This window comes from Ixodes scapularis, unplaced genomic scaffold (assembly GCF_016920785.2).
Source record: "Ixodes scapularis isolate PalLabHiFi unplaced genomic scaffold, ASM1692078v2 PGA_scaffold2__306_contigs__length_199485367, whole genome shotgun sequence".
NCBI classification, from domain to species: domain Eukaryota; kingdom Metazoa; phylum Arthropoda; class Arachnida; order Ixodida; family Ixodidae; genus Ixodes; species Ixodes scapularis.
The window spans coordinates 25,579,235-25,650,921 of record NW_024609857.1 but is presented as its reverse complement, the minus strand read 5'-3'; the positions used below and the strand labels follow the sequence as shown (position 1 = coordinate 25,650,921).

At 46.7% G+C, this 71,687-nt stretch overlaps 3 protein-coding genes across 3 annotated transcripts; 1 reads left to right on the top strand and 2 right to left on the bottom strand.

The window, feature by feature from the left end:
* Positions 1 to 34,926: 34,926 nt before the first annotated feature.
* LOC121836433 lies at positions 34,927 to 36,484 on the top strand. Its single transcript, XM_042291330.1, has 2 exons — positions 34,927 to 34,999; positions 35,202 to 36,484. Exons 1-2 carry the CDS (start codon positions 34,927 to 34,929, stop codon positions 36,482 to 36,484), a joined length of 1,356 nt encoding a protein of 451 aa, XP_042147264.1.
* A 2,556-nt stretch (positions 36,485 to 39,040) lies between these two features.
* On the bottom strand, positions 39,041 to 39,580 carry LOC115325263. Its single transcript, XM_029985975.2, has one exon. The coding sequence runs from the start codon at positions 39,578 to 39,580 to the stop codon at positions 39,041 to 39,043; it is 540 nt and encodes a 179-aa protein (XP_029841835.2).
* Positions 39,581 to 60,168: 20,588 nt separating this feature from the next.
* On the bottom strand, positions 60,169 to 62,396 carry LOC120839068. Its single transcript, XM_042291329.1, has 3 exons — positions 61,433 to 62,396; positions 61,133 to 61,345; positions 60,169 to 60,332 (listed from the first exon to the last, which is right to left on the bottom strand). Exons 1-3 carry the CDS (start codon positions 62,394 to 62,396, stop codon positions 60,169 to 60,171), a joined length of 1,341 nt encoding a protein of 446 aa, XP_042147263.1.
* Positions 62,397 to 71,687: the final 9,291 nt, after the last annotated feature.

Below are 71,687 nucleotides of genomic sequence, written 5' to 3'. Positions count from 1 at the left end.
GCACCAATTCAGGTTCCCTGCTAAATTTAGCGGAAAATTTATTTCACGTGACCTATGCACCAATTCAGGTTCCATGCTAAATTTAGCGGAAAATTTACTTCACGTGATCTATGCACCAATTCAGGTTCCCTGCTAAATTTAGTGGAAAATTTACTTCACGTAACCTATGCACAAAATCAGTTCCCCCGCTAAATTTAACGGAAAATTGACCAATTCAGCTTCCCTGCCAAATTTAGCGGAAAATTTATGTCACGTGACTTATGCACCAATTCAGGTTCCTCGCCAAGTGTATCGAGAAATTGACTTCACGCGACCTCTGCACCAATTCAGATTCCCCCACCAAATTTAACAAAAAATTTAGATCACGTGACTTATGCACCAATTTAGGTTCCCTGCTAAATTTAGCGGAAAATTTACTTCACGTGACCTATGAACCAATTCAAGTTTCCTACTAAATTTAATGGAAAATTGACCAATTCAGTTTCCGCGCCAAATTTAGCGGAAAATTTACTTCACGTGACCTATGCACCAATTCGGTTCCCTGCTGAATTTGCGGAAACTTGACTTCACGTGACTTATGCACCAATTCAGGTTCCCGCTAAATTTGGCCGAAAATTTTCTTCACGTGACCTATGCACTAATTCAGGTTCCCTGGTAAATATAGCGGAAAATTTACTTCACGTGACCTATGCACCAATTCAGGTTTCCTACTAAATTTAATGGAAAATTGACCAATTCAGTTTCCGCGCCAAATTTAGCGGAAAATTTACTTTACGTGACCTATGCACCAATTCAGGTTCCCTGCTGAATTTAGCGGAAAATTGACTTCACGTGACTTATGCACCAATTCAGGTTCCCTGATAATTTTGGTGGAAAATTTACTTCACGTGACCTATGCACCAATTGAGGTTCCCTGCTAAATTTAGCGGAAAATTTACTTCACGTTACCTATGCACCAATTCAGGTTCCCTGCTAAATATAGCGGAAAATTTACTTCACGTGACCTATGCACCAATTCAGGTTCCCTGCTAAATTTAGCGGAAAATTTACTTCACGTGACCTATGCACCAATTCAGGTTCCCTGCTGAATTTAGCGGAAAATTTACTTCACGTGACTTATGCACCAATTCAGGTTCCCTGCTAAATTTAGCGGAAAATTACTTCACGTGACCTATGCACCAATTCAGGTTCCCTGCTAAATATAGCGGAAAATTTACTTCACGTGACCTATGCACCAATTCAGGTTCCCTGCTAAATTTAGCGGAAATTTTACTTCATGTGACCTATGCACCAATTCAGGTTCCCTGCTAAATATAGCGGAAAATTTACTTCACGTGACCTATGCACCAATTCAGGTTTCCTGCTAAATTTAGCGGAACATTTACTTCACGTGACCTATGCACCAATTCAGGTTCCCTGCTAAATATAGCGGAAAATTTATTTCACGTGACCTATGCACCAATTCAGGTTCCATGCTAAATTTAGCGGAAACTTTACTTCACGTGATCTATGCACCAATCAGGTTCCCTGCTAAATTTAGCGGAAAATTTACTTCACGTAACCTATGCACAAATTCAGTTTCCCCGCTAAATTTAACGGAAAATTGACCAATTCAGCTTCCCTGCCAAATTTAGCGGAAAATTTATGTCACGTGACTTATGCACCAATTCAGGTTCCCCGCCAAGTGTATCGAGAAATTGACTTCACGTGACCTCTGCACCGATTCAGATTCCCCCACCAAATTTAGCAAAAAATTTAGATCACGTGACTTATGCACCAATTTAGGTTCCCTGCTAAATTTAGCGGAAAATTTACTTCACGTGACCTATGAACCAATTCAGGTTTCGCACTAAATTTAATGGAAAATTGACCAATTCAGTTTCCGCGCCAAATTTAGCGGAAAATTTGCTTCACGTGACCTATGCACCAATTCAGGTTCCCTGCTGAATTTGCAGAAACTTGACTTCACGTGACTTATGCACCAATTCAGGTTCCCCGCTAAATTTGGCCGAAAATTTACTTCACGTGACCTATGCACTAATTCAGGTTCCCTGCTAAATATAGCGGAAAATTTACTTCACGTGACCTATGCACCAATTCAGGTTTCCCACTAAATTTAATGGAAAATTGACCAATTCAGTTTCCGCGCCAAATTTAGCGGAAAAATTACTTTACGTGACCTATGCAGCAATTCAGGTTCCCTGCTGAATTTAGCGGAAAATTGACTTCACGTGACTTATGCACCAATTCAGGTTCCCTGATAATTTTGGTGGAAAATTTACTTAGCGTGACCTATGCACCAATTCAGGTTCCCTGCTAAATATAGCAGAAAATTTACTTCACGTCACCTATGCACCAATTCAGGTTCCCTGCTAAATTTAGCGGAAAATTTACTTCATGTGACCTATGCACCAATTCAGGTTCCCTGCTACATTCAGCAGAAAATTTACTTCACGTGACCTATGCACTAATTCAGGTTCCCTGCTAAATTTAGCGGAAAATTTACTTCACGTGACCTATGCACCAATTCAGGTTCCCTGCTAAATATAGCGGAAAATTTACTTCACGTGACCTATGCACCAATTCAGGTTCCCTGCTGAATTTAGCGGAAAATTTACTTCACGTGACCTATGCACCAATTCAGGTTCCCTGCTGAATATAGCGGAAAATTTACTTCACGTGACCTATGCACCAATTCAGGTTCCCTGCTAAATATAGCGGAAAATTTACTTCACGTGACCTATGCACCAATTCAGGTTCCCTGCTGAATTTAGTGGAAAATTTACTTCACGTGACCTATGCACCAATTCATGTTCCCTGCTAAATTTAGCGGAAAATTTACTTCATGTGACCTATGCACCAAATCAGGTTCCCTGCTAAATTTAGCGTAAAATTTACTTCACGTGACCTATGCACCAATTCAGGTTCCCTGCTAAATTTAGCGGAAAATTTACTTCACGTGACCTATGCACCAATTCAGGTTTCCCACTAAATTTAATGGAAAATTGACCAATTCAGTTTCCGCGCCAAATGTCGCGGAAAATTTATTTCACGTGACCTATGCACCAATTCAGGTTCCCTGCTAGATTTAGCGGAAAATTGACTTCACTTGACTTATGCACCAATTCAGGTTCCCCGCTAAATTTAGCGGAAAATTTACTTCACGTGACCTATGCACCAATTCAGGTTTCCCACTAAATTTAATGGAAAATTGACCAATTCAGTTTCGGCGCCAAATTTAGCGAAAAATTTATGCCACGTGACCCATGCACCAATTCAGGTTCCCCGCTATATTTATCGGAAAACCGAACAGCTGCCTGGGTGTGCAACGAGAAATGCCATCGCATTCATAGATAATCGCTTCTGTGGTTTCTACAAATTTGCTCTCTAACATCAATTTTTATTTTTTCTCCGGAGGCCTCTAGAAAAGTGGCGACATTTCTTAATTTGTTTTTTAATTAACGAAACAGTTTATATATTTTGTGTTGTTTTGCACCATAATGTAGTTGAAGAATTCACGCTTGATTTTCTTATAGTCTAGCCGTACGACGTAAAGTTCTTACTAAAAACTTTGTAGTGGGCACTACGAGACGAGAAATGTCATCCATATTCGCATTTTTCAACTGTCTTTTAATATCTCTTTTCTGTTTATTTTTAAAACATATCTTAAGGACTACCGATTCAGTTGTAACCTAGTGTAGTAAGATTTGTAATTTGTGCTGTGTATACAGTTTTTCGTTTGCTTCTGTGTTAAATTTGTAGGCCTGCTGCCCGAGCGCCGTATTGGTTGTTGGGAACTCGTCAGGGGATTGTAATCACCTCTTGTCCACACCGCCTCGACACTTATGTCAAAATAAAATATGCCAATCAATCGACCAATACTTGTGCTCTGTTAAAACCAAAACCCAGCCGCCAAGGCCCGTTTGTGACGTCAGTCCATCTGGGCCACGTTACCTGCAGCGCCAGGGGCGGATCTTGAACTCCATTTGGGGGACCGGGGGGGGGGGGGCGGAAAATTTGTAATGTACTATTCTCCCAATCTTTCTTGTGCACCAGGGGTCCACCAATGACGAATTGCCCTCCGAGAAGGGGGGAGGGGGGTCGACTTTGTTTGGGGGGGGGGGGGGGGGGGCGGCCGCCCCGTCGCCCCCCCCCCCCCCCCCCTCGGCTAGGATTCGCCACTGTGCAGCGCAGACACGAGCCTTGCAGTGGTGTTGTGCGGAGTGCTTTAGGGGCATGATCTATTATGTTTCTAACATAACCTTTCGCCAACTATAGTTCATTGCTGTCGGTCTCGAACAAGCAAGGACTCATGAAAGCTTTACGTCAATACCCTGAGTCTGTAGGGTGGAGGTCCTGTTGTAAATGGCCTTCATCCTACTACAGGGACAGCATTGGTTGCGGCTTTCTATGATAGCCGCAGTGAAGTCAGCGAATATATGGAAGTGGACAGACCGAACTTCTCTTTCAATGAACGAGTGCGAGTTGTATGACTGCAAGCTCCGTACCTTTAACTGAGTTATGTACACCCGCAGGGGATATGAAGGGGAACTGGGTGAACGCCGGACCGTCGACCGGTCCGTGCTATCAGCGCAATAACGCGGCTGCCGTGGCGGCTCGCTTTCTTATCGCGCTCTTCGCCGAGATTAAGCGCTTGGGTCTAGCGCTGTTCTCAGCTCTGCTGCTACTCCCCCCAGAAAGCGCGAGAATTGCGGAAGGAGCCTTTCAGACGCTATCAAAAGACAATGTGATTTTTTTTTTTTTTTTTTTTTTATAAGTGCTAAACTGGAAAGCTGGGAGCGGAACAAATCAAAATGTAATTTATCCTTTCCGTTTCTTAAAAAGAACACTTATTAGCGTTCGCAGTTACTATACTTCGTTTCAGCTTAGGTCCAAGTGCGGCCGATGTTATGAGTCGAAGGGCCAATCAAACGGCGAAAGAGGCATAACGTCATGGCGTGCTTTCTGCAGTCGACAGGACCAGCCGGTATTCGCCGTTCCTCTGTGCGTGCTCGTCTGCCGGCTAGTTCTATGAAGCGCAGAGGGCACACCATGACGCTGCGCTTTTTGCGCTGTATGATTGGCCCTTCAGCTCATAACATAGGCCGCGCTCGGATCTAAGCTAAAACGAAGTATAGCGTTCACTCATTATTGAAAAAATCGTTTGAGTCACTGATAAACCATGCCGAAGAACGTCCGCTCTAGTTCACGTGCAATGTGCAAATCATTTGCCGGCAATGACGGGGGCACGGCGCCCACAAATAGCGATGCCGAAATCGAAACCCACTTCCACGCTTTCTGCGGGTAGTAGCATCAGAGCTGAGAACAGCGCACAATCTAAGCGCTTAATCTCGGCGAAGCGAGCCTCTACGGCAGCCGCGTCATGGCGCTGATGGCACGCACCGGTCGAAGGTCCGCCGTTCACCTTCATATCGCCTGCGGGTGTACTGCCGAGAAAGGCCTGTGTCACGGTGTTACCGAGGCGTAGTATGACTACTGCTGCCTGAAGTTCCTAGATAAGAGCTTCCTGCAAGTGGCGAATTTCGAGGCACTGACTGCGTGACGGTGCAAGTTTTTGGAAACGAATCACGGCGCACACCAGAAGACTGAACTGATTGACGCCATTTTGTTAATTCTTTAAATTAAGACGGATGTTCCAAAGCAGTGTGTTCGTTAGGGCCACTATGACTGCATGTTGAGTCATCTCCGTCGTCGCATTTCAGATCAGGGCTGCTCAGCTCGAGATTGGAGCGAACAAACACCAATTAGTGCCCTCTGTGTCCTTTAAGCCGGTTCCTTCTTTTGCTGTCGACACCGCTGAACTTCGACAAGTTTCGTTCGCACACAGCGGAGGAGGGTGGAACTTGAAGAAGGCGACAAGCAATGGACCTTTTCCGAGAAGCGTTCTGCGTACGCGCGAGCGTCCGATGCCAAGCGGCGGAAGTCGGAACGAAAAATCGAGGAAATTCGGAAGGAGGCAGAGGATAAGCGAGTAATTGCAGCCTGTATATAATTGTGTTACACAAAAAAAGAAAGTGGACGGAAAGATAAACACAACGTTTGGGTGGACGCCACGGATGCCCATCTTTAAAGTCGCGTTGGGCACGCGCCGCTGCTCAGAAAGCGAAGAAACTGGCAGCGTAGCTCCCAATATCGATTGGTAGCGCAGTTAGGTCACTTCCTCGATTTTTAGTTCGTGCAGCCACCGCCTGGTGCCGTCGGTATGTGGAAAAGGTCCATTGGAGTAAGAGGTTCAGAGGCACACAGCCCTTGCCACCACGTGGACGGTGGAATATGCTTCGCCGAATCCTCCAATGCCTTTCTCGACCAACCACCTGACAGGACCCGTTGCATGGCATACCTCTTTTTCACTTAAGCACCGTTCTTTAAACTTCGGGTCGAGCAAATTTGCGGCCGCATGAGCCGGTGATAAAGTTGCGTTACCTCCGGAGAACTTCTGCTACTCTTTCCTTTCCGCCCTTTGTCAAAGCAGAATTTGGAAGAGCCTCCTTGACTTGTCGTGTTGCTTTCAACATGATCTCATGAACGTCTGAGAGAATAGTGTGTCTGACTCAGGCCTCTGATATAGCACGGGCAACTGGATGCAACACATGGAAGGTGCTTGGCACATCTCGCCAAAAGTAGTCTTCATGTATACTCTGTTTCACCTTATAATGTACCGCAGGAAACGCTACAAGCGCGAGCTCCTTGCTCTGGGGCATAGCTCGGCGGCAAAAGCACTCGCGCATCAAGGGAAGCGGCCAACGCTATGAGCTCGCGCTTCTAGCCTTCGCTGCGGTACAACATAAGGTGAAACGGAGTATAATATCGTTCTCCTTATTTCCCTGCTCAATTGAAGCTCCGCAGTGATCACAGTTTTCTGTAAAGCTTCTTTGTTCTTCAGTAGGCCTTCCAGTAACATCAAAATGCCTGCCCAGTGAGTTTCAGCTGGTAGTTTTAATGTGGACTGGTCTTCAGCATAGCACTCTTCTTGCCTCTTAGCAAAGTGAGCCACAACCACGTGAGAGTTTCTGACATACTTGATTACAACCTTAGACCTCTAAGAAACTTCTTGCAATGTCACCAGTTTGAGCATGTCTGACATAGTCTATGAGCGCAGCATCCAAGGTTAGTTATGCTACGATAGCGGATACTGACGATTGTCCACGCGGCCTTCATGTTGCTTGCATTGTCGGTAACAAGAGCGGAAACCTTGTCGGTTCAAATTTTTTCCACAACCTCCAAAATCTCTCCCACTATGTAGTCTCCTGTGTGCCTGTGATCTTCCGTCTCCACGGCGCTGTAGAAAATAGTATTTGGTGAAGCCACCACAAAGTTCAAGAAGCTCTCACCCCGTACATTTGTCCAGCTGTCTGTGAGTACAGTGACGCAAAGAGCGGCGTTGACTTTTTCTTCCACCTGCGTCATCACTCGGGCATGCTCGGCCTCCTAGAGTCGTCAACCTAAAGAATGCCTGGAAGGAGGCACAAATTCGGGATGAGGAGCTTGAGCGCTTCTCGCAGGTATCTGTTTTTCGCAACTGATAAAGGCGTTCCACTGGCATATATCGCTCGAGTCAGCGCCTCATCAAGCTTGCTTTGACACTCTTGCGTCATTATGTCAGCAAACGCTTCTGTAGAAGTTCGCTGCTTTGCATACCTGTCGGCCTCATTTTGAGAGGTGGGCTTTCATTTTCCACAGGTGCACGCTTTGATCGTAAAACTTTCACAGATGGGCTCGTGGACCGACATGCACCAGACTCTGATCTTGTCGGGTCGTCCGATCCTGAAGACCGGATGTCCGGGGGCACTTCGGACACCTTGCGATGTTCTGCCGCAAGGGGGTTCCGTTGGGAAATTCGTATTTGGCACAGCAAAACCTGCACACCGCTGGCCCGTTATCACTGTTTAGCACGTCAAAGTTCCCCCGAACGTTGGAGCGCGGCTCACCATGGCGCACAGCACACACTTTTGACCGATCCATGGTCCACGGCAAGCGCCCACACCTGAGTACGATGCTCACGACTTTCACTAAGGGGCTGTGAAAGCTAAAGTGATATGGCTCTTCCAACTGCCCGTCGAGATCGCGAACGGCACTAACGGCGGGAACGAATAACTGCGTAGGTGCTATAGGTTGTTGCCATATGAGTAGTCAAGCTCAGCTAAATTGAGAAAAATTTTCGTAAACGTTAAAAAAGTTAATTTATTATAATAGACCACCATAAGACTGGTGGACATATCTTGCGGTTGTTGACCTCTGTCGATATATTTCGAATCATTACTGAATTATAGCTGCTGAGATAATTTTTCGAATGTTTCCAAAATTTCTGGAAAAAACTAGTTTTTTTCGTCGTTAATTTTGGCCCTTCAAAATTTCCCGAAATTTTACATCTCTACTTATGGCCGTTGAGCAGGACTCAACACTGTAGCGCGCACTAGATCAGGTCTCACACAGACTTGCTCTCCGATTCGAAGTGATGGCAGGTCCCTGGCCGCGTGACGCCGGTTGTAGTCTGCAGACTGTTGTCTTTTGTAGGCTAAATCATTGTTGCCGACCTTGTCTTTTTGTGGCCTATTTGGACGGAGCTGCTCGTCGCGCTTAGAAACTCGAGTCTTCAGCAGCCCCCTTCAAAAGCTGGGCTGGGCTGAAACCGTTCACTCCCGGGGTGTCTCGGTAGCTGACGAAGGCCAGATTTGGTCGTCTGCCTTCCGAAAGTGGTCTTTCACTATCCGGATCATCCTCTCAACTTCTCCATTAGACTGGGCGAAGTGAGGGCTGCTGGTCACGTGGACAAACCCGTAAGATTTGCGAAATATGTAAACTCTATCGAAGAAAATGCTGGACCGTTTTCAGAACTTACGCGCTGAGGAATTCCATGCGAGTGAAGATGCTCTTGATCACGTCGATGACAACCTGAGCTGTCGTGCTTCCGTATTGAAAATTCGTCTATGGGGCCAACCAGAATTTAGGAAATGTTCTGACGTACCCTCAAAGATGTTTTATGTGTTTGAGATGTCCGTCAAAGTTCTCTAAGGAGCCTGACGTTCTCTTTAGGAAATCCGTATAGGGTGTAAGAGACCCGTCATAGCTTTTTGAGAGGCCTGTGGGGTCTGTTCCAATCCTACCCGTGAAACCAACCAACCCATCAAAATCGTTTTAGCTGGTGTGTGATAGAGATCGCGTGACCCTTCAGGGTATATGCCTCGAGGAAGCAGCTTAGCCATTTTTGAATCGGGCGATGTAGTTGGAAAAGGAAACAGAGGCGATCGTGGGTGTGGCCTCCTAGGCCCGCCTGTCACTGCCTAGGTGTACGGTCGCCAAAGAGGCCACTGGAGGACCACCCCATGTGGAGAATTGACGAAGCGCGGGCCGAGCGGCGTTTGGAGGCGAACGCCATCCTGTCCGCTCGGTCTTTCCCCGCTCCCCGCGCCAACCTTAGTGTATGTGTGTGTGTAAGCGTTGTGAATAAGATAGCACGGCGAAGGAGTGCTGCGCTTCTTTCCGACCGGCGATAGGCAGAGAGTGCAGGGCCGCCAGGCCCTTCTCCAGCAGTCGGCGGGAAGGAGCGGTGTGAGGGGGCCGGTATTGCCATTTTCTCTCCGCTTGTGGGTGGTTGGCTTGTTGTTACCGCTGTGGCGGCCTCCGCCATCATCCGGAGACGGTGACCGCCCAGCCGGCGACAAGTGGCCCGCATGCTCCGAGCGGCGAAGCAGTGAGCAACATTCGCGCGGGCAAGCCGAGAGCCCAGGAACAAAGACGCGAGGGAGATGGCGAGGGGAAAGCAGGAGCGCCCCTTTCCGCCACGCACCTTGCGCTACTATTAAAACATGAAGTGGCTTACCAGTATCCTGGCTACAGTGCCACTTTTTCGTCATGAAGCGACGGCACTTGGAACTACCTGAGAATGCGGAGCGCTAGGTACACCCACCCCTATAGCCACCATAGCTCCGCGTAGCAGGCATCCACGCTTTTGTCGGGTTGTTGCTTGCGTTTGTGGAAACGCGAAGACTCGTAGAGCTCGTTGGCGGGGTGCGCAAAGTGGTCCGTGAAGCGATCAACCACTGCGGAGTACGAGGCGAGAGACGCCGCGTCGAGAGAACGTGTTGAGCAGCGGATGAGCTTCTGAACCCATACAGTAGAGCAGGAAGCGTACCTGGACATCTTGAGGCGCTTGTCCAAGTCCAGACACGGCGACATAGTCGTCGTAGCGGTCTCGCCACGTCGGCCAAGTTTCGGCGATTAAAAAGTCGAACGCGTCCGGCTGCCGGAGATTGACGCCGAGTCACTGCGGGCTGGATTCCCTGGACATGATCGTAGTGTTGTGAAGACTATCGTCGAGGTCGGTTCACTTCTGAAACCATGATTTATGGATCGAGGGTCCGTACCGTGATGATAGGGCGAAGCGAGCCAGGTTGCGACCTACACGTTCCTGAACACAGCAAAGCAATGAATTTAATCAAGCGACAGCGAGAGGGGGCGCCACAGGAATGCGGCAGACTATTTACAAAGTCGTTAAGTGGCGACTTCTACAAAAACAGAAGAGGCCCAAAAACCGACCTTTGGGGGACACCGGAACTAGCCGAGACATTGCTTGAATTAACATCCCTATATGAAACAAACTGTTATTTTTTTAATAATCTTCAGTACAATTAACTAATTACGTATTATTTAGTTCGCTTTTAGATTCTAAAGAAGCTTATGATGTTCGACTTTACCGAAAGCCTTAGAATAATCTACCCAGCTACCATCAAGGTGTCCTTTTTTTATCTAAAGCCAAAGCTATGTCGTCAGTGAATTCAAGAAGTTCGGTTGAGATGGAGTAGCCCCGACGAATACCATGCTGTTGTGGGCAAAGAATAGAATTAGTCTCGAGGTACTCAGATATCAGCTTATAGATTATTTGCTTGTAGTTTGTAACCACCTGCTTGCTGCCTGACTTGAACAAGAAGATGATTTTATCTGAGTTCCATGAAAGAGGTCCTGCTGCACTAGAGAGAGATTTTTTGAAAATGACAGATAGGTATTTTGAAGTCCAAAGGGAATATTGGCGAAGAAAATAATTGGGAATTCCATCAGGGCCAGGGCTCTTCTTACAGTCGTTTCATTAGTAGATTGAGGACACCAGAAACGCTTATCTCTATATCAAATAAAGCTGGGTATCTACCATACAAAAAAAAAAAGAAGAATCCTTACCATTATAACGACTGATTACACATGTGAAATAATGATTAAGACAGTTCGCTATTTTTGTCACTTCACTAACACATTCACCTTGAATAGTAAAACTCTGCGATACGTTACGGTTCGGGATAATATACCTAAAATTAGGCAGGATTTGATTTCGAAAATTCAAACAAAGCCACATTAAAATATTTGGTTTTAGCTGTTCACATCTTTTCTTTCAAGGTTTTTTTTCAAATATTCAAACGAGTAATGAACAACTGAGTCTGTGTTATGTTTCGTAGAACGACGTTTCCTCTTCGTTTGTCGCATCAGCTGCAGCTCCTCTCTCATAATACAGGTGTGCGCGGGGTTCTTTTTCTTTCTAGCAACAGGTACACATTTCTTGATGCGTTTATCTAAAAGAGTTTTAAAATATCTAAGCAATGTATTGACATCACTTATGGCGCAAAAAAGACCTCCATATATGGCTTGCACAGGACATCTTCTATGCTGTTGAAGCCTGCGTATAACGCAGTGGAAGGTGCGGTGTCGCGCGTCAACGAGTGTCTATACTCTATCTCACTTTAGTATGGACTAACTGCAACGGCTGTGCAAGTGCGAGCGGATAGCCTAGACTGCCTTGGTTGTAGCCATAGCTTCCTATATACTGAGAAAGCCTGGCAGAACGCCACGAGAAGCGGCCGCCGAAATGAAATGGTGGAGCAGCAGACAACGGATGAGAGGAGAGCCACGTGACTGGCGCCCCGCTGCGGCAAAACGCTGATACACACTTCTCCCTAGAGAACAGGTGTGGTCCTCGGCCGCTGTAAAATTTGTGCGCTGACGTCCAGGTTCCCCGAGAAATGACTCTTTGATGCTCTGTGCTACCAGATCTTCGCGCTCCAAATCTGCGACCGGGCACTCATGGCTCCGTCGTCAAACTTCCAGGCTTTTTGAGTATAGAGGAGGCTATGCTGTAGCACTCTCTGGACGAGTGCTCGTGCAGCCGCCGAGGCTTCATCCAAAGCAACTAGCTCGCACTTTTAGCAGGCACGGCTAACAATAGTTCGTGCTACGGTGAGACGACTTATACCAAAGTTAAGGTGTCTGGCACTATAAGCTGTAGTATCAGTGACCACCTTCCCATTTTCTTGTTGATACAAAATTATGAAACACCTAAAAAAGTAAAAACCACCACCACCTTCCGTAAAATGTCCGATGACTGCTTCCTGGCAATTAGGAATGCAGTTCTTAACTGGGACTGGAGCTCTGTTTATTCTAGCTTAGGGTGGTTATCATTTGAGCCCGTTCTCGTTTCGACCTTCTCACTTGGCCCTTCTCAAAACAACCATTCTCAAAAAGATCTTCTCGCTTTGACCCATCGTATTTGGCCCTTTCCCGTTTCGTCTTTCGCATTCCAACCCTCCTCATTTGGGCCTGTTCTCGTTTCGCCCTTTTCGCCTGGCCCTTTTCAAAACAGCCATTTTTAAAAATATCTCGCTTTGATCCGTCGCACTTGACTCTTTCTATACCAAACTCGTTTTTTTAGGGTAATATTAATAGATTGATATGCTTTGTGCGTGCGTGCGTGCGTGCGTGCGTGCGTGCGTGCGTGCGTGCGTGCGTGCGTGCGTGTGTGTGTGTGTGTGTGTGTGTGTGTGTGCGTGCGCGTGCGCGTGCGCGCGCGTGTGTGTGTGTGTGTGTGTGTGTGTGTGTGTGTGTGTGTGTGTGTGTGTGTGTGTCACACTACAGCGTACTCTCTCTGCTAAGGATATTAGCAGTGCTTCGAGGTCGTCGTGAAAAGCTGCTAGCGGACAATAAAACAGACCAACTATTTATCGCAGCCAGATCATATTCCAAAATGTCGCGTTGTTTCAGGTCTCTCGACTTGGGACAATGTCACCTTTTCTATAAAGCAGTGGTTCTCAAAAGGGGGTCTGCGAAGGCATCCTATGGGTCCGCGAAGCCCTGTCTCATCAGTCAGGCATGGCAATATTAGTTGTCTTTCTTCACGTTGAGAAGAAACGTTCTAATTTTCGGGAGAGTACTCTCTTGTGTATGTCAATGAGATAAGTCTACTTTACACTAGCAATTAGTTATACCCATTTATTAAATCATTATCATGATAACCTATACCTTTCTATGCCCCTCACCCCGAACGGGGTCCTCCATCATCTCCGCCTTTCTACAAGCCGTCTGCGAAACATTAATCGTTGAGAACCACTGCTATTATGTATGCTATTTCTGTTCAAATAAAGTTTCCAAATTAAATATGCATCGCTTTTTTTTTTCTCGTTTGCTTAGAGGAAGGGAAGCAGGCGTCAACGTAGGATTCTCAGTGCGTACCTCTACTCATGATATATATCTGATGGTATGTTGGGTGCCCAAGCAAGGCAAGGGTCATCAACAAAGCCGCGAAGGTATAACGACGTTAGAACCATGCCGAACTAGTGCCATTCGGTCATAGTGCGAACGGGCGAAATGAGAATGGGTCCAGTTGCGAAAGACACGATTCGGATCAAATGAGAAGGTTCAAACGAAAAGGACCAAATGAGAATGGGTCGAAATGTGCAAGGTTCAAAAGCGAATGGGACGTTTTGAGAGACACCCCTAGCTTAAACGTCGATGTCTCTTATAATGCTTTCTTGGACGTTTTTAAATAACTTTATCATTTTCATTTTCCGTTAAAAACCGTAACCGTAAATAAAAAGATAAGAAAACCCTGGGTGACCGTCGTACATATTAAAATGATGCATAAAAAAGACCGCCTATACACAGCTTTCCTAAAAACGAGGGACCCAAACAAACTCCCATCTTTTAAGAAGTTTAGGAATAATCTAACTTCTGAGCTTAGAAAAGCAAAATCTTCATACTATAAGAAAATGTTTCATAATGTCACTAGAGAGCGCCCCGATGTGGTATCACATCGGGGTGCTCTCTACCACCCCGATGTAATAGGTAATAGGCAAAAAAAGGTATGGAAAATAATAAATGAAGTCATAAATAGTACAAAGGTGTCCCCCTCTATCGGTGAATTAAAAATAGACGGTCAAGTTATGTCCGATGAAAGTCTGGCGGAATGCTTTAACACTCCCTTTTCGGTTGAACAACCCACTGCTTATAATCCTAGTGCCCTTTGATTTGTAAGGCATAATAACGATACTTTTTTCTAAATTCAGCTGACGAAACTGAGATACGTAATATATTCTTAGGACTGAAAAACAGCAAAAGTTGCGACGTTGATCAATTACAAGTAAAGCCGGCTAAATATGTAATACATGTAATCGCCCCATGCTTAGCACACATATATAATTTGGCATTATCATCTGGCCAATTTCCAGGCTAAAGTTTCCGCTATATATAAAGGAGGCGATAAGAACGTCCCGAACAACTAACAGGCCTGTATCAGTATTATCTATCTTATCTAAGGCACTTGAAAAAAATTATACTCACACGCCTAAATCGTTTTTCACAAATCATTCTATACTAACGGAATTTCAATTTGGTTTTCGACAAGGTAAATCCACTGAAGCCGCTTTAATACTTCAAAAATAAATTATATTGCAAAATATTAAAGAAAGGCTTCTTACGTTAGGCATATTTAAAGATTTCAGTAAAGCGCTCGATGTTCTCAATCACCAAATTCTTCTTGCAAAACTTGGCAATTATGGTGTCCACCGAGTACCCCTTGCTTTACTTACATCATATCCACAATGTAGGAAACAGTGCATGGTAATTGACGGTCATTACTCTTCCTTTCATAATGTTATTGCTGGTGTACCGCAAGGAAGCATACTTGGGCCTCTTCTATTTAATGTATACATAAATGATATTGTTAACCTCCATCACCAAATTCAGTTTGTCATTTATGCTGATGATACGAGCCTCTTTATTTCTGCTACTGATGCTGATGTTCTTATATGTAAAGCGAATAATTTCTTAAGTAAATTTGGCATGTGGTCCAAAGTTAATGGCCTTAAAGTAAACACCCAAAAATCCAAAGTCATTTTATTTAGATCTATTAATAAACCAGTTCTGGTTAAAAATGAAATCAAACTTGGTGATTCCCAAATTGAGTTAGTTAGCCAACATAAAATTTTAGGAGTACTTTTTTCCGAGTATATGATGTGGGATTGCCATGTTAACTATCTAATTGCCAAACTTTCCAGACTTGCTGGCATTATTGCCCGCTGTCGTAATGTTTTACCAATCAGTATTAAGTTAAAACTTTACTACGCACTATGTGAGACCAATTTAAATTACTGTCATCTTGTATGGGCTACGACAGCTAAGACAAACCTACAAAATCTACTAGTATTGCAAAACAAGTTTTACGTTATATCGCGGGTGTTTCATATACAGATTATACAGAACCATTATTTTCTAGATATCAAATACTTCCCGTAGAACGCGTATATAATTATCATTTACTCTGTACCCTTCGTTTCTCATCGCCAACATTCATGGATGTTTTTTGTATTTTATTTCTGAACTTGAGAAACGTGAAAGCAATATAAACACACGCCGTGTAGACACTTGGCTCCTTACTCGGTGCCGCACAAATTACAACCTCCAATCATTGCATTACAAAGTACCGTACGCGTTAAGAGGGCGCGGTACCTCTATTTATTCGTCCGTTTCAGCCACCAGATGGCGCGCGGCTCGAAACGTGGTTGAACGCGCAACTTCTAGATGGCGCCAGTATCGAGGTGTGAAAAGGCCCGCGTTATCCGCTGCGTGAAATAGATCCCGAAATGTGCCGTGTTCTCCCGGCGGAGGAAGTTTCTCCCTCCCTCGCGCGCGCTTGGTATGTACGCGCGGTGGCCGAGTCCGGCCTCTGCGCTGTGTGATGCACTGGGTGGCGCTCGTTTCCGTTCGGAGGTAGGAATAAAAATGCCGGTCCCTTTTTTTACGACGCTCGTTTCTATAGCTTGTTTTTCTTCTTTTTTTTTTTTTTTATCTCAAGTGACCTACAGTACCGCCTGTTCGAAATCGTCCTTTGCGGTGAGCGATTGAGAGTCAGGTTAGCATTTTATTTGGGTCAGCACTACACGTTCAATGGAGACCTCGGGCGGCGATGTAAATATGCATTGCTCCCCAAAGTGTGTCCAAGGTGCGCAATGACAATTGAAAAGGGTATTGAAGGCGCGCGACCGTCGGTTGGTAAAATACGTGCGTTAGATTCACTTATTCAGTCTAATCATTTTTGCCAACGTCTTTTATCTGTTTCGACAAATGACATGGTCGAGTCTATTGATAATCTTAGCTAGATTGGGCGTACGGAGTGTCCGGGCTTTAAATAAATTTGCTTCGTTTATGTGAATGAATAACTGTTTTCTCTTTTCCGTGCTCGGTGCTATGCAAAAATCGCTGAGATGTTATGGTAGCTCAGTGTGGCGGCGTTTTGCACGCTGACTCGCTATTGCATTCGCTGTGCACAATATGTGTTCAGATGGAATGTGCCAAATCGTATTTCCGATCGATATGATAGATTTACTTTGCTACAGTGTTAATTATATTTTCCTGATTTAAACTGGTTCGTCCCTGATCTGAGCCTAAGTTCAAATTCGAAGGGCAGACAGACTTAGCGTCGTAACAGCCGTAATGCGCAGAAAGAAATTAGTACCATGAAAGAAAAACAAAAGGATACGAGGTGGCTCAGTGTCATAGAAGTAATGATTGTGCAAAGGATGCCATCGTACGTGTTTCTTTTTTCTGTTTTTGTTTTTGCTTTTTTTTTTTTTTAACTCTCCGCATCGCTGGGACACGCTCAAGGTACCAGCAAAGACAGCGAGCTGGCGTGAAATTTCCATCGAGCGGAAAACGAGTGTCATTTTTATTTCATCATGCGCTTTCATTTTGATATGACTCAAAATGAGCGCGAAATAGTAACAGGTAAGGCAACAAAATTTAGATGTTAGGTCTGGAGCACCGCCATACTCAGCCGTGTTGGGGGCATCTCTCGCGAGTCAATACGGCAAAGGTATTGCGCGTCGAACTGTACGTGAGAGTTATCCATTTCAGCGAAACCTTGATTTCGGAAAACTATTGTGGCTCGAGTCGTGGCTTCCAGTACTTGGAAGCCACGAGCGAGAAATAAATGACTTCATTTTGAAGGCCAATCGCGACGTGGAAACCCATAAAAGAGAGTTCCAATAAGACGCGAGCTTCCCCTTTTCTTCAAGTGCGTGGGTTACGCTCTCAATCCTGCACCTGTGGTAACACTGCAGGCTCCTAAAATCGCTTTGAAAACGTTCCTGATCGCAACAACTTTTTTTTTTTTTTTTTTGTCGAGGCGCTATTTTATTTATTTTTTTTTTCTACCTCGATACCCCATCAGCGCAAAAACTACCATAAACTAAAAAGAAAAAAAAAAGATAGTGGGCATACAACGACAACGCACTCACTGGGACCCGAGTCAAGGCAAGAACAACTAACTACTAAAAGGGGAAAAAAATCATGTTCGCATACACAGACAGAACGCCTCCATCGAAAGAAATGAATCATGCGCTTGTTCTGCCAGTCTTGTTGTGCGTCTGTCAAAAGCCACAAAGGAGGAAGACAATCAGCGCCTACACCACTCCCCCCCCCCACCCCTAAAAAGAAGAAAAGAAAGGTTTCTTGGGCGCGCGCGCGGTCGCCCAAGCGATGACCTTGGAAGGGTATGCGATTGTAGCACGTTTGTCCCCCGGTTGTGCCCCTGTCACAAATGCCACGGTCCGTTTCTCCCAAGTGCCCGTCTTATCTTCCCGAGTATCAACTCCGCAGTGACTCTGATCATTCCGATGCTTTCCAACGTTGCAAAACTGTTAGACGAATATTTGCACAGAAGTATACACTGTTCGCAGAACTATCTACGGCGCTAAAATTCAAAAGCACCGTGTTGGATTCGGGAACTCGTGTAGGTTTAGCTCATTGTTGGAACATTCTTATTCGCTCGATGAACTCCACAAAACGTGTAAATATTAGAATGAGCTTTCCAGAGAACGATAGTTGTTGTCGGGGATCCAGGCGACCGGACATCTCGCAATTATTGGCTGATTAAAAATTTTATTTCATAATCACAATCGTATCATCAAGGGCACGCCATTTCCTAATCACTTCTTCTACGAAAAGAGTTGCTGTATTCGTAGCATACACAGACGGAAACGGTTGAGACTGTGCCCAAATAATATCTTCTTTTGGCAGGTACTGCGCAGCGATTACACACAATGCCTCTAACATAAACATGCTGCTCCACATGTCTATTCACAAGATGCAATACATCGTTCTCCCAACTTTGTTGAAATGGGCATGAAAGCGCGTAACCGTCACTTTTTTGAAGTTCTACTTAGAGGTGAAGTGTTTACCGTAAAAAGTCGTTAATTATTTATTTTTTTCCGTTCCACTACAAAGCTCGATTCACTTAAATTTTTGTTTTTATATCGTATCTACAGCTCTTTTACGTCGGTACTTTCGTGTTAGAGGACATCACATAATTTGCGAAAAAAAAAACAAAAAAAAACCGGTAGGATCGATGCTGCATAGCCTTTTTTTTGTGGACATCAAAAAAAAAAAAAAAGATAGTAGTTGTCTTCACTTCGCACTGCATGTTTTAGCACGGAAGTTCCTATTTGGTTATGATGTCTTTATTTTCTTAAAAATTGTATATAGTAATTTAAATTACCGAATTACAAAAACGTCGAATTGTATAATTGCTTTTCGTTGGGACGCCATCGTGGTTTTCGCCAGCATTTCTACGATGAATTGCCAGGATCGCGAGATGCAACAGCGTGACACTCCGTCTTCTGTGACGTCATTTGTTGCACTTCGGGACCACTTTTGATGTATGGCCAGCATAAGACGCTAAACACACCAGTCGGAGATGCGCTGCAGGCGCCATAGTACTGCTCCTAAAAGTAGCTGTCACGTGCTTTGCTCCGCGACTGTGATTCCCTCACAGCAGCTCTGACTGAGGGTTGCCAAATTACGGTGAAACGGAGTATAGACAAAACAGACCGGAAACGAGCTGCCAGTACACGTTAGTCAAACTTCCAACAAAAAGGATTAGTTTCTTCCCAAGCTGGACGACATTTACCGGGCATCTTCAGAGCTGCGAAGCTCAAAATCACGCGTACTCATAAAATTTTTTTTTCTCGCGTGTTTGTGATTTTTATGATGTCTTGCAAGCAAGAAAAAAATATATACGGTGAAGTCACTCCGAGGGGGTACCGATAACTGCGAGCCACGAACATGAAGGATTCGCTAACATCCGTCAGGAGTGTGAACGGTAAATCGTCACGCAAACATATTCTCACAAGCTGCAAATATTTATTTGGCTTAGCAAGTAGAACACTAGTATACTAACGACATGTGATTATTGTACACAAGATACCATTTCTCGGTTCTTCAAAACCATTTCCCTAGTCTGAACGGTCGCGCTACGGGCCGCGGCTAGCCGTGCCCTCGATAGACTACGGAGCTGCGTTGTGTCGTCTGCTACTGTACCGCCAACAGGAGAGCGATAGCTCTGTGTGCTCCACAGATGCGTGTTGCGGTATAACTCTGTACGTCTGTCCTAGAGGAAGACAAAAAGATAGGCTCTGTGACCCCCTCCTAAGCTAACAAAAACAAACAGAAGTATACTCGTTTGGACTGAAAGGTTTACAAAATAGTGACCAGACATTGGAAAAGCATATGTCACAGAACTTGGTTTATGAAATGGCATCATTGTTTCGAGCAAGAAATCACCTGCTCACCACTGGGACGATGAAATCGTCACTATTTATTGCGTCAGGTATATTTGCGCTCATGAAGAAAAATCTGAACACATCCTTCTCCCAAAGTTCTATGTCGAATAATAAACACTTTTTTAAACATCTATGCACAAATAACTCATTTTTTTCTACACTTGTATATACACGTTAATTAAACGACGTCAAACCGCATTTTTGATTAGATCTTGATGTCTACACCAACTACGTTCATATTTTTTAGGGCTTCATTGAACGATAACTTCAACTATAGTTAATGGAACACGATGGCTCGATCTCAACAAAAACCTCAATGTGCGAAGCTTCCACAGACGGTCGCTTGCGAGTATTCTCAATGTGATACTTCAGAAGCTTTCGCTTGCCATAGGGAGCTTGCTTTCGACTACAGCACTGCACGGGCCCGGAAAGCGCGCTGCTGTGGGGAGAGGTTGACTTACAAGATGACGTGTTACGTCGTCACGTAAGATGGCGTCATTTCGTGCAGCGTGATCAAGTAAGATGACGTCATTTTGTGTAACGAGATCATGTAAGATGACGTGTTTGTGTCACGTGATCACGTAAGATGACGTCAGTTCGTATGAACTGACGTCATCTTACGACAACGCCAACAACATTAGTGCCGTCCGGAACCATTGACCTTAGAAACGCGCCTCTTCGCTTGAAGAGCTGATATGCGTTGATTGTTATTTGTTTCTTTTGCCTACTACAGACCATTCAAAAACTCGCCTTCTGGGTGCCACCAACTTCGTCTACTGGCCTGTGAAGCGCGTTCGAGCGTGCGCAATACCTCTCTAGGCCGAAAGATTGTACACTGAGTATGCGCTCACAGCTCAATGACTTAGGCATTTTTCGTCAGGATAGATGCTCCCACGAGAAGAGCGTAATGGATATGTGAATAGAATTGGAAATTTGAAATGTTCTTGTCCAATCGCATTTTTCTTTGGTTATCAACGCTTTTTAGCGTCATCACAAGACGTTCAACCCATAATACACTGGTGATTAAAAAATAAGCACCGAAAAACATGCACCGATTTTCGCTCAAAAATAAACACCGGAAAAAACATACCGTAATCATTACCCATGTCACCTTTTTGGGTGATGTGTGAATTTCCAGAAGAACAGCGAGTTATCACCCTCCCTTAGGAATACCCTGACTACAGAGCAGGCGACCCGTTTTTCCCCGCGTTAGATTGCGGTGACCACGAACCGTACGGAGGTCACAGGACGTCCGTGAAAAATAAAAAGGAGGCAAACAACGATCTACTCTGTGCACGCTTCATCCCCGATTTCCACGACCCCAAGGCCGAAGGACGTTTGTGTGAAGGATAACGATAAAATAAAACTTTGCGTCAAAAAAAAAGCCCGTTTTTAAAAGAAAAAAAAAAGTAGAAACAAGCACAACGCGTTGACGGACCGCGAGGTTGTGGAACACCTCGCGGTCCGCTTGCCACAGGACGGTTGTCTTCGACCCATAGCTCCAAGGTGAATTTGCCACTTGCGAAAACACGGAGACCTACCTACCCAGCGAGAACCAGGAAAGCAAGACACGCACACTGACGCCTCGGCGTGCAGAATGAAACAGGATACGGGCGCGGAATACGTCCGCGGAAGAACACCTCGCACAGTGCCGATCCGGCCGATCTCCGAACGGGCGATTTCGCATTTCGTGGACAGCGAGCGCCACCGCACGGGAGAGAGAGGTACCTTAAAAACGACGAAAACAAGCACCGACACCTTGGTTCTTTATATTTGCTGTAGTTACGGAACAAATCGACTTGCATGAATAATTTGAATATTATTCGATTCCGTAATAAATTTAGAAGACATTAAGCGCAATACTTCTTATGTTTGAATTTAGATAATTTTGTAAATTCGCTCCGAACGCAAGAGTGCCGAATTAGCCGATTTTGACCATTTTCATGATTTTTTAAAGAATATAATTAAATTTATGATGAAACATTTGTTGTGCTTAGTGTCTCGATAATGACTCAATGTCTTTAAAGCCGAAATTTTCAAGAAGATCCGCGCAGCCGTTATTATGTGAGAATTTTTTTAATTTGGTGAAAAACCTCATGTATTCTCTATGGGGCTCTGAGGTGCGCCCCCTCTTAAATAAATGTTTCACGAACAACATAAACATCTACACAATTGGCAAAAAAGACTTACGTACCTACTGTTTCAATTATTCATAACTAACTATGTTATTCATCTTCTTCAATGTCATGTGACCTTGATTCATTTTTCTTATCATCCTGGTAAGGTGTTTTATATGTTTGTTGTCCGTGCTGCTGCCATGTATAAGGGGAACCCAGGCCCAGTCAAGCTGCTTTTAGCAGCTTTTTGTCTGGGGACCCCTCCAGTACTTCTGGAAGAATAAAGTTTGTTGATTGTATTGTATTATATAATACTTATAATAACACAGTAAAGGCGACACTGTCACGCGCCCAGGCCCCACTGTAACATAAAATGTAGTATTCTGATTCTAGTTTTCTATAAAAACCATAACCTAAACGTAGATAATACACATTCCCTACTATAAGTGCTCAAAGGGTTTGATTTATATCTTTGTTTTAATATTATTTTAATAAGGTCGTTCTATATGTTGGAAACTTGACAGATTCACCACTAAGTAGCCTTGTTCTACACCTTGAAGCATTGAATGTCAACGATGCGCTTGTCGCAAAGAGAGGTGGTATTCTCCTTGCACTGAGCACGACTCGTTTGACTTTTTTAAAAGACGCAAAATGGTCGGTGCAGTTTAAACCGTTGAGTTATGCTAGACCTTTCCGAATGAAGGCTTGCAGTCACATTTTTCAAACTAAAATAGAGCTATTATTTGTTTATGCTCAAGCTTGTTCTGTTATTTATACAGCTGCAGAACGGTGTTCATTAAGGGGTCCAGAAGATTCCTGGCAATACCATTTCCTTATAAAGGAGGGAGAAAGAGACTTCATTTTTCTTATAAATGAGATACACTACTTCGCGATGTTTTGGTCTACCTCGCATAGGCAGCCATGTTCCTAAACATGTCTTTACACCGGTCATGCCTAATTGCTTTCTCAAGAAGTTCACTGAGCTCTTACCTGCTTGGGTTTCGTCTTTATACCTCTGACTGTAGAACACAGCTGATTGCGCCTCGTGCAGTCAACCCGAAAACATAGAGCATGCCTTCTCGGCGTGACTAACGTACAAGGACCACAGAAAGACACTAATGGATACTATCGGCAAGGTTGACATCAACGCCAACACAACGCGAAGGCTCACGTTTCCGAGAAGTGCATGAGCTAATCGGTCCGTGGCACTCTAACCGGTGCTGAACCTGATGGATGCGGGGGGACTTTCAGATTTTGAGAAAAAAAAATGACAACCTAATCAGTGCATATCGCAACAGAGAAAACATCCGCCAATTGCTCTATGCGTCCCGCATAAAAAGCTATGTACAGTCTTCAATCTTTTTTTTTTCTTTTTTTTTTCTCCTGCACCTATATATTTTTACGTCCTGTCCTCTCCCCTCAAGACATAAAAGTTCACCTCACTTCAGGTAGACGACCATTTCGTCCTACACCTTCCTTTTTTTTTCATTTAATTTAGTTATGTTTTATTGCAAGATAAACGGCAACCTTCACGTGAGCACTTGAGGAGAGTATTTCCGGACACAATTTCATCTTCTGATGCGAAAAAACAGAAGTTATTTTGTTACGCCTAAGAAAACGCACGATAATTCTGATTGAAGATAAAGTAAGTAGGCAGGCGAGCTGGTTGATGTTACACATTTTTGAAAACCGGAGACGACGGACGAAGAAGGGGACAACACACAAAACATCTCAAGACGTTTTGTGTGTTGTCCCCTTCTTCGTCCGTCGTCTCCGGTTTTCAAAAATGGATAATTCTGATGGCGTCTTTGTCACAAGCAAGTGCAGACCGTTCGGAAGCCAGCCGCGTAGTAACAGCTAGGTCGCCGTTTCGCCAGCGACATTTCGACGTTTCATTTATGCGTCCACAGCACACCCCGAATACCAAACACATACGGTGGGAAAGTGAGGGAGAGGAGGAGACGAGAGGGCGGGGATGTCAGAGCGCTGAGCTCGGATTGGAAGGATAGTTTTGGGGACGCGAAGGAACTCGCCGTTCGAACGCGAGACCCTGCGCCAAGGCCGCATGACGCTTCTGTAAAATGTAAAAAAAAAGAAGAAACAGCAGTGGTGTTTGACGTTGGAAAGAAGCCGTCTGCCACAACCCAGTAATTCGCTAGAGAAAGAACCTTGCGTTTTCTGCTTTTTGTAAGCTCGCCATTTTACCAACTTTAGCTTTCATTTGCATATACGAGTACTTTGGGCCCACACTGATGTTATAAGATTGTAAACACCAACGTACTCGCCGTGCTTAAAGGGAAGCTGAAGCTGTACTGTATTAGAGTAAAAACCCTCAAATTGTCTTCATTTGGTCACGAGAATTGAGATTATTTCACAATGTGGTGCACAGAGGCTGCAGAAAATCCTATTTAAAGTACCGCTGAGTACCCAGAGGGGTTCTCGCGTATCTTCAGCGCCTATTAAAGCTATGCACGCGCACTCTTCCTATCTTCAAAATGAAAAAAAAAAAAAAGAATACGTCACGACTGGTGTTAGTGCAGGGGAATATAGTACTTGGCAAGCTTGCGATTGCACGCGATGCCCACACGAGCGGCACGCGCTTGGCGGCCGAAAGATCCTTTTATGACAGAACGACAGGTCGGAGATTTCTAGTGTTTTCTCGCGTTTAAGGTTAAAAATACTCTAGAATACACCTCTGGGCCCGTATGCTTGAAGCGCTAACCGCGGCTAAAGCTGGCCGCAGTACCTAGGAGAGGGATTTTGAAATCACGTGACTAGCTCGGTAGGGATGCGGGGAAACATGGCGGTGCCCAGGTGAGTGAGCGCCGCTCGCTTTGGAACTAATATGTCGTTGTAGCTGCAATATCGGGCGCGTTAGTCAGCAACGGGGATGGTGCAGGAGGCTTTCGCTTTGCCTTACCTCACTTAAATCGCAAAGCCTGAGCAATGACCTCGCCGCATTTTTTAGATAGTCTTCCGATTCTGGCCATTCCTAAACCTAAATGAACGCTATAATTGTCGGCATGGCAACGTCTTTGGAAAGCAGATTGCCTTCACTCAATCGGCCGGGTATTGATAGCACACAAAAGCAGAAAGCGTCCCAATGGACCTTTTTCTAAGTTACCCAAGCATCGAGGAGTACGCTGGAAGTGTAATTCTACGGCTCGCGCTCGCTGGCCTTCCTTTTATAAAAGATTCGAAGTAAATAATCATAATAAGGCTTTGACGAACGCGCGTGCGAGGCAAAATTTGTTTTAGACTTTTTGCTGTAGTAACACGCGTTACACGTGCTTTTTGCACGTGTAACGCGTGTAACTACCCTCGTAGCATGCACCTCGGTGCATGCTACGTATTTTTTTTTTTTTTTTTTTACATTTTGAGGATAGGAAGATTGCGCGTGCATAGCTTTAATAAGCGCTGAAGATGCGCGAGAGCCCCTCCGGGTACTCAGCGGTACTTTAAATAGGATTTTCTGCAGCCTCCGTGCAACACATTGTGACATAATCTTGATATTCGTGATCCTGCATGGAGACCAAATGAAGACGATTAGAGTGTTTTTACTCAAATACAGCACAGCTTCAGCTTCCCTTTAAACACTGCGAGTACGTTGGTGTTTACAATCTTATAACATCAGTGTGGGCCCAAAGTACTCGTATATGCAAATGAAAGCAATAGTTGGTAAAACGGCGAGCTTACAAAAAGCAGAAAACGCAAGCTTCTTTCTGTAGCGAATTACTGGGTTGTGGCAGACGGCTTCTTTGCAACTTCAAACACCACTGCTGTTATTTTTTGTTTGTTTGTTTGTTTTGTCTTTATTTATCAAAATATTGCCTTTCTCTGTTGGTCCACAAGCTTTCGAGATTCGGTCTATCTGGCCCCGACACTCGAATGAGTTTGAGACCCCTGCTCTATGCGCCAAGAAAGAGAGGGAGATGAGGAGACGAGACCGCGCGGGGGCGTCATAACTTCGAGCCCTGAATGGAATGATTAGTGGGTAGACCTCAATCTAGCTGCATTTATCTCCAATGGACACGTCCAATGCGTGAGAACGTGGAGCGCCGCCGTCTGGTAGTTTGGCTCTCGCGTTCGAATAGGTCTGACGTGTGCAGTGGAAAGGGCAGCTGGCTTTTGGTGTACCCACTAATCCTTCCAATCAGAGCACAGCGTACTGACGACCCCGCGCATACTAGTCTCCTTTTCTCCCTTCCTTTTTCGGCGCCTATCTGCGACAACGCTTCGACGTATCGTGCACCCCGAGCGTACGCACGCAGCCAAAGCGCGGCGGACGGCATGAAGCGCGTGCTGGAAGCCGGGCGTTCGAAAGACACACCCTGCCGTTTTCATTCTGTGAGTGACTAAGGTAAGGTTTCCATGGTTTTTTGGTACATGGCTGTTGCTGCTCCTTCCTGATGGCCAGGGAAAGCGAAGACATGGGTGCTGAGAACCGGTGGGGGAGGTTGTTTTTGTCGACTGTGGGAAATAATTCCCGTGTTTACCTTTGTTTTCTACTAGGAGATAGAAGCCTCGAATCGTTTGAAAACTTTCTTGAGGAAGGATATTGGTGCGAGAAGAGCACTATATTTGCAACGTTACTCACTGACATGGTGATACATGACGACAGTTATGCTCACTCAAATGGTCAGTATGATTACTCATGGGCCGTCAAGGGAGTGATTAAAGTAATGCTTTCATAGATGTTCGCCATATTTGTATGTGTTTTGTGCTGAATGCATCGTATCAATTGTGTGCTGAAAATATTTCTGTGCAAGATATGCATCTACTTGCATATTTTGTAGCGTTGAAATAAACTATATATAATCGGCTTCTTTTTTTTTTTGCGCACTTTAAATTGCACGGCGACTAGCGCCACCGAATTACTCATTCCCTATTTTAATTTTTGTTGCGCCTGCCATCAGGTGGCACACTCGCCTTTTTTCTTCACCGGAAATCACGTGACTCGATGCGTTTCTGGTCTTCTGCCGGGAGGTAGTGCGAGTTACTACTTAGAAGTAGTGAAATATACGAGTTCTTTCAATGGTTCTGCTTTAAGTGTAGTAACAGTTACTAGCTTCTTGACCTATAGTCAATTACAAGTTAAAATAACTTTTCGAGGGAAGGACGTCTGAGTAGGAGGAAGCAGACAGAACTCTGGAGAGAGGAGGGGGTTTCCTCCTCTCCTTTCCAACATTCCGTTTGCTTCCGCCTCCCCAGCCCTCCTTTCCCTCGAAAACTTTTCTTAAAGGCCGACGACCAGACTCGAGATTCTGCAAGGCAGAAGATCCTCCTCATCATAGGCAGGAGGTATAGACAACGGTAGACAGGGTAGAAGGCGGGAGAGGTGGAAGCGAGGGAAAAGTAGAAAGCACAAACTGGTCGTCGGTGTCGGTAACCTGTAACTGGATACAGTTACCGTTACTAGTTTGACCGTTGCTACCTACGGTTACTATATGTTACAGGCCGTTACTGGATTTTACCTGGTAAATACTACTAGCTTTTTTTGTTTTTTTAAGAGTAAGCGCCCGAATGACGCTTGTGATATCGTCTGCTATTTAGTGCCTTTGGAGCGCACGCTCAAATTCATTGCGAGTAGTTGCGGGTAAAGCGCGGGGCGAATTTTATAACGTTTTAAAGTACCCCCAAGCTTGGGCATGCTAGGACGCACTTCAGCCAAAAATGTCCGAGCGTCGCCGCGAGTCTAGTTTGGCGCGCCGACATCTAGAGTACGGAAACGGCGGCCCGTCACCGGCAGCCACAGCAGACCAATAGGAGCGTGCGCATCTGGATGTGGGATACGCCATGAGCCAAAGATGGCGACGCGTCGCCGGCATCGAATAGGAGCGCCCTCGGCACGATCGAATGAAGGCGGTACTTGGAATAAGTCAAAGCCGTATATGTAGAGAGTTTGGCCATTCGTTGGGAAGTATAGGAGACAAATGAGGAGGCGCCATTGTCTGAAAGCGGGCTGGGCGTGTTCCAGGGCGTCTTCAGAAATTCGAATTGACCAACCAGAAGCCGGAAATAACACCCTGGCGGTGGTCGCGAGAAACAAACCTGATAACTGCGTTAGAGTAACTCTCGATGACTGAAAATATGGTACACGTGATGTTTCAATCACGCTCATCCAAAATGATGGTGGAAGAGTGCGACTAGCGGAACGATCGACATAATCCGTACGCCAAGCGCCGAGGGCCGGGAATCTGCTGACCGAGCGGTCACACAATGTCCGAGCAAAACAGAGTTGAGCGGCACATTCGTTTCTTACATCTTTCTGCATGATCATGATCAAAACAACACGTGCACCCTATTTGCAACCACAAAGAGTTACTATACCTCACTCTTACGCGCTTATTAAAACCATATACGAACATAGACCTTTGATCAGAACTGTTTCTCGCTACCACCGCTAGGGGATTTTTTTCATCTTCTGGTTGGTCAAGAGAGCATGCCAAGCCCGCTTTCGGAGTCTGGTGCACGCCCTGGCTCTTGCCGCGCCTCCCATTGGGCGCGTTAAGTTAACGCGCTCGGGCGCGCTCCAGCGGTCAGAATGCACTCGAGCTAAACTAAACGACATCGTCTCACTTCCGGTGCACGGTGGCAGAGCGCGCTCCGCGAGCTCCGTCGTCGGAGATGGTGCACGAGAGCTCGAACAGGTTGGTTCCCTGTGAGATGACGGCGTTTCCGCTCTCGTGGCCAGTCTCGCGGTTACTCGCGGTGGTTTCACACGGTGGTGCGGTGGTCTCGCACGAGACGGAAGAATCATCAAAACCCAAGCGTTTTGGGCTCCGGGCCGGGCCGCCGGGCCACTCTGGACCAGAGGCGTCGGGTGTGCGCAATCCCCGGCGAGCGAGTTCGCTTCCGAACGCTCCGAGGATGCCATCGTGCTCGCCTCGTCAAACCTCGCCGACCGCGACCGCACCAACCGAACCCCGCAGCCGAAGGGCTCCGGCCTAGCCAGGAACGGCACGGAGGTAGGCCGGTCGTGGGTAGGAGCTGCTCGTTCTGCGCTACCATGCAGTGCTCGGAGCTCTCGGCGTCGTGCGTGCTTGCGCCGAAACCTTTAGGGACTCCCTCGGACGCGCAAGTCGCGCCTGCTTGGATGCGTGGAAACTTCGACGGCGATCGCTTGGCAGCTCGTGCAATCGTTCAATCATCGTGGAAAAAAAAAAATAAAAAACATTCTGCTGGTGTAGAAAGGTATGCATACATCCTTCAAATGCTTGTCAAAGTTCTTCATGTACAGGGTGTCACAAAAGAAAATTTACACGGTCTTTTTCACCGCAAAAATAAACTAGGCATCGCCGAACGCTCATTCTCCGCCCAAAGGTAGAGCTAGAGGTCACAACCAGGTGCCAAAGTTTCAGCCCGATCCGATAACTCAATCAAAAGTTATAAGTGATTTTCTGAAAATTTCAATGGGAAAATGGAGCCCATTTTCGCCCGTTTTCGGTTTCTGGTGCCATAGAGCCCCATGTGTTTGAAAACGCCGTCGGCCGCCATTTTCCCATTGAAATTTTCAGAAAATCACTTATAACTTTTGATTAAGTTATCCGATCGGGCTGAAACTTTGGCATCCGATTGTGACCTCTAGCTCTACCTTTGGGCGGAGAATGAGCGTTCGGAGACGCCTATAGTTTATTTTTGCGGTAAAAAAGACCGTGTAAATTTTCATTTGTGACACCCTGTATATTACCGCAATTTCAGGATCAGGCGAGCCAATAAATTCGGCCATTCAGCCGTCATTCTTTAATTGGGAATTTAGAAGGGGTTTGGCGTAGCTTTAATCGCCGCACCAACAGCGTGCAGCACAAATACAAGCTCTTGCTGTTGCCGCCGTCTTTCCGCAGTTATTTCATCGAAGTCGTCGTCGAAAAAAACACTTCTTCGACGTTTCGACGAGACGGGAGTCATGTTTAAGCGCGCGCCGGAAAGCCGGAACCGGAAACGTTAAAAAGGCGTCAGATGGCGCCTGGGTACCAAAGTGCGCCGTTAAGCTACGCTCCGAACCCGCGCGCTCGAGCGCAGATGTCCGGAGTCTGGAGCTCGCTAACTTAACGCGCCCATTGACCTAACTCTCTACATATACGGCTCTGGAATAAGTCAGGATATCCAGCGCTTTAGTTGTGGGTCGCTCGCAGCGCCCTCCGGCATTAGCTATATACAAACCAACTTTCATGTTTTTACTCGCCGCTAAAGGGCGCCGCTGTAATTGCATCTACCGGGTGAAACAAGGAGACGGTAGGCTCTTTAAATCGACCGGAAAATTCGGCTTCTTAACCTATCGCGCTACGACTTTGTGCAGCGTTGCCCACAGATGGTGCATTTTTTTCGTAAAATTTGCAAAGAGCGGACTTACCTGAGGAAAAAGTAAAGAAAGAAAAAGGCTTAGCTCCTATGGAAACGTAGCGACGCCACCGGTCTGCAATCAACACGGCGCCGTTTTGCACGGTAGACAAGAGATGGCGCAAGCGGTCGCGACGCCAACTGCCGCCAACGAACGAGCAGACGACGCCGAGAGCCGGCGTAATTAGCAGACAAGGAACTGCAGTTCCTTGCTGTTACCGCGCCTGTCTTTTTTGTTTCTGCGACTGTTGCCGCCTGCAGAACGCGCGCCGCTTTTGAGTCGAAAAGATCGTCTGCTAAAGAGCCTTTGAGGAATACCTCAGCCGGCTCTCGGCGCCCGTATGCTCGTTCGTTGGCGGCGTTCGTTGCGCCATCTCTTGTCTACCGTGCAAAACGGCGCCGTGTTAATTGCAGACCGGTGTCGTCGCTGCGTTTCCATAGGAGCTAAGCCTTTTTCTTTCTTTACTTTTTCCTCAGGTAAGTTCGCTCTTTGCAAATTTTACAAAAAAAATGCACCATCTGTGGGCAACGCTGCACAAAGTCGTAGCGCGATAGGTTAAGAAACCGAATTTTCCGGTCGATTTAAAGAGCCTACCGTCTCCTTGTTTCACCCGGTAGTTCGATCTCGGTGGACGCGAGCGGTTTGGGTTTCGAGAATGAGTTTCTCCCTCCGCTACTTTCCCGCCGCTCCTGTTCCGCCGCTACCGCGTACAGTGGCAACTGCAGTGGAAGAGCGGAAGGCAGTGGAGTACATGTCATAGAAACCTTGCTCTAAAAATGTCCGTGAAACTCCACCAAGGTCCTACAGAAGTCGGTGACGTCAAAGTTGTCGTCGTTCTTGCAACAGCTGGTGGTTACCGCAAAACAAAAAGCCGTTTTCGCTCTCGCCCATCGCCGTCGCCTCTGGAAGAGAAAAGTTTCGACGATTAGGCAAGGTTAACAGTGCTGGATATTTAGCTTTATAACACTAGACATTCGCAGGTAGGAGTAGCACACTTATCTGGGAAGCCGTACTGTGGCCATACTTCGTTTCCCTTTACGTCCGAGCGCACCCGACGCCACGACCCGAGAGAATCAATCAAAAGTTTCACTTTATGTAAGTATAATATCATCTTATGAACCAGTCAAGCGCAGTGAGTGCGCTTGACTTTGCGTGTTTAGTGTGTATGGTCCTGCTTGTACTATGTGCGGCTCTAAGGACTACCGCATTTGGCTCACCTTGCAATATTCGAAAAACAAACGTAAACACTTGAAATTGGGCATGTGAACCTAGTTTCAGAAGTTTTATGCGTATTTTTTTCAGAGCTCAAATCGGAGGTAATAAAATATTTAAAAAATTCGGCAGACTGCTCATGTGTAGGAATGCTAAAGCATTCCTACACACAGCGCATTCCTACAAGCAGCGCGGCACGTTTTCCTTTTGCACACGATGCTCCAACGCTGACATCACGCTCGCCCTCTGCGCACGTGCGGCGAACCCTGCCGGCTTCACAACGGCTTCCGTGACGAAGCATCTGCGTTGCTGCGCTTTTCTTTGTGTTTTTTTCTTTTTCTGAAGCGCGTCCGCTTTGATCTTGAGCGCACCCGCCGGCTTCCGTGACGAGGCATCTGCGTTGCTGTGCTTTTCTTTTTGTTTTATTGGGAATGAGAATTTAGGTGCCGTTTTTCTGCTACAGTCGGTTACAGACAACTCCGGCTTCGCTCCATGGGAAAGGTAATACTTTCGCATTACTAAAGCAAAAACGGCGGTTGTCATTTCCTGCGCCCATACCAGAGGTTAGTGGTCTGCACACCGGTTTGCGAGCTTCCTCCCGGGCGGTTATTGTATTACTTATCGCGATTCTCCCGCTCGTCGATAGTTTCTGCTACCGGTTTAAGCAGTTTTTGCATTCAGCAAGCCACCCGGGAGCGAGCTCCTAAAACCAGCGTGCAGACGACAAACAGGCTGGGAGAGGACAGAAAATACACAACCTCCGGTTTTGCTTTATTTTTAATATTTAACTACCCCTGAATTGAGCTCTAGAAAATAATAGACATCAAACTATTGTCGAAACTACGTTGGCGTGACCACTTTCAGGTATTTACGTTTGGAATTCGAATTTTGCAAGGCCAAAGTCAAATTTGGGGTTTTTACGTGCCAAACCAACGACGGGCATCTGGCACGCGCCAGCGGAGGACTGAGGAATAATAGGGAGTTTTCGTAGATCGTTTTCGCCGTCCCGCAAGGCCCTCCGCAACCCGCTACGATAGCGGGAATTCCACAGTCAAGGCTATCGGCGCGCAGGCGCAGTAGCAACTTCTTCGTTGCGGAAAGCTTAGCGGAGGGGGCAACGCGGTCTACGAAAACTCCCTATTTTGGACCACCTGGGGATCTTATGACGTGCAACCGAAAGCTCGGTTACACGGCGCCTCCTCCGCAATAAGCCTCCGTCATATTGCGGGAATTTTGCAAGGCGTGCCAAATGTTTTTGTTCTTACGGTCGCGACCTGTATCTGTCTATAATCTTTGACTGCGCTATGACTTACGATTATACGAAGTATAGGAACGTCTTGGCAACTCGTGCTAAAATTTGCAAGTTCGAAGTGAAGCGCGCATCCCAAGAGGTGTCGGTCCCATGTAAACGTATTGACTAAAACTCACAAAAGCTCGCGGAACAGTGAACAAAGCGCTACCGCAACAATGATAATATTGCCTCTCTCCTGCACATTCCCTGAATCGTGTGACACTATAAAACACATAATCGGTCAACAGGAATTTTAAACTTCTCTATCCCACATATGACGTATCAAATTAACTACAATAAAAATTAATGTTTTTTGTTGCCGATGTTAAAAAAAAAATTAAGGTCGTGGGAAAAGGGTTTTTAAATAACCCATAAACACCGATCGGTCTTTGTACAGATCATGAGGAATGCTTTTTTCGGGGGAGAATGTCGACAACCTTCGGATCTACCCGGTTGAAAGTCTCCCCTTTGTTTGATTAGTGTGTTCGCATGCAAAAACTGTGGCTGAAACAAAATGGGCAAATACAACCTCGCTAAAACTTAAAAATTGACAACAGTAAGGTCATTTTCTTTTCATACCTTCGTTTAAGTTGCTGTGTACACCTGTACCTTCATTTGTCGTTGATCTTCCCCTGAGTAGCGACCAGTCTTAAATAGTAACGCGTTACTAGTAACGCGTTACTGTAACTTCGTTACTTTTTTGGTAACTTGTAACTGTAACGGGTTACTTTTTAAAAATGTAACTTGTAACTGTAGTTATATTACTGTTTTCTGAGGTAACGAGGAAAGTAACGACGTTACCTTTGTCGTTACTTTCCAGCGTTTTATGAATAATATATCACTGAACGAGGTGCAATTTAGCCATTCAAGTGTCGAGTGTCAAGTTGGCCTTGCACATTTCGAGTGTCAAGCTGGCCTTGCACAAAGTTGTGAATACGTTCTTTCTCGCGAGTCACGACCCGAATATAGCCACGTGTAGATTTTATGAAAAAATAGCAAGTTATCTTTACGCACGCGCTTGTACTTTGTGACTGAACACTTACATCTCAGTGTCTTGAAGCACTATCTATGTTGTGGTTTTTCTTTTTTCTGTGCAAATGCTTTTTAATCCGGTGAATCAACCGTGAAACAACAATACACGTGGAGGGCACTGCGCATGTCTCGTATTTTGATTAGCGCCACTACTCCGCACTGCGCATGTTTCGTATTTTGATTTGCGCCGCTACTCTGGCGTAGAAACTTTCAAAAACTAACTGCGAGAAGTAACTGCTGCTAAGTTACAATATGAAGTAAAAAGCGTACTTCTAATTTTATGCAATAAAACGTTGTGAGGGGCGTTTTCTAGTTTTTTCTAATTTTTTGTGTTATAGAAAAGTAACTGAAAAATAACGTCGTTACTTTTTAAAAGTAGCTGTAACTGTAACGAGTTGCTCTTTTGTTGCGGTAACGGTAACGGTAACTTCGCTACTTTTTTCTGAAAGTAACTGTAACTGTAACGAATTACTTTTTAAAAGTAACTTACCCAAGACTGGTAACGACTTTATAGGGATAATCGGTTCTGCCACCACCACCACAAGCATCGATTTTTGTCCGCGGAAACAACAAACTTGGCCATTTTATTTTGTTCACGGACCGCTTGACCATGCATGTGTTATTTTTCAGTGCCAACAACAACAAAAAGTATATATAGTGTTTTTTTGTTGTTGTTGTGGCAAGTTGGTGTTTTTTAAGTGTAGACAAAAATGCTAACAATTTGTATTTGACTTTTCTACGAGCACGTTTTGCCATTTGATCACCCAATCAAAAAAATAATTCAAAAGAAGGTATAGGGCTTTGTCAAGCCCTAGTTTTGTTCCGTTTAGTTATTAAATCGAAGCTGCTAACAGTGGACAAGGACAATGAGAAAGGCAAACAGGACCAACGCCTTTAATTTTATAAGTCATGAGCCAACTCGCCTTCCTAGCCTTTTTAGTTCCATTTAGATTTGTTTTTTCGCGGGAAAATAAGTTTAATTGAAATTTTCTTCGGCCGAACCTCAGGAGAACGTATCCTGTCCCGTACAAAGAAAAAATAATGAAGTTCTTTCCGGCTTCAGTGAGCAGGCGTCTTCTGCCGATAAAAGCCCACTACTTTTTCTACACTGCCGGTAAGTAGCGTATACATTATATTGATGCATTCCGCTGTTGTGCTATTCTTCTTTTTCTTTGAGCTTTTTTAGTTTTTTTTTCGCGTATACAGATTAAAAACACTGTCGTTGCGTCCTTAAGTCAGAATTTAATGCACAAGCTAAGCACTAACGCTCCCTAAATGGCACTAAACTAAAACTCTGTTTCTCTTTCTGAATGCAGCGATTGCTTGCGTGCAACCCTACGCAACAGCTGTGGGTCGTCAAAATGGCATTGCTGAAACCACCATAGCCTACATATTTACTTTCATACCTCTGGTTACCGTACTCTTCAAGCCAATCTGCGGCTTCATCGTCGACCGAACTCCAAACGTCACAGCAGTATTGTTAACTTTGCAAACAATCACTCTTGTATCGTTCGGAATTGTGTTTTCAAGCCAATACATCCGGACAGGAGATACGGATCTGAGAGGACACCTGTCATGCCCTGAAGGAAGAGTGACACTTAAGAACGAGGCTTCGAGTTGCGCAGTTCAGTCACTGAAGTGGAACATCTCTTGCTGGCGAAGCCTGCCAGATGTCACCTTATCTGTAATCCAGATGGAATTTGTCCTCGGCAACAATGCCACAGATATCTGCAAGATTCTGTTGAATCGGACGGCCGGCGAAAACGAGGAAAGCTGCGAATTGAACTGTTCATGCCAGGAACGCTCGCCCAGGTTGCTCGCATTCTACCTTTACGTGGTGTTTGTCGTTATAGCGTCAGTGCTTCATGTGACAGTGTCCGTTATATCAGATGCTGTGACCTGTGAGTTCTTGGGCGATAACGCCAAGTCTTTTGGACAGCAGAGACTCTGGGGCGCCATGAGCTATGGACTCTGTAGCGCCCTCCTGGGATTCGTGATTGACGAAGCGAACAAGTTCACGAAAGGACGCTCCGGATACTTTCCGTGTTTCATCCTATTTTCTGTGTTTTTGCTACTAGACATGTCTCTCCTCTGCTGCATCCCGCGATGGACAATGGAAAAGGTAACAGCTACTTTCTTTAGGGATGTCAAGGCGGTTTTCAGTCGCCTTGATGTGACCGTGTTCGTCCTTTGGGCGTGTCTTCTTGGAACATTGTTCATTATCACGCTGTCCTACACTACTTGGTTCTTAGAAGACATGGAAGCATCAAAGCTCATCATTGGGCTATACACTTTTGTGAGCACTTTGGTGGAACTACCCTTGCTGTTTTTCTCGGAGCCGATTCTGCAACGAACCGGTTGTTTCTCGGCGTGTTCACTGTCATTTGCATCGTTCGCGGTGTCGTACGTTGGTTGCACGTTTGTTCGTAACCCGTGGTTCATGCTGCTGACAGCCATCCCCAATGGTGCCGCCTTTTCTCTGGCGGTGTCCTCCATCACGGTGTTCGCCAAAGAGGCCGCTCCATCAGGGACGACAGCCTCCGTGATGTGCATCCTGAGCGCCTTGGGCTTCAATGGTATCGGTAAGTTACCGATGTAGTGGACCTAACGTTGTGCAGTTCGCGCCTCACAGGCGCACGCCGGCCGTCCACGCAGAAAGTGCAGAGAGTGCGAAGACCTGTTCGCACAGTACCGTTTCCTTAGGTTGCGTTATGTTATGGGAGCTTACGTCTGCATATGCCGCGTGTTACCGGGACATGCGTGCGTCTCATGGAATGTGGCGACCAGTTTAAGGAGTAGCTTTGCACGTGACATGAGGCACGGATGTTCCGATGACTCATAACGTAAAGGCTGGTTCACACATTTTCGCTGGTTGGATTCGCGTACAACCGAAATGACGTTATGGACAAAGTCACCGGTAAAAGTGTCCGCCGTACACAAGTGATGCAAGGGGTACCTTCCCGAAGCAATCCATGAGTCACGGTTGTTGGGGTGTTTTGGTCGTTCCGGTCGTTCGGTTGCATGCGAACGCAATCGTTGCAAATCTGCCGACCAACCTTAACGGAAGGAAACGTAAAGGTCAATTCACACAGCCCCGTTTGCTTACGTTGCGTTATGTAGCGATGGCTGAGGTCTGCTTACGCCGAGATCCACCGGCACATCCGTGCTTCGTATGAAGCGTGGCGACCAATTGAAGAAGTAGCTTTGTAAGTGACATGCGAAGCACGGATATCTTGGCTACTCAATGCCAAACGTAAGAAACCATAAGCAAGCACCCCTGTGTGAACGGTCCTTAATGCCACAAAAAGGACTATGGATGGTAGGTGTATTTAAAGTCATTAGCTGTACTCAAATGTTCTCCAAGCTCCGTACAGGAATACTCTGAAATACTACACACTAAAACATTTTACATCCTTAAAGGGGTCATGAAACAATGTCGGGTTTGAACGTTCATGACTTTGCATAGGCGTTTTTGTCCCAGTCTGGCCCAAGTATACTTGCACAGAACGCCACTGATTCAGAAGCTTCTTTGTCGCGGTAAATTTGAGAGGATAAAAGCGGACTATTTCTTTCAGTCTTGTCTCCGAAAAGCTTGATGCCGTAATTGTGGGATCAAAATCATCCGCCTGACGACAGTCGAGCGCGGCTCATAGACTGGGCACGAGAACTGCTTGAACACTCGACTTCGGCTCGTAACAACCACTGCCTCGGCGGACAATCGGGTAGTGGCTGGTGTCCAACCACTGCAATGATGAGAATTGCCCAACTCTAACAAAGCCTGAAGCTCAGCACGCGTTTTATACTTTGACAACCCCAGCGCGTGGCTATGATTAACGTTGTCGGCATGGGATAGGCACCAGGCCACGTGGCCGCTTGTCCTGGGTCCGAGCTGTGGGGATAAACAATGCTCATGAATCTCGATTTTTTTTTTACTACTGCTGTTGTTTAGAGAGAAAAAGTAAGGCATGTTTATTCAGTTATTAAGGTTAGAGGGTGATTCTAAATAGTGTTTAGCGAAAGAAAAAGAAATCGTTTCGTGACCCCTTTAAGGGTGCCCCATTCACACGGTCAACATAAAGGCACCTTTAACATAGGTCCCTTTGCTATCGGCGAATCAGCTTGTGCTCGTGGGTCGCGAGCACACGCCTCGCGCGGAAGAACGTTAATTTATTGACCGCAGAGAATAAAGGTCCTTTAGCTAAAGGTACCTTTACGTCAGTGTGAATGGGGTATAAATCAGCGTTTCCCAGAGGTGGCATGGTTAGGATGCTAGCGAACACCTTTAGAATAGTATGCTGGTGATCTTAGCAGCCTCTTAGAGATATCTGCTTTAAGCGCAACATTCACCATATGCAGTTCTAACATGGAAAGAAGCAGCAAGTGCCAAGTACAGACGCAATGGATCACACATAAAAGAGGAATCATGACTCTGGTTACTGCTTCACCACCTTATTTATTTGACAATTCAACGATATACTCATACATGCAGGTAACCGCCTCCACATTTACAAAGATTGCACTATGTCGATTTGTTCTCGTCAATATTGAATGTAATGCATACCTTATCTATAAAGTTCGAGGTATATATTGTCACGGGTGGTGACCAAAGAAACAATAAATAACTAGGAAGAAATAAACGTTTAATGTGGCGAACTTGTGCCAAAAATAAAAGGGTACAAAAGATAATAACAGAGCGTCGCGGGCGTCGAAGTCGGCGTAACACCACAGTCGACCGCTGGGGCGAGACTGACTCCGCCTTGCGGAATCCCATGTACCCTCGTAGGTTTCTGGATCGTTCGGCGTAGAAGGTTCGGCGCGTAGAACATTCTGACCTCGAAAAAGCCAACATGGTTCTCGAATTTACCAGAACATTACTTTACCGAGTCAACAAAAATGCGCCTCCACGGCCAGGAATCGAACCCTGGCTTTCAGCGTGGAAAGCACGCGCGATAACCGTTAGACCACGAGCGCGCTTTTTTTTTTCGCCAGCTTGGCGTTTTTATTTTAGTATTGGGTGCTCTTTACATTCTAAAAGGTCAGTGCTTTTGACACAACTTACAGCAACAATTATTTACATGACATATGAAACGAACTGCAGCTCAACCGATCAGCGTGGCGGCAGCCCTCTAGGGGTTGCTTGCGGTCTGCAATGTCCTTACTTTACTAGAGATTGGCATCTCTCCCAGTGCTCCGTTTCCTCAAAAGAGGTTTCTTTGATGATCGATGACGTATACTTGAAACCATCTAGAAAGTGGCGCCACGCCGATTTTCCACGTTCACGCACCAAAGTATGATCGGTGCGCGAGTTCCATATCGCATGCAGACCGATCAGAGTGAGAAGTTCGTAACACCTGCTTTGTTGCTGATCAGGAGTGACAAGAAACTTCATGCTGTGCCATGTTGGGTACAGCTCAATCCTTAACGTTGAGCGTAGCTGCACCCAAAACAGTTCGGCATTAGAACAATACAAAAACGTGTGTTGCAACGTCTCCGGGACAGGACATATAGCACAGTTCTCGCCCCAGGGCAAATAAAAACCCTTTTGTTCCTCCCATGTTTTAACCGCCAGGACTTCCGTGTGGAAGCGCACAAAAAAGTCCCTTGTGCCTGGGCGAACAGGGTAAACACTTAACCTTTTAAACACGTCCGATCTTTCGGCGTCGGGGAACATTTGGCGATACATTGGAGGCGGCATTACGAGGTCTAGGGCATCCCAATAAAGACGTCTCCTCTTTACTTTGTTTAGATATTCCCATGAGAAGCGTTCTTCGAAAAACCTGATCGCATCTCTGATCTCTTTGTAGTAGCGAAGCGTCGAGCACTTCTTTGGAGCGCCATCTGTTTCTTTCATCGAGGGAGCAATGTAGTGTCCACCAAGCTCTCGGAACGCCGCCACCAGCGCGGGAGTTTTGTCTCGGTTTCAGAAAACAAGAAACCGCTGCACTTTTAGTTTTATTTCTAAGTTTACTAATCCGAGTCCTCCTTTTTGCCTACTTATGAAAAGGTTGCTCCGGCGCATTCTTTCGAAACCAGAACCCCAGACAAACGTTGCACAGAATCTATGCACTTTCTGTACATCAAGCTGCCTACACGGCACCGCTTGCGCTAAATACCAAACGGTTGAAAAAAACACTGCATTGCTGAAATACGCTCTATTCAAAAGTGGTACGTACCTCCCCCACCATTCTGGAAGCTTCGCCCTCAACGTGTTCAAATGTATGCCATCTACGCCTGTTCTGAGCTGCGTGCTGCCCAATCCGACCCCTAAGTAGTTGGAGATGTGTGTTGACCACGCTGTACCCAAGAATAGTTCTGGCTTTGATGGCCATGGTACCAGCCAGGTCCCGACCGATTTTGTTGGGTTCATTTTCGCTCCTGAAACGTAACAAAACTGACTGACATCTTCTACTGCCTTCCTCACCTCCTCTTGCGATTGCCCAATCAGTGTCACATCATCTGCGTATGCCAACAGTTTAACTGACATTGAGCCCAGGCAAGCTCCCCTTATGCTGTGGTCATTTAAGATTGCTTTGCACAGCGGTTCAAGGTAAATGGCGAATAAAATAGGCGACATTGGGCAACCTTGCCGTACGGACGACTTAACGGGGATGCTACACGACCTGCGCCCGTTGACCAAGAGCCTTGTACTTATGTCCCTATAGCATATTTTAAGAAAATTCACTAAAAACTCTCCCGTTCCGCATTGCTCTAGTAAGGAGAATAAAAAAGTATGATTCACTCTGTCGAATGCTTTTTTTAAGTCTATTTGTAGAACGGCCGTGGGACGTTCCATGGCTTCCGCAGTTTCTGTTATAACTCTCATTGTGTGCAAGTTTGCGAATATCGACCTGTTCTTGAAGCCATACGTTTGATGATTTCCAACCAGGGTTTGGTAAGCTGTTTCCAAGCGTTTTGCTAAAATTTTTGCCAAGATCTTATAATCTGTTGTTAACAGGCTTATCGGCCTAAAGTCTTCACTACTTGCAATGGAGCCCCTACACTTCCGTTTTGGAATTAGTACCGTCACTGCCTGTCTCACGGAAGGCGGGAGGAGCTTTCTTTTATACACGTCTCCGTAAACTTGCGTTAAAATGGGGACTAGTTCTTCTGAAAAGGTTTTGTAAAAAGCTGCGCCCAGACCGTCTACACCCGGCGATTTGTTCGGTGTTAGCTCCTTAATGGCACTTCGTACTTCGGACTCGCTGATAGGCCTGTTCAGGAATTCAGTTATTGTCTCTGGTACCTGTGGCATGGCATCCAGCACTCGTTTCATTGCTTGCTCGTTGAGGTTCTTCTGTTTACCAAAAATTCTGCTGAAAAAGGTGACCAGCTCTCGTTCTATTTTTGCGGGGTCGGAGATGGTGTTCCCTTTACTTTGAAGCTGATTAATTTGGTTGCGGCTGGCGCGTTCGCGCTCACGCGTTTTAAAGATTTTTGTAGGGTCTTCAGAACGCCCTAGCGTCCGTAATCGTGATCTGACCATTGCTCCGCGATACTCCTCCTCTAGTATTCCGAGCAGTTGGGATTTACATTCTCGAATATCAGCTGTAAACACACCGGGCGTCCTATTTTCTTCTCGAATTAGAGTTTGCAGAGCCTTCGTCACGTCCCTCTTAACGGCCTTCCTTTCCCTAGACTTTTCTTGGTAAAAGGCTATAATGCACATTTTTATCTCTTCTTTTAGCAGCTCCCAGTGTACGGCAGTTGTGTTATTTCCTTCCCCTTTATCTATGATAAGTTTTCTAACTGCGCGCTGCAGCTCCTCCTCCTCGAGAGCATTTTCGTTTAGCTTCCAACTTTTCCAGCATGAGTCGCAATTTGGCTTTTCTTTTACCTTTCTTATCTGCGCCGCAACTATGGCATGATCGGAGAAAGCTAACGGCTTAACCTGATAGCTGGCCGTATTTACTGCTAAGCGACTCGAAGCATATATTCGGTCCAGGCGCGAGTGACAATTGCCTTGCCAACGTGTGTAGCCGGGAGCAGGTGCTTCTACAAATTCAGTTACGTCTTGTAAATCAAAGTCTCGGATTAGCTTCTTTAGTTCCGTCAGACTCGAATCCTGTCGGAGTCCCTTCGAGGAGTCGTTTGCTCGAGTGACGCAGTTGAAATCTCCTCCGAGTATAGTCTGCGCCGGGGTGTTCATGTATTGTCTGAGCTGATTGAAAAACAGTTTCCTTTCTACTGCGAGATTCGGCGCATGCACAGAAATTAATCGTAATGCTTCATTATTGTAAACCCCATCAACCGCGCAAATTCTCCCACTCGGATCTGTCTCCCATTCCGGAAAGAGCACAATCCCGCTTCGCTTGCGAATTAGTATCGCCGTGCATACACTATGCGAAATTGCTAGGGCATAACGAAATTCAAAGTGGTTTTCGAAGAATAGAACAGCCTGCTTTACATGTTCGGTGGTTAACTTAGTTTCTTGTAGCAAGGCCACCTGAAATCTTTCCGCTAAAAGCGTGTTGAGTAGCCATTGCTTCCTTTTTTGGGCTATCAAGCTAACGCAATTAAGCGTAATTATTTTTAAATTGAATTTTGCAAGCTTTTAGTGCCTCCTTGGCCGCTCTTCTAACGTGTGGCATTACATCCAACCAACCACCACGACCTTATAACATGCAGCAGAGGGCAAATAAAGCGAACCTATACAGAGTCTTTCTGCCGGCGGGCGTCCGGCAGGGTCCGAGGCTTGGGGTTGTATCGAAAACGTCTCTGGCTTGGCTGCTTCATCTTGAGGCGCTGTTCGTGCAGCCCTTGGCCTTCCTCCTCTGTGCTGGCCCAATCCTTTTTTTTCGATGGCTCCAAGTTGGCATGGTCCTTATCGTCCGGCGTAGCTTGCATCTCCACCTCGGTGCCCCCGTAGTCGCCGTTGGGCTCACCCACCTGACGTGGTGACGCAGCATTGACGGAAGCGCTGACTTCCGTGCTGCCGCCGTTTACGTCTGCCTTTGAGGTAGCCGATAACAGTGGGTAGTCTTGGAGCGTGGGGGCGTGGCAGCGCGGTATCTTCAGTGGCAGCCCTGTTGAAGGCGCTTGGCTCGGTGAAGTTACCCCTAGCCGTCGGTGTGCCGCCAGCGGTAATTTCCACTTCTTCCTCGTCCATAAGATGCTCGGACTCGTCGATGCCGCCCGTGCCGTCTGCGACCGTTGCATAGGTCCTGACGCAGTCGTCCTTTTCATGGCCAAAGCGTCGACACAGGTCGCATCGTGGCGTCTTACACTCCCGTCGGACGTGTCCAGTCCTTCGACATCGCAGACACATTGGGGCGCGCCCGGGCGCAACGACGAGCACCGAGCCATGTGGAAGACGCAGCTGGTGTGGGAGCCTATCCAAAGTGACGTCTTCTTTGAGCTTGAGGCTTACCACTCTGGTAGTTGATTCAACTCCCTGAAATCCCTCTTCCTGCCAGCCTTCTCGAGTGACGCCCTCGACCCTGCCATATTGCTCGAGAGCTCTCCGGATGGTGTCGTCCGGGACGTCGCACGGCACCCAGTGCAGTTTTAACCGCACCTCGGCCTTGTTAGGGTCTAGCACCAGACACCGCTTACCCTTGACTCGTAGTTCTTGTGCGTCTTGCATCTTCTGCTTTGAAGCCAGCGAGTGGAAGGTAGCAATCCAGACGTGGTTCATTTGGTAAGAGCCGAATGCCTTGAGGTCTTGAAGGACTCCGATGCTCTGGAGCCCTGACTTGAAGTCACCAATCTTGTATGGCCTTCCCGAGACATCACAGTGCGAAAAAACAGTGGTGCGCACGATGGTACCTGTTGGCAGGGGCGGCAGAATAATACGGTAGTCCTGAGGAATATCAGACGTAGCAAAACCACGGCCCGAAAGGGCCGCTGTCACAGCTCCGCTGGAGCCAGACATCCGTGCGTCCGAGCGCGGCGAGCACCGGAAGCCGAATCGACCACGAGCGCGCTGCCTTCTTGGTCAGCTGCGCTCGCGGCATTAAAAAAGTGCATCGTCCCGATGCAGCACAAAACGAATACACAGATCCACAGCAAAAGGATAGCAGACTCGCGAGTCACACTTAACAGTTCACTCTTTGACGAAAGTCCAGAGTTCTATCGTTCGTAATACGGCTTGAGCCGGACGACGTGCACCACCTCGGGTCGTGGCTGGCGTCTTGCAGATGGGCACGTTCCGTCGGGCAGAACTTCGTAGTTCAGATCGCCGAGGCGTCGGACGATTTTGTAGGGTCCGAAGTAGCGTTTGAGAAGCTTCTCGCTGAGACCACGGCGACGAATGGGAGTCCAGACCCAAACCCTGTCTCCGGGCTGGAAGTGGACGTCCCGACGACGAAGGTTGTAGCGGCCAGTGTCGACGCGTTGTTGGGCTTTAATCCGGAGTCTGGCGAGCTGACGGACTTCTGCCCTTTGGGCAACCACCTGGGCGTCGTCGCTTACGTCGACAGCCGGTTCGTGGGGCAACATAGCGTCCAGCATTGTCGTTACCTTGCGCCCATGCACCAGTTGAAAAGGTGTCACTTCGGTGGTCTCTTGTACGGCCGTGTTGTAGGCAAATGTGACGTACGGCAACACCTCGTCCCATGTCTTGTGCTCCACGTCGACGTACATGGAGATCATGTTGGCGATGGTTTTGTTGAGTCTCTCCGTCAGCCCGTTGGTCTGCGGGTGGTACGCCGTGGTGCGACGATGGCTGGTGTGGCTGAGACGAAGGACTTCTTGCGTCAGCTGGGCCATGAATGATGATCCACGGTCTGAGATCAGGACTTCGGAAGCGCCGTGCCGGAGGACGATGGACTCGATGAAAAACTTGGCGACTTCAACAGCCGTTCCTGATGGAAGGGCTTTTGTCTCGGCGTACCGCGTGAGATAATCGGTTGCGACGATTATCCATCGGTTTCCTTGCGTCGACGGTGGGAAAGGTCCGAGTAAATCCATACCGATTTGCTGGAATGGGGCAGATGGCGGCGCAATAGGCTGAAAAAGTCCTGCAGGTCTCGTCGGTGGCTTCTTCCGTCGTTGATACTCGTGGCAAGATCGGGTTTAGTGGTGTACTGGCTTCGCAAGTTTGAGCCAGTAGTACTTTTTGCTTATACTTGCAAGAGTCCTGCTTTAACCAAGGTGTCCCGCCGTCGGGTCATCATGGCAGGCTTGAAAAGTTTCTTCTCGAAGACTGGAAGGGATCACCAACAGTCACGCCGTGTTGTTGTCGCTGAAGTTCTCCTTGTATAGCACGCCTTGTCGGATGGAGAAGGTTGGCAATGTTCGTACAAAACCGCGGGGAACGGTGCTTCCTGGTCCCTCTAGGTGCTCGATGAGTGCTCGCAGCTCAGAGTCGTCTCGTTGGAGTGCCGCCATGTCACTGACATCCAGAGCGCCGAGGAAACACTCATCGTGGTTTTCTTTGGTGCAGGCAGGACCGGCCTCGACTGGGGCCCTTGACTGGCAGTCGGCGTCATTGTGCTTCCGGCCGGACTTGTACACCACGGTCATGTCGAACTCCTGCAGTCGTAGGCTCCACCGAGCGAGGCGTTCGGAGGGTCCTTCAGATTCGCCAGCCAGCATATCGAGTGGTGGTCTGTGACCACGCGAAAAGAACTTCCATACAAATATGGGCGAAACTTTGTTATTGCCCATACGACAGCGAGGCACTCGTTTTCAGTCGTTGAATAGTTCCTCTCCGCGTTAGACAGCGTCCGACTTGCGTATGCGATAACTCGCTCTGCTCCGTCCTGCACTTGGACTAGTACCGCACCCAGTCCGGTGTTGCTGGCGTCGGTGTGGATCTCGGTTTCAGCAAACTGGTCGAAATGGCCAAGAATGGGGGGCGTGTGGAGTCTTCGTTTGAGCTCGTCGAATGACCTCTGGTGTTCTTCTGTCCACTCAAACTTTACGGCGACCTTCGTGAGGTGTGTCAGCGGTGCGGATAGCTTGGCGAAGTTTCGAACAAAGCGCCTGCAGTAGGCACAGAGTCCGAGAAATCTTCTCACGGCCTTCTTGTCAGACGGCTGCGTAAATGCAGCTACGGCGCGGGTCTGCTCGGGGTCAGGTAGAACACCCTTGTTGTTCACGACGTGGCCAAGGAACTTTAGTTCCCCATAGGCGAACCGACACTTTGTTGGCTTGAGTGACAGGCCGGCGGTCTTGATGGCTTGAAGCACGGCTCGAAGTCGTCTGAGGTGTTCGTCGAAATCTTCTGAGAATTCCACGACATCGTCCAGGTAGAACAGGAAGCTCTGCCATTTCAGACCTGCCAGCACGGTGTCCATGACGCGCTGGAAGGTGGCTGGTGCTGTACAAAGTCCGAACGGCATCACTTTGAATTCGTACAGTCCGTCGGGAGTGACGAAGGCAGTTTTCTCCCGGTCACGATCGTCGACTTCAATCTGCCAGTAACCACTCTTCAGGTCCATCGACGAAAAATATCGGGAGTGGTGCAGTCGGGTCTAACGTATCGTCGATGCGGGGGAGCGGATAGACGTCCTTCTTCGTCACAACGTTCAGTCGACGATAGTCCACGCAGAACCGCAGGGTTCCGTCCTTCTTCTTTACAAGAACGACTGGGGACGCCCATGGGCTTCTTGAGGGTTGAATGATGTCGTCATCGAGCATCTCCTGGACTTGATCTTGAATCACTTTCCTTTCCTTTAAGGAGACTCGATACGGCGACAGGAGGACAGGAAGTGCGTCGCCGTCGGTAACAATGCGACGTTTCGCCATTGGTGTTTGACGAATCTTCGATGTCGTGGCAAAACAGTTGCTGTATTCGGCAAGGAGATCAACCAGTTGCCGGCGCTTCGTAGCTGGGAGCTCGGGGTCGATGTCGAGCGGCGGCGGCGTCGTGCTCTTCTGCTGTGGCGACGAGGTTTCCTCGGAGATTGCGGTGACCACGGCTGGCGCCTGAAGCTCCTCGACGTGGCCCACGGTGGTACCCTTCGTTAGGTGCTGCGGCTCCTCTTGAAAGTTCGTCACAAGAACAGTTGTACGTCTTTCTTGGAGATCCGTTACGCCTCTTGCGACACCAATTCCTTTTTCGAGGAGCAGTTGGGCGCTGCCTTCCAGAAGAGCTTCACCGTGCATTGCTGCGTTGGTTATAACGGTGACGAAAACACTCGATTGCGGCAGTAGGTTCACATGGTCGGCGATAACTCGGATCGCGGTTGACGTCATGTTGGTTTCCACCGGCGGTAAAACAAATTTTCGCTGCGTCAACTGGTTTGCCCCGAGGTCGATAACGGCGCCATACTCGCAGAGAAAGTCCATTCCGAGGATAACGTCCCTCGAACAGTCTTGCAGAACGACGAACTTCACAGGGCACGTTTCACCGTGGATCTCGACGCGAGCAGTGCATCTCCCGACTGGCGTGATGAGATGTCCTCCGGCGGTTCGTATTTGGGGTCCATCCCACGGCGTCATGATTTTTCGCAGGCGGCGAGAGAGCCTCCCACTCAAGACTGAGTAGTCTGCTCCGATGTCCACAAGTGCCGATGCGTCGTGGCCATCGATTATAACGTTAAGGTTGTTGGACACCGATGCAGGGACGTCGTTGTGATCCGTAACGTCGAGAGAGTGGGAGCGCTCCATCGTTCTTGGAGGCTCTTTACTACGGTCGTCTTCGGCAACCCCACCTCCAGGCGTTGCCGCCCTTAGTTTTCGCGGGCGACGCAGGGGAGACACGCTTTCTCGGCGGGGTCGTGACACTGGGGACGCTGAACGTCGTGGCGATGGGGAGCGGGCTTCACGGCGGAGAGACGACACTGGGGAGGGCGAGCGTCGGAGGTACTCCTCGATGTCGCGAGGGCGTTCGCCGTACCTCGGGCGTGGGTCGTTCGGGTGGAACCCACGCAGGCCCATCTGCCGGTAAAGACAACGGCGGTAGATATGGTCGGCCTCCCCGCAGTGGTAGCAGATGGGTCGTCGATCCGCTGTCCTCCACACGTCGGTTTTCCTTGGCTCCGGCTGTTCTCGGCGGTCGTACTGACGTACTTCGTCGTTGCGTCGGGGGTACGCCTGCGTTGGTGGGTCTCGTCGTGGCGCCACCGGGTAATGTTGAGAAGTTGGCGGCGGTCGTCAGGCCACTGCGGCGTAGGTCACTGTCGGCTCATCGGCTGCGGCCACGCTGGCAGGAGTCTCCGGTTGAATTGCCTGCTGAACTTCTTCGAGTACCACTTCGGCTATCGACAGCGAAGCCGGCTGGTTGGCAGCAGGCAGCAGCTTTCTGAGCTCTTCCCGGGCGATGTCGCGGACAATTGCACGAAGATTGTCAGCGCTGATGCCGCCCTCGTCGAATCGGAAAGACGTCAGCGTCGAAGCAGCAGGCGTGCCGGCGAGTCGGTTGTAGTGGGTGGCTCGGAATGACAGGGCCCGCTCGATGTTAGTTGCCTCGGCGACGAATTCATCGACAGTAGTTGGTGGGTTGCGAACAAGGCCACCGAAGATGTCACTCGTCACTTCTCTCATCAGGACGCGCAGCTTCATCTCCTCGGTGGACTGAGGGTCGGCGCGGCTGCCCAGGCGGAGGACGTCTTCAACGAAGCTGGTGACCGTTTCGTTGGGCCCTTGAGTTCGTACTTGAAGGAGGTCTTCCGCGCGCTGTCGTCGTGTCTGGTTCGTGAATGTCGCCTTCAGGCCAGCGATACAGCGGGGCTATGTTGCGCTTTTTGCACTCCCAGGAGACTAGGGAGAAGGAAGTAACGTCAACAACGCAGCAAATGCAGATTGGATATTGATTTTGTTTTCTTCTGTCAACATCCAATCTGCGTTTGCTCTAGTCGTTGACGTCACTTCGTTCTTCCAAGTCTCCTGGAAGTGCAAAAAGCCCAACATAGCACCCCTGGAGTCCCACGACGTAAGCGACGCCTCGTGGTTCTCGAACCACTGCCTCGCGGTACCCTCCAAGGAGAAGTAGAGGTTTTTGGAGGCGCTGCTCAGTGGTCCATCCATTATGGCGTGCTACACGTTCGTAGTGCAGAAGCCAGTCCTCTACGTCTTCGTGGGTCTCGCCATAAAAGGTCGTCCGGGTTCGCTGGGCACGAGGCAGGTAGATGACGGCGGCGGCGGTCGGGGACTGCGATTGCTGGTCGTCCATCGTCGGCCTCGTTGGTTGCTTGGTCCTGGGTGGCAGAAGTCCGTATTCCGGGTGTAGGCCTTGGGTGCGGCGACTGTTCCGAGTTTCAGGTTCCGCGTTGAGTGGTCTTCTCACCGGGCTTGGAATCGGGCTTGCGCTGCGGGCCCTGGGAGGGGAACGCTGCACGGGCATGCGGTACCCAGCACCTCCACCAAAATGTCACGGGTGGTGACCAAAAAAAAAAAACAATAAATAAACAGGAAGAAATAAACGTTTAATGTGTCGAACTTGTGCCAAAAATAAAAGGGTACAAAACATAATAACAGAGCGTCGCGGGTGTCGAAGTCGGCGTAACACCAGAGTCGACCGCTGGGGCGAGACTGACTCCGCTCGCCTTGCGAAATCCCTTATGTTCCCTCGTGGGTTTCTGGATCGTTCGCCGTAGAAGATTCGGCGCGTAGAACATTCTGAGCTCGAACAAGCCCAACATGGTTCTCGAATTTACCAGAACATTACTTTACAGAGTCAACAAAAATGCGCCTCCGCGGCGAGGAATCGAACCCTGGCTTTCAGCGTGGAAAGCGCGCGCGATAACCGTTAGACCACGAGCGCGCTGCCTTCTTGGTCAGCTGCGCTCGCGGCAATATATCCAAGTAAAAAGCATTGCTAGGGGTATATTCTTTTAGGATTGTCGCTAAACAACCTCAGCTAAAGTCGGTGTCAGTACGGCGAAAACCCTTAAAACAAGGTATTCACCTCACCTTACTGCAGCATCCTTTTCCACCACACTCCTCTTACAGCTTTAAAAAATTAAGGATGTTCAATGCAACTTCACCCCGTTTTATAAAAAGAGTGTATTAGGTCCAAATTAAAAATTTTATCGCTAAATTTTTCGGAAAATTTCCCCACTAAATTAAGCGGAATTTTTTTTTTCTTTTTTTGCGAGGAGGACGGGCATACTTTCCTCTTGTACCCTCCCCTCCTCCTCCTGAAGAGTTACGGTCTTATTCGGCGTTACACAGGATTGTAAACTACTTTTATTTTTGTATTGATTTTTTTTTATTATTCGTATAACAAGCAGAGCTTGATTGTTTAGATGAGGTGAGCTATATGTGCATCCCGTTTGAGCCGTATGCAAATGACGTGCCGCTATTTTTACGCGACACTGACCGCTTTTCAAAAGTATCTTTCCTGGCTACGCAGCACCCTCCGGAGCCCATCTAGACCAAGAAAAAAAAGCTAGGCACTTCAGTTTGGCGAATTCCCTGATGCTTCTCTTGGCGTCATTCTCTTTGTACGAGTGGTGAGATTACTGGGTGTCCTTTTTTTCGAATGTGGAAGTAGGGCCTCGTACATGGGATGATGTTTTTGAGCACGCAAGGCAACAAGTGCAACAAGCTGAATAGTTTGAACTCTTTTACGCGACAAAGCGTTTTTAATAAAATTGGTCATTTGTGCGAAACTGTGGTACACGGCGGAAATTACGGTACCGCCACAGGAAATGGCAACGTGGAAATGCGTCCCTCATGTTTACGTTTTTTTGGGACCAAAAACTCGAGCTTGTCGCCAGGCCTACTCCGCGCCTGCCCCGCGACAGTGGTGGCTGGAGCGTGCCATGTGTAGTAACTTTTGCAAAGCTGCTTGCTTTGTAGTGTGTGTTGGACCTTGTGATGATGTGACTTACCGCCGAATTCAGAAACCTTACTCAGACTGCACTCAAACTGAAGGGCCCCTCCACTTCCCCGAGGAAGGTACGAGGGCCGGCGCTGGCCAATCACGACGGCGGATCCGTCCTCGCGATTGGCCGGCGCCGGCCCTCGCGCCTTCCTCGAGGAAGTGGAGGGGCCCTTCAGTTTGAGTGTAGTTCGAGTGAGGTTTCTGAATTCGGCGGTTAGTGTGCAAAAGAAGAAGGGTGTGTCAACCCATGGAGCGGCTCGGAGGGACAAGGGAAGACGACGAAGAAGGGAAGAGATTTGTAGTGCGTGCATGAAAAGCGTGCGAAGGACTGCCGGGAGAACGTACTGGGTCGGAACGACACCATCGACCAGGGCAATCGGCAGCTCGCTCCTGCTGTCTGACCCGAAGCCTTGTCCCTGCGAGGACAGCGCATAGAAATCTACGCTGCCTGGTTTCGTACTGCGAGAGCACACGGTACGGTGACTCTTGGATCATCGACGGAAGCCAGCCACACCCGCTCCTGACTGCCAGCCACAACCCTGGGCCGACAACGACAGCTCCAGACACGAGACCCGCTGCTGCGCATGGTTATTCAAAGACTGTTGCGTTCTCCTTTCTTTCATTTCTTTAACTAAGTTTTCTTTTTTCTTTTAGTATACGCATGCGAACTCTTTGATTTCTTTTGTAAAAACATGTTTTAAGAAAAATAAAGGACATTGTATCTTTTCAATGTTTAACCCCAAAGAACCTTGCTAAAGACCTGCTGGATGACGTGGAGTGTATAGGCCGCGCCCTAGCTAAGTTCTGGTTCGGACGTTTACATCGGGTCCCCGTTCTTCGGGGAATAGAAACTTTAGCGGAAGAATTTCCTCGCAACATTTAGAGGAAAAAATTCCCCGCTAAATTTAGCCGAAAAATTTTCCCGCATAATTTAGCTCGGATATTTTTTTCCGCTTAATTCAGCGGGAAATGTAGAGAAAATGCCCCACTAAATGGGAGGGGAACGGGAGAGGAGGAGGGGAGGAGGGGGAGAAAGGGCATACCCTCCCCTCCGTAGCCTTCTCTCTTACTCTTCAAGAGCTGCGCTTTAATTTGGCGTTACAGAGAATTCTAAACGTCTCATTTTTTGATTGTTATTCCAGGTGCGGCGCTGGGGAACCTTCTTGGAGGTACCGCATTTGGAAAGTACGGAGGACGCGCACTTTACCTCTACGCTGGCAGCGCAGCTTTCGCCTGTGCCATCCTCTGCACGCTGTCCCACATCGTGGTGCGAAGAAAGGACTTATTCATAGTTTCGCGTTCTTCAAAACGCATTATGAACCCTCCTTCAGTTTCAATATTACGCATGCACCCAACGCAAAGATTGAATAAAAACAACCAAGCGAACGGGGACGTTGCGTCCCCGAGCGAGTAACCCCAAGTAACATGTGGTTCCTTGGGGTTACTTGTGGCATTTTTGAAACGACGTCCCTCTTTTTCCGTGTAGAGGCACTTTAGTCCACACTCAAACGCAGGTGTGTGAAGCAATCGCGACTGGTTCTCCCGAACCCTTGAATGGCGTTGTCTTCTGTGTCCACGAATCGGAGGATCATCCGTGATCTTGAGCAGTGGATGAGGACTCCGAGTTTTCGTTAATGTTCTGTCTTAGAATAAAGGCATTTCTATAAACAGCAGCCGTGTAATGAGCTGGGCGAGTTGGTATTATGACATAGTGAACAGGACATAGAAAAGGAACATGCACGGCGCGCAGTATCACATACTTTAAACACCTTGTTGGCAGAAGTTCAAATGGCAGAAGTTCAAATGAGATACACCATTAAGACACGCATGGTGCTTTTTTTGTGTGTTTTTATGAAAAACCAGAATATAAACAGAAAACATGCGTTGGTGTTTTAATAGGATAGTATTATTAGGGAGTTTTAGTAGATCGTTTGCGCCGTCGCGCAGCGCTCCCCGCAGCCCACTACGATACCTGAACCCTGCAGTCAAAGCCATCGGCGCGCAGGCGCGGCTTCTTCGTTGCGGAGGGCTTAGCGGAGGAGGAAACGCGGTCTACAAAAACTCCCTATTATGGTACTCATCACAAATTTCTGCCCATGTATGTCACCTCTAATGTAGTCCATGTTCTGCTATATTTAGCGAAAAATTTACTTCACGTGACCTTTGTACCAATTCAGGCTCCCCGCTAAATTTAGCGGAAAATTTACTTCACGTGTCCTATCTACCAAATTAGGTTCCCCGCTAAATTAGCGGAAAATTGACCAATTCAGTTTCCCCGCTAAATTTTGCCTAAAATGTACGTCACGTGCCCTATGCACCAATTCAGGTTCCCCGCTATATTTATCGGAGAACCGAACACCTGCCTGTGTGTGCAACGAGCAATGCTATCGCATTCATAGATAGTCACTCCTGTGGTTTCTACAAATTTGCCTCTAACTTCAATTTTTATTTTTGTACTGTAGGACTCTAGAAAAGTGGCGACATCTGTTAATTTGTTTGTTAATTAACAAAACAGTTTATATAGTTTGGGTTGTTTTGCAGCATAGTTGAAGAATTCACACTTGATTTCCTTATAGTCTTGCCGTACTACGTAATGTTTTTACTTAACTATTTGTAGTGGGCACTATGAGACGAGAAATGTCATCCATATTCGCATTTTTCACCTGGCTCTTAAAATCTCATGTGTTTATTTTGAAAACATATCTTAAGGACTGTCGATTCAGTTGTTACCTAGTGCAGTAAGATTTGTAATTTGTGGCATGTATACTGTTTTTCCTTTTTTTTCTGTGTCAAATTTGTAGGCCTGCCGCCCGAGTGCTGTGTTGGTGGTTGGGACCTCGTCAGGGGATTTTAATCTCCTCTAGTCCCCACCGCTTTGACACTTGTGTTAAAATAAAATATGCCAATCAATCGACCAATGCTTGTGCTCTGTTTAAAACCAAAACCAACCCGCCAAGGCCCGTTTGTGACGTCAGTCCATCTGCACTGCGCTTGCGTCGCACTGGCCACGTTCCCTGCAGCGCTGACACGAGGCTTTCAGTGCTGCTATGCGGATTGCTTTAGAAACATTACTTTTAGCCAACCTTTAGCCAACTATAGTTCATTGGATCGCCATTGGATCATGTATATCAAGAGTCTGTGATGGAACCCCGTCAACAAATACGTCTATAAATACGTGTGAATTACAACGAGGCGGGTTGGCGCTCGTAGTCCATGTGTATCGCACCTTAAAGGGATACTTCAACGAAATTTGAAATGTACCCGTCTTGTTCAGATATAGGCTGAAAATGACCCACAATATCTGTGAATGACAATTGCACGTTTCAATTTTGAGCCTGATGGCTGCATTTTTCGTTATAAACGGCCCACACGAGCAAGCGGTCGGGGAGCAGCCAGCGGAGAGCACGTCACATCCGGCGCAATCGTTACGTAGTTCGTCTCGGGATAAGCAAAGCTGCGGCGAGGCTGACGTCGTCAGGATGCCCTAGCGGCTAGAGAATCCTGACGACGTCAGCCTCGCTTCGGTGGCTGGAACGGCTAGGGCCTAGCCATTCCAGCCATCAAAGCGGTCGAAACACGCCACCGATCGGGCCACCGCAACTAACCGCAAAGCTGCTTTTGTGCGAATTTTGAGTAACGAGTTAATATTCTATAATCTTTTAGAAGGAGAATAGGGACATCTGGGACACACAGAAGAGGGTCGCGTTGAGCGGGGAGTTCCTCCCTCCCCTCTTCTCTTGGGCTGGCAGTAGAACTGTCGCGATGACGTAAGGTAGGCGAGACAGTCACCGTCACTACCTGGCAAGATTCCAAGACGGGCATTACAAGGAAGGCTTTAGCGACACCCACCAGGTGATCTTTGCTAATCGCTTAATTTTTTTAAAATTTCTTTTAGTGTCTCCTTTTAACAAGATATTGGTGTGTCCGGTGTGATACTGCTCCTTTGAACACGTATCGACCAAAAAATAAGCCACGGAATTTCGTTGTGTTTAAAGGAATACTACAACGAAATTTCGACGCTTATTTCTTGGTCTATTCCTGTTCAAGGGAGCCTAATCACATCAGACACACCAACATCTTGTTGAAAAAGACACGAAAAGGAATTTTAAAACGAATTAAACGATTAGCAAAGAGCACCTGGTGTGTGTCGCTAATACCTCGCTTGTAATGCCCGTCTAGGAACCTTGACAGCCTTTCACCCTTATTGGTGTTAGACTGGTTGCAGCTGATAAAACCTCTTTGCTCTACTAACGTCTAACCCGTGGTTAGCTCAGTTGGTAGAGCGCTCTACTGGAAATGAAGAGTTCCCGGGTTCGATACTCGGACGAGGCGGATTTTTTTGGTCGCGCACCAGTCACCTAGCTGTGTGTGGATATTTGTGTTTGTCTGTTGTACATCTTGTTCCTTTTTTCCAGGGATTATTTTTGTCTTCGCTGGCGTTGACGGCAGGAAAGACACAAGTAGATCATTTCCCATCTGACGGAACTGTGCAATCGGAGGCGCGATCGGCTGCAGGAGGCCTGCAGGCTTCGTCGGCGGTTTCTTTCGTCGCTAAAGTTGCCGTCGCCGTTCACAGTCCGAAGGGCATCACCTTGAACTCGTACAGTCCATCGGGTGTGACGAGCACAGTCTTCTCTCGTTCCCGTTCGTCGACTTCGATCTTCCAATAGCCACTCTTGAGGTCCATCGACGAGAAATATAGAGAGTGGCTCAACCGGTCCAGTGTGTCGTTGATGCGGGGGAGCGGACGCTCGTCCTTCTTCGTCACCACGTTAAAGGGGCTGTGCAACGACTTTAGTGCTGAAAGAATTGGCAATTTGATTTGTTATATTGTTTATCCAAGCATAAGGGACCAAAATGCGTCACCTTGCCCCGAAAAACTGCTATTCCGGTGCGTAATCGCAAAGCAGAAAACCACATATTTGTCGAGCTGCAGCCGCTTGTGGTCGTTAACAGAACCGATGTGTGACGTAATCTGGGGGATGTGCAGAAGTCAACAAAACCTGTCTCCCTCCGCTGCTACACTTGCCGTCACGCCCGTGGCGAACCGTATTTAGTGTCGATCGATCGCCGCGACCTTCGACGATGCTAAGCCGTTAAAAGTCGATATTCGCGGAGGAAGTGGCTGGGGTCTCTGGAGAGAGAACCCAGGGAGAAACCTCGTGATCCCCCAGAGTACGTCACTCGAAAGGCGACGTGGAGTCACTTTTACCTTCGCTTTGTTTCATTTTTTTTTTACATAAAGACTAGCACTCGCAAGAAAATACGGTTTTCTGTTCTTCGTTCCATGGATGATCGACACAGATTAATTTCCGCAGTTAATCGGCCAAAGTCTGAAACGCGTTGCACCGCCCCTTTAAGCCGCCAGTAATCTACGCAGAATCGAAGTGTTCCGTCCTTCCTTTTCACCAGAACGACCGGAGATGCCCACGGGCTGCTTGAAGGCTGAATAATGAACAGAACCGCCTTTCTTCTTTTGGGGACAGTCGGTACGGGGCCTCACATTGGCTCCGTACCCAGTCTTGGTTTTGGGGCCTTACATTACAACTCTGTGTTATCAGTCATTCGCTCTATAACATCATATTAGGCTGCCGCATATCATCGCGAGACTGCTATATATACTACACAACTTTACGATTTGGACATCTACTTTTGCTAGCTTTGAGAACATCGCATTTCACCAAAACACTTAACTGTTGAACATGGTTTGCACGTGACTATGCTGGTGGTCATTGCGATTTGTTCTTGCTGATAAAATAAAATCCGGTGGTGCAAAATGCACGCTGCAAAAGGTTCGCGCTCAGTGCAAGTTATGCATTCACGAGACAGAAAAGCATTGCTTGGTGCAGCGTCGTGAGGAACGGCGCCAGTGTCTCGCATCACAAAAACGCGCTTTCTGGGAGGAATGATTTTGCCAACAATGTAGTTTCCGCGATCACGCTGTCTGATCACTGCGACGGGGCTGTGTGGTTCATGGTTGCCATTCAGTGACCGTCGAACCCGCTGTGAGACGCACTCGTGTCTTAGTAGCGGAGCTGGACAGTGAGTCGAGCACGTGGGTACTTTTAGTACCGGTTGGTTTTCCCGGGCCGTTGCACTGGCTGTTACAATAGTTGGTTTCATTTATCCCCACTTAACTCCAATTGGCTTTTCCTGAAAATTCCCACTTTATCATACGATCCAATCCATTTTTATTTGAATTGGTTTTAAATCGGGTGTGCCCTCGAGGCGGTACCGATTGAGGCATTTTTATTTTTCAATCTTTTTAGCAAAGCCTCGCTTTAGCAAATGTCTGTGCCTGAGATGCGGAGCAGACGAACCTTTACAACAGAGTATGCTCTTAGAACTCTCCCCCCCCCCCCCCCCCCCCCCCCATTTTCTTTTCTTTTTTCAACGCTCCTCCAGGGAATTGTTTTTTTAATCTGGGGACTTTTTTTCTTTTTTTCTTTGGGGGTGTCAGTTGGACAATTATATTTATGTCATTTGTTAGCAGCAGTCGTCCATTTCTTTTAATTTGCACCCGAAAGCTGTGAAGTTTAAACAAAATACGGAGGTGGTCAAAGCTTGGGGAAGGACTGGAGAACGACAATCCTGTGAGACTTTGAGCGGCGGTCAACGTTCGGCTGTCCTTCCGAGGCCACTTGGATCTTTCTCTTCCGGTATCCCGTCCGTACACACTTGTAGTTCTACTTATCGTGGAAATAATAAGTTACATTTTGTTTTTTCTATGTTCCTATTCTCGGAGACAACTTTTTCAGACAGTTCAGAAACAACGAAAACATGTTTGGTTGCCTGAATGATGTGCATATGTGAAATGGGTCGTGCAACTATTTTTGTACTTTATTTAAATATTACTAAAAGCTAATTCTTAACGTTGATAACTTACGAAAACACCCATTAGTTTTTTTTCTCTCCGCTCAATGGCAGACGCAGAAAAAATAAAGAAACAACGTTTCCCACCTCTACTCGCTATAAGAACGAGCGGTCGTGTGACCTGACGCTAATTACATACCGGCAGTGCTCGTCATAGTCATGCGCTGGGGTTGGCAAAGAGTAAAGAGTGGGTTGAGCTTTAGACATTTTTACACTTGGACTATTTTTACCATTAATTGAACACGAGCCATTACACTAATGTTTGGCGGTGCTGATTGTCAAGAGCCCGAGCACTCGACTCGGGCACTTGACAATCGATTACGTCACGGTGTCACGTGACTCACGGTGAGAAGTTGTGATGTCATGTGACGTGACGGTGTCAACAACGCTTATAAATCTAGTGATGTCCTCAATTTAGTTGACTTGACGCAGCGAGTCACATGACTACGTTACGGGCCACATGACGTGACATTACTTGACAGCATGTCTTGACCCATGACGCCACGTGACCACGTGGCACATGATTAATCGAAGTGCCAATACAAAAGCGCCACGAAAAGCCACAATTTCTCGTACATTGCAATTCGGTATATGACTATTCGATCACCATATAGGAATACAGCTGCAAATTTTTGTTTCTGAAACACTCATCTTTTAATAATAAAAAAAGAGTACCGTCAACCGTTTTGAACCGGTTACCGTTATTTTTTTTTTTTTCCGGTTCAGTTCCAAGATGGCAGCGAAGATTTCGGTTCGGTTCAGTTACGGTTCGAAAATCTGGTAGTAACTCACTTGCGCCTAAAGCCGGAGTCATACTACTCCTATATCATACAAAAGACAGTCCGCATACATATTCAAATGCGGGTCACCGTGAGATCCGTGCTTTGAATGCCGCATGGCAATGAGTTTAAGGAGAAACGTGGCACCCGGCATTCGAACCACGGATATTGTGGTGACTCATGCTTGCAGACTCTTTTTGATGTATGACCAGTGTGACCCCGGCCTAAAAGAAGTTCTTAACTTTCCGTAACAATTGTATTTATAGTTTGAACCTGTAATCATTAAAAAACACAAGACAATGCTGACTTAAACAATTTCTAGTTTTATTCAGTGAAAGGCAGCCAAATCTACAAACAACTCATTCACCTCTATCAAAATCATGGTCTCTAAAGCAAAGAAGGGGTAAAACAAACAATAGGGCAAAAAAAATATCAAAGTTATTTACAAAAGTAAAACAATTCTTGCAGCGTGCCTATCGCCATCAACTACGTCAAAGATGCTGAACTTGCGAACAACCCAGCAGGGCACGTTCAGGAAAATTTCAGCATTAGGAATGATGTGTCTTCAGAAGTCATTGCAAATTCCTTCTCGCGACGACAGTCAACTTCTTTTGAACGAGCACCGACCGCTTTGCAGGGGAGAACTGCGGTTGAGTTGCTTAACTTTTCGTTTGCTTTTGTGGTGCGGGCGTCTTGCGTGTTTGTCGGCACAGCGTGGGGGGGAAGGGGGGGGGGGGGGGAGGTTCTCTTCTTTTTCACCAATTATACAAACTTAACCAGAAAGAAGGACTCGAGGCTCGAAATGTGGCTGCCGGATAACTCTAGCGGATATTTGCCTGATCTACGGAACTTTCTTTTCCAGACCTTTCTTGGGGCCTTGCCCTCTGGAACGCCGAAGAGAGACGCCCTTCTTTTACATTTCGCGAACCTGTAGCAAGTGCAGACCGTTCGAAAATCAGCCGCGTAGCAACAAGTTTGTCGCCGTTTCGCCAGCGACATTTCGACGTTTCATTTATGCGTCCACAGCACACCCCGAATACCAAACATTTACGGTGGGAAAGTGAGGGAGAGGAGGAGACGAGAGCGCGGGGATGTAAGAGCGCTGAGCTCGGATTGGAAGGATAGTTTTGGGGACGCGAAGGAACTCGCCGTTCGAACGCGAGACCCTGCGCGAAGGCCGCATGACGCCCCAGTTCGTTCTGACTGGAGGGTGTGCAAAGAAAACACTTCGTTACCTACAAAAATTGTCAGCGGGTACGCGTTAACGGCGTTACCGGTAACGCCTCACTTTATTCTGCAACGTAGTAACCAGTTACATTTTCAAAACGGTAACTCATAACGTAGTGATGTTGCCTATTCCGTGTAAGGGTTAGGGAGTTTCATTCCTCGTCACATCTTCTTCTCAAGACATATATTAAAAATAGACACTACAATTGATTTTGTGTGTTTCCAGGGACCATGTCATCCCAACACCTATGGCCTTTGTCCAAAGTCGAATAAGAAAAATGAACAGAAAAGTAACCTGCGTTAATTCTTATTTGTAAAACTTCGATGTAACGTATCTCTGTAACGCGTTTATTTTATTTGCAAGAATAACATATTTCCTTACTTTCTTTTTTCCGGCAACACCTACAACACCACCCACAAACCTTAAAAAGTCCAAACAAATTGCTCCAAATATATGCTCCGCCATTTGTACAACCCAACCATGTAGGGCCGAAAACACCACATGTCCTATGTTCCCACCGAGCTGGCTTTCTGATTGAGATATATTTACCTTACATCAAGACGAAAACCATTGCCTGTTCTATACGACTACGTATAATGAAGCGCTTAAGGAAGCGACAAGGCGTTAGAGTCGCGACTCAAACACCGGATTATATCGCAATATTTGCTGGCCACCATGGGACCTCAGCTTTAAGAAGGCTTGACAATGAATATAACCGTTCTCCTAATGAGGATACGAGAGAGCAAGCAGAGGACCGCACAGGTGAAAGCAGCGATTCCAGCATAGCGGAAGGCAGCGCGTCCTCCGTACTTGCCAAAACCGGTACCCCCAACGAGGCTTCCCAATACCGCACCTGGAAGAAAATCGACGTAGTTATGAGTATAGTGGACATGGAGGAGTGAAAGCTTAGACAATATTAGACAAAAATAAGCGAAGGAAACCTAAATTTCAAAAGCGGGCCCGCAAGTCTTGGCTCTGATTGTAAGCTTTTGATGTAGTAAGGAAACGGGTAGTTCAACAGTTAGACACACTGGCAAAAAAGTGAAAGCCGTTTACAACTCCCTGTAACGCCGAATCGGAGCGCAGCTCTTGAGGAGGAGGAGTGAAGGGTAGTGAAGGGAGGGTAGACCCCTCCTCCTTCTCCTCCTCCTCCCCTCATTCTTTAATATGCTCCGGGGGGGTCACCTCGGGGAGGGGGAGTGTCACGTGACCGGGGAGGGGGGTCACGCGACCTCGGGGTGGCGTGACCTGGGGGTTACGTGACCTTGAGGCGACCTTGGGAGGGGTCACGTGACCTCGGGGGTCACGTGACCTTGGGAAGGCGACCACGTGACCTCGGGGGTAACGTGACCTCGGAGGGGTCACGTGACCTACAGGGGGTCACCTTGGGGGTCACGTGACCTTGAGGTGGCCTCGGGAGAGGTCACGTGACCTCGGGATGACCTTGGTTACGCCGACGGCGACGGCGACGCCAACGGCGACGCCGCTCAAGCCGGAAACGGGCGCCTAAGAGCTGCGCTGTAAAAAGATCTTTGATGCTGTTTGTAATACTACACCTTCCATTCTTGCTCTTCTTGACCTTCAGACATCGTAGTCGCGCTTTTCACGGGAAACTGACTGTACAGCGTATAGTCCACCAGATTGTCAACTTACCGATTCCTTCAAATCCTAAGATGTTCAGGATGCACATCACGAAGGTAGTTGTGCCTGGTGGAGCGGCCTCTTTGGCAAACACAGTAATGGAGGACAGCGCCATAGAAAATGCGATACCGTTGGGAATGGCGGCGAGGAGCGTATACCACGGGTTACGAACAAAAGAGCTTCCAATAAAGGACGCCGCATACGAGGCAAACGCCATTGAACACGCTGGGAAATAACCGATTCTTTTTAAGATCAACCCAGAGAAAACAAAAACGAACAGTTCCACAAGACTGACTACTGCGTTATATATACCAAATGTAAGCTTGGATGATCCTATGTCTTCCATCAGCCACGCGTTGAACGATGAAGTGAATGCGAACAATGATCCGAGGAGACAGGTCCAGAGAGCGAACACTATCACTTCCAGGCAATAGAAGACAGTTTTCACATCCCTGAAAAAAGTAGTCGTTACCCTTTTCATTGTCAATCGCGGCGTTAAGCAGAGCAGAAGAATATTTATTAGAAGGAAAATTGCAAAAAGGACGACACCCGGTGTGTAGCCGGAACGTCCTCCCGTCATCTTGTTCGCTTCGTCAATGAAGAAACCCACAAGAGGACTGCTGACCCCATAGCCCAATGTTCCCCAGAGTCGATTGTGTCCGAAGGACTTCGCATTATCACCCAGTAATTCGCAAAGCGCAGCATCCGATATAATGTACACTGCCCCGGAAGCCACATACGCTAGAACCACAAACACCACATAAAGGTAGAACGCGACCAATCTGGACGAGCGTTCCTGGCACGGACAGGTGAAATCGCAACTGTCTTTTTCATGGCCTGCCGTCCTATTCCATACAGCCTTGCAGACGGTGGAAGTACGGTTGCCGAGGGCGATCTCTGCTTCGACCTTGAAGGAGATGTCACCCAGCAAGTTTCGCCGACAAGAGAAGTTGCACTTTAGTGACTGTCCCGTGCAACTTGAAGGTGCGCGCATAAATGTTACGTTTCCATCGGAGCATGACAGCAGCCCACTCATATATGTGTCCCCTGTCTGGATGTACTGGCTCGTAAAGACAAGTCCAAACGATACAAGAGCGATCGTTTGCAAAGCGATCAACACTGCTGTGGCGTTTTGCGTCCTGTCGACGATGAAACCGCAGGCAGGCTTGAAAAATATGGCGATCAGAGGAATGAAAGTAAAGATGTAGGCTATGGTTGTCTCCTCAAATCCATTTGCACGACCCACAGCTGTTCCGTAGGGATGCACGCAAGCCATCGCTGTGGTGGAAAAGAAACAAAGTTTGACACATATAAGAGTGAATGCCCCGAAGGCTGCCTCACCATCGTTCGTATTCTATACATCTGTAGCAAAACTACTTTTGATTAGTGCAAATTACTTGAATGTGAGACGTAAAAAAATTATTTAGTTTTGCGCTCGAAGTTATTTGCGCTCAAAGTCGTGACAAAAAAAACACAGTAAAAAAAAAAGCAACATATAGGGCAGTTCAAAAAAACGTATATTTACCTATCCTTCTGTGTCTTTCCTTTTTTTATTGTTGCATCATGTCAACCAAGATAGCAAACATACAGCCCAAGCCCATAAATTTACACACAGAGCAATAGTTGACCATATTGCAACCGCAAGAGAAAAACTACCGAACTATCTTCTCTGGCATGTCGTCGGTCATGTTAACTTTACAGGGTGCCTTTTTTAAGCTTAACATATTTGTTTAAAAAGATCCGTGAAAGTTATGCAGTTTGTGCAGGTGAATTATATGGCTTGGGGGACATAATACAGGGTGCTAATCGTAATTATAAGCCCCTTGTATTATGCATCTTACATTTTACACCGTTGCGTAAAAACGCTTCATTCTGACGTGTTTTTAGGTTTCGGTTTCTTATTGGAGAACATCTTTGCGCCCGCGGTCCTGCTCTCCGGGGGTTGCGGCACTAAGCCACCACCTCTACCCCCCCCCCCCCCTCACAGAATGGAGAGAAGTATCGCGCTATCAGAACGTGCACTATCAGAAAAAAAATGGGTATATTCTTACATCCCTTGTGTAAGATTAAACAATTTTGTTTTTAACTTTCTAGAAGAACTTTTTTGTTTTGCAAATGAGAGAAGTAAACTTTTTCTTGGTGGAGACTTAAATATAATCAATCTTACTCGAAGAATCGCGTGTCAGAGACGACTTTCTTATTCTACTTACATAAAATAACCTTTGAAATTTTATAAATTCTCCTACTTGTGTCAGATCCTTATCGTCCACATTGCTCGATGTGTTACTGACAAATCAAGAAGTAAGTTGTATTAGTGCTGGTGTTCTAGAATATAGTTTAAGTGATCCTCTACCCATATTCATGTTGATAAATAATGTAACGAACCAGAAAAATGAGTTTAAGAATGAAAACAGAAGGACTATTAGGATCCGAAGCATAAATTCCGCCACGTTAGAAAAGTTTCGTGAAACTATTTCAAATACAAATTGGGACTCGGTTTTTTCCGCTGATGAAGCGTATAATGAATTTTTAGATATTTTTTAAGAAGATATACGAAAATTCGTTTCCATAGAGGCAATTAAAACAAGCTAAAAAGAAGCGCAAGTAATGGGCAACTAGAAAATGCTTAAATTGATTAATAAAAAAAAACTGTATAGCAGGTTTCTTAAAGCAAGAACTCCAGAAGATCTTGCTTTTTTCAAAAGATGCAGAAATACAGTGAATAAGGTTCTTCGCCAGACTAAACAAACATATTTTCATAATTTATTTAATGAGACATGTATGAAGAGAACAGATCTGGTATGGAAACAGTTAAACCAAGCGTTAAAACATGGTCCCAAATTTGAGTCAGCTAAACAAGAAATAACTAAAGAAGATGTAACATTACAAGGAAAGGTTCTCGCAGATGCTTTTAACATGTATCTAATAAATCTTGTAAGTGGCATACATAGTCCTCTGACAGATGATGTCCAGATCAAAGCAATTAAGTATGTATTAGATGTCTTGGCACCAGTTTTAACACATATTATGAATGCCTCATTGTATAGTGGTCTATTTCCTACAAAAATGCAGATTGCAAAAGTTATTCTTTTGTTTAAAAGTGGAAACAAAAACGAATTTTCAAATTATAGACCTATATCAATATTACCTGTGCTTTCTAAATGCCTTCATAATAGATAAACAAGTTTCTGTAAAAAATTTGCAATAAGCACAAACTCTTAGTTCGGTTTTCGAAAAGGCCGATCAACGGAATTGGCATTGTTACAACAGAAAAAGCTAATTTTGAAACCTTTCGAAGAAAAAAAAATAATTTTAGGTGTTTTTATAGATTATTCTAAAGCGTTTGATTGTATCGATCATATTACTCTCATAAAAAATCTCGAATGTTATGGAGTCCGTGGCGTAACATTCGATATTATAAAATCATATCTTAATTTTTGGCGGCACTGTGTTGTAATAAATGGTCAAAATTCTACCGTTCAACCTATCAGATCTGGAGTACTAGTAGCATCTTAGGTCCTCTTTTATTTAACTTGTATATAAAAGATATCGTTAACATCAGTAGGACCCCCTCTTTCATCATTTATGCTGATGATACTAGCGTTTTGTTTCAGGCACTGAGATACAGGAACTGGTGTATGAAACCAACCCCACATTACAGAAGCTAGATTAATGGAGTGTAGTAAACTCGTTAGAAATTAATATGAGCAAAAGTAAGGCGGTCCTTTTCAGACCTAAGAATAGAAATGTTAGTTCCAATTTTAATATTGTTCCTGACCTCTCTAAAACTGAACGTGTTCAAAATGTGAAAACGCTTGGAGTTTATTTTAACAGCCACATGTCTTGGAATGATATGCATATTATCAATATAGCTAAAAAAACTTTCAAAAGTGCTGGGCAAATTGTACCAGTTTAAAAATATACTGCCTTGTCGTTTAAGATTGCTTATATATAAAGCTCTTTTTGAACCCCTTTTAAATTACTGGAGCTTGGTCTGGAGCACTGCAACCCTTTCCCAACCTAGATAAATTACATATTCTTCAAAAAAAGGCTGTTCGCATAATACGAAATGTGTTTTTTGACACACACACTCATCCTCTATTCGAAGAGCTGCATCTAACAGTTATTCTTGATTCATATGAGTATACTCTCCTCACAGATTATAGATCCACCTCTCCATGTAATGAACCATTTTTTACTTGTATTTCAAATTTAACTTCCATTTCCAAACCTCCTGACGTTAGAAAATGGGAGCGCTGGAAAATTCCTTTAAATCGCACGAACTATGGGTTTCAAACGTTAAGCCATAATCTTCCGTCTGTCTTAAATAAAGTTGAAAAACAAAATGTGCCAAACATTGAAAACCTACATCTAAATGAAATTCGAGAACTTTGTTTTCACAAATAAAAAGTAAATTGTTGTTTGTGAGCTGTAAATACATCCGTTTTATATATTTTGTTTCCTGTATACACCCAGTCGCTAGATGCTGTCGTTCTTTGTGTATAAGGCCAAATCCTTCCTCTAGCAGCAAGTACAATATATAAGTGTTTTTTTTTCTTTTTTTTCATCCGCTGTCACTGTTGCTTGTTTTTCCCTGGTTGCTGTTGTTGGTTACCGTATGCCAATTGTAAGGCTACAGAGACCTTGTCAAGTCAAAACTGTTTTGACGTTTTGCCTTTGCAGCCCACATCACTATCTGATGATAATATAAAATTGATTGGTTGAGTGATTGATTGATTGATTGATTGATTGAGTGACTGATTGATTGACCCATATACGACACCACAAAAACTACAGTTCGACGTACAGCGCACTGACGTAGAACAGACGGCCCTAACTTTTACGAAGGGCTTGAGGTGGGTAATATATACCTCATTAAACAGCTAAAGTACGCCTTAAAGGCTACAGGAAAAAAAAAACTGAGGTTTTGCAGTAGGGCCAAGAAAACCTCGATTACTTCTTTTTTTTTGTAGTCAGTAACACTTACATTAGCTATTTTAATAAGTTGTACCACTCGGCCATCAAGCCGCTCGTGAAAGTTGGTCGGTTCGACGTTAGCGAGCTCTGCGTCGAACTGACGTTTCGGGGTGTCGTATATAGGCCGAGGGGTGATACAGTGGTCTTCGACGACGCTCAGCAAGTTTATAATTGAAAGCATATGGCTATTTTTAGTAACCAAAAAGTTAATTAACGAATTTCACCTAATTAGCCGAATGATCATTACGATTAGCCCCTATGCAATGTTCTCCAGACCGTATGACTCACCCCCACAAATCGCATAAGTATAGCAACTATTGACGTCGCCCCTTACTTGTTGAAAGAGTTACTGACTATAAAATGTGCTCTCAAATTGAAAAAGCAAGACGTTACTATATCTCAGAGTTTAACCCAATACTCAATTTAAACACATCGTCAATCACAGTTTAGCAGACCTTTGAAGCTTACGTATCACCGTCAATGTACAAGCTAACGTAACGACAAACTCGTATTAATTTTATACACTCTGAGCATAAATTTGCAGCTTCGTTTTTCTGCTGTTATTATAGTCAAAGCGACCATTGTTATAGTTAAAGCGACTCTAGTAAGAGCGATCATATGGTTATTGCGCGCGCACCTCCCTGAAAAGTTACAATAAATATTATTTTTTTAAATAAAAACCAAAATTCCCAAATGAGTTACTCACAGGCAAGGTAGAGAAAGTAGTGGACTTTCAGCGCCAGAAGACGCCTGTCCACTGAAGCTGGGAAGAACTTCATTCTCAGGTAGAGGGCGAGAGGTGGTTCCCTGAAGCCCCACCTAGCGAAATCAAAAGCTTAGCTCCTTCTCGCTCAATAATCAGAGAAAGAAATTCAAAGTGACAAAGCCCTAGCTCCCTTTAGAACCCGACCACATTAGGTGGTCGCGCAATGCAACAAGTGCTCGCATACGTGTCATATAAAATGTGTACGCATTCTTCTGCACTAAACTCCAAAGAACACATTTATGAACTTTGTACAGCGAATGATTGGCCAGTAGGTCAAAACACTCAGTTCGTTTTGCCAAGAGAACATATCGAGTGTTTGTCGCGTTAACAATTTATCATTGTAAACCACCATTAAAAGGAAAACAGACTGGAAACAAAGGCGCACGCACAATTCAATACAATACAGTGTTGGGTAAAGTAGATTTAAAAAGTACTTCAAATTAAGTTCTAAGTAAGTGATATAGGTATGTACTTTAAGTAAAGTAGTATGCGTACCGGGCGTGATGTACTTGAAGTAAAGTACAATAAATGCAATGTACAGGGTGTTACAAATACAAATTACACCGTTTTTTTTTACCTCAAAAATGAACTAGGCATCGCCGAACGCTCATTCCTCGCCCAAAAGTAGAGCTAGAGGTCACAACCAGATGCCAAAGTTTCAGCCCGAACGAACACCTCATTTAAAAGTTATATGTGGTTTACTGAAAATTTCAATAGGAAAAAGGCGTCCGACAGAGTTTTCGAATACATAGGGCTCTATGGCACCAGAAACCGAAAACGGGCAAAAATGGGCTCGATTTTCCCAATGAAATTTTCAGAAAATCACTTATAACTTTTAAATAAGGTGTCCGTTCGGGCTGAAACTTTGGCATCAAGTTGTGACCTCTAGCGCTACCTTTGGGTGGAGAATGAGCATTCGGCGATGCCTAGTTTATTTTCGCAGTAAAAAAAAAAAAAAAAACTAATTTTGTTTTTGTGACACCCTGTACTTGCAAAAGAAAGTACAAGTACTTTTTAACACAACCTTTCATGATGCACATTCATTCCTCTAAACATGTTCTTTAAATTGGTATACATTGGCCCAGGGGTAATCGGGGTAGCTTCAGTTATTTTTCGAAATGACGGCGAATACTGGATAAAGTCAAGCCGCCACAGAATACTTGCTTTACTTTCGCTGAAGAGCTATTTAACAGTCAACTTATAAGTTATAAGGTAGTTATTTGTATGGGTCTTATAGTCGATATTACTGAACTCAGAAATGACCGAATGACGTCTCGAAAGACGATGGCACGTTATCACATGACGATGCGCCATATTTTGTTAGAGGTTGGTGAACACTTAAGGCCCGTTCACACATTTGCGTTTGACTACAACCTCGGGTGAGACAAGACTGGTCTTTACGCCTGTTGCGACGGCTTACGACCGGCTGCGCAGCAATGCAGCCGGCCGTAAGCCGTCCCAAGAGGCTCAAGGCCCGTTCACACACTAGCGACCTCTTAGAACCGGGTGTCTTGGAACCTCTTAATCTCTACTACAACGAGAGGACACACTGGCGCCATCTATTGGGTAGCAGTGTGTTATGTATGACGCAACAGGCGCGGGGTGTGAGCGCGCACGTTCACGAGCAGTGTGCTCGAGCGAGGGTTCCTGACGCCATCGGACGAAAGACATGCCGTGCAGAACACCTTTCCTCAGTATTAGATTATGTACTCATCAACTGGCGACGAATAAGGCGACGGACCTGCTGCCTCGAAAAACATGGATACCCACGGCTCCATGGAGGAGTTCTGAGGAAAGGGCTGGTCGTCGTTGGCGGAGCGGCTACGATATTACTTCGAAGCAAACGGCATCCCGGACTACCCAAAGAGGCGCGCCGTGCTCCTGACACTGTGTGGTCCGACCACTTTTGAAACAGTGAAAGTACTGGTGGCACCAAAGACGCCAAGCGAGTTTTCCTTCGCGGAACTCGTCACCTTGCTCCAAGTTCACTTTGATCCGCACCCGTCGGAATTCTTCAGCCAGTGCAGATTTCAACAAAAAGACCAGCTACCGGATGGATCGTGACTGCATACGTTGCAGCGCAAAAAAAAAAAACTTGCAGCAGATTGCAATTTTGGTACGGTACAGCCTGATGCGGCCAGCACCTCTACAGTTGATCTGCCAAGCCGTTCGAACGCCGTGGAATCGGCTGGAACCGCGGCAAGTGGTGCGACTCCCACCTCGGTCAATATTACAATGCTCTCTATGGACATTATGCTTCGCGATCGTTTGTTTGCGGGCTTCGGGACGAAAACCTGAAACAACGCTTCTTCGCAGAAAAGTACCTGTTGTTTCTCAAGGCCTTTGATATAGCCGTACGAGCGGAGAACGCAAAGAACCATCAGCGACAGATCAAGCAAGACTTCCAGCAAGTCAACAAAGCAGAAAGTTCACGTCTGACACACCGACGGCACGATGAGGCCACCGCAACATCTTCAACGCCATGCTAACGGTGTGAAGAGCTCCACAGCCCGAGTTCATGCAAGTTCCGCGCGTCGCAGTGCAGATACTGCAAGAAAGTGGGTCATATTGCAAAGGCTTGCATGAAGAAAAAAAAGGCTTCTGACAAGAGCGCCGTTCACCTGGTTGACCCACAGAGCATTTCTGGCTCGGCTGCTCAAGGATCAGGTCAGTTAAGCTCACTGCTCGACATCAACTCGTTGAGAAGTGGGCCGACGACAACGGAAAACCTCGAGGTGAGCCTCCATGTGGAAGGTATCCCTCTTCAATTCGAGGTGAACACGGGAGCGGCATGCTTACTCATCGAACAAACGTTTCGCGCAGCTTGGCCCAGGCAACCACCCGAGTTCTCATGCGATAACGTCGCCCTGCGCACCTGGTCGGGTGAAGGTCTGGAATCTCCGGGCACACTACATGTATGGGTACAGCACAAGAGCTTCAGAGTGAAGTTGCCGCTCCTCGTGATGAAGTGTCCTGGCTGCAATCTGCTTGGCCGTAATTGGTTTGAGCCTCTTGGTATTGGACTGAGCGGTGTTCATCAAATCTTGCGTGACAAAAGCTTGATCGATATCATTGAAAAACACGCTCCAAGTTTTGTCAGTGACTTGAACCAGTACAAGGGTCCGGCCGTGAGTCTGGAGCTGCAAGAAACTGCTACGCCCAAGTTTCTAAAAGCGCGAACAGTGCCGTTCGCACTGAAGCCAGCGGTTGAAGCAGAATTACAGTGCCTCACGGACCAAGGCGTCCTGGAGCAGACTCAACACCCAGGGTGCGCCACACCTGTCGTGGTGGTCCGTAAAAATGGCGGCACAATTCGACTATGCGGGGACTACCGCAGCACTATCAACGCCGTCACACGCAAGGCTGCGTATCCTCTACCAACCATATCAGAAGTACTGGCAAAGCTCCGTGGAGGCAGGATGTTCTCCACGTTAGATCTTGCACAAGCTTTCCAGCAACTCAAGGTCACCAAAAGCACTGCTGACATACTAATCATAAACACCATCAAGGGTCTCTATCGGATCCAGCGCTTGCCCTTTGGAGTGTCAGCCGCACCGGCAATTTTTTAGTGGTGCATGGATAGTACTACACTGGCAGGGTTACCAGGAGTCAGCGCCTACCTGGAAGATGTCATCTTCTGTGGCTGCACACCGAAGGAGCACGCTCAGTGTCTAGACTCCGTCTTTTCACGGCTTCAAGGAGCCGGCCTGTGACCTGATTCTTCACCGTAGGCGTGGGAGCAGTCCTGGCCCCGGTGGATCAAGAAGGCAGGGAAGCTCCCATCGTGTTCGCATCCAGGACACCGGGCGAGGACGAGCGAAACTACTCACAATTGGACCGAGAGGGGTTGGCTGTGGTGTTTGGAGTCATACACTTAAACCAATACATCGCTGGATGCAATGTGATGATTGTCACTAATCATCAAACCTTGCTCGGTATCCTAAGTTCCCAGAAGCCTGTGCCCCAAGTTCTCTCCCCAAGAATGCGACGCTAATGCATTAAGCTATCGGCATACGACTACCAACCGGTCTATAGGCCAGGGAAGAAGCACCAAAACGCGGATGCGTTAAGTCAGTTACCCTTGCCCGGCAGCGATGATGAATCGTGTCCTCCAGGTGATGTGCTGATGATTGAGGCACCAATGGGTTCACCCCTAACGGCTTGCAAGATCGCAAAGAGGACGCAAGTGGACCCAGTTATTTTCCGAGTTTTTCAAGATGTACAGCGAGAAAATCTCCGTCAGATAAAAGAGGCGATGTTTCTGCCTTTTAAAAAGAAAATCGTCGAGTTGTCGACACAGCGAGGATGTCTGATCTGGGGGTCCAGTGTCGTCATTCCAACCGCTGCACGTGCTGAAGAAATGAATCTGATCCACGCAGAACACAAGGGAATTGCGTCCATGAAGTTGACAGCTCGCAGCCACTTGTGGTGGCCAGCCATCGACAGAGTGATTGAATCGACAGTTGGCAAGTGTGCTGCCTGTCAGGAGTCCAGACCGCTTCCTCACAAGGTACCCTTGCCAACGTGGGATCAACCGTCTCAGCCCTGGGATACCCCACACCTGGACTTCGCGGGTCCTTTGGAGGGGCAGATGTTTCTCGTCATTGTAGACGCATACACCAAGTGGCTTCAGGTACTCTACATGATATATACCACATCCGCATCAATCATTCGAGAGTTGCGAGCTCTATTTGCAACATTCTGACTACCAAGGAAAGTAGTGTCCGACATGTCTTCGTGTCAAGCGTAATAACCGACTTCTATCAGAAAAACGGAATCCAAGCCGTAACCAAAGCTCCCTATCATCCGGCTCCAAATGGCGAA

Bases quoted from the DNA above. Each gene is read 5' to 3' on its own strand.
- LOC121836433 (XM_042291330.1), top strand. From the start codon at position 34,927: ATGAAGTTCTTTCCGGCTTCAGTGAGCAGGCGTCTTCTGCCGATAAAA. The intron at 35,000-35,201 runs GTAAGTAGCGTA...TTCTGAATGCAG, and splicing joins CTACTTTTTCTACACTGCCG to CGATTGCTTGCGTGCAACCC.
- LOC120839068 (XM_042291329.1), bottom strand. From the start codon at position 62,396: ATGGCTTGCGTGCATCCCTACGGAACAGCTGTGGGTCGTGCAAATGGA. The intron at 61,346-61,432 runs GTATATATAACG...GTTATTTCCCAG, and splicing joins ATCATCCAAGCTTACATTTG to CGTGTTCAATGGCGTTTGCC. The intron at 60,333-61,132 runs GTAAGTTGACAA...ATTTTCTTCCAG, and splicing joins CTTAGGATTTGAAGGAATCG to GTGCGGTATTGGGAAGCCTC.
- LOC115325263 (XM_029985975.2), bottom strand. From the start codon at position 39,580: ATGCCGCCTCCAATGTATCGCCAAATGTTCCCCGACGCCGAAAGATCG.